General features: G+C 41.7%; 3 protein-coding genes, 1 non-coding gene and 1 pseudogene across 8 annotated transcripts in view; 1 reads left to right on the forward strand and 4 right to left on the reverse strand.

The window, feature by feature from the left end:
• CCNA1 (cyclin A1) overlaps positions 1–5,066 on the reverse strand; it is a 15,005-nt gene extending 9,939 nt beyond the window's left edge. The window contains exons 1-2 of one of the 5 annotated variants that reach the window (XM_051831794.3): positions 3,882–4,080; positions 3,303–3,497 (exon numbers count right to left, since the gene is read on the reverse strand). In XM_051831794.3, coding sequence (XP_051687754.2) covers positions 3,303–3,473 — 171 coding nt within the window. In that variant the 5' untranslated portion in view covers positions 3,474–3,497; positions 3,882–4,080. Of the gene's footprint in view, positions 1–3,302; positions 3,498–3,881; positions 4,081–4,473 lie in introns of those variants that run through there. The other 4 variants (XM_051831795.3, XM_089303707.1, XM_089303706.1 and 1 more) reach the window with 4 other exon arrangements.
• A 31,217-nt stretch (positions 5,067–36,283) lies between these two features.
• Positions 36,284–36,852, reverse strand: LOC100340442 (large ribosomal subunit protein uL16-like). The gene has a single exon (XM_008273571.5). It carries the CDS (start codon positions 36,766–36,768, stop codon positions 36,349–36,351), a length of 420 nt encoding a protein of 139 aa, XP_008271793.4. The 5' UTR covers positions 36,769–36,852; the 3' UTR covers positions 36,284–36,348.
• Positions 36,853–40,394: 3,542 nt separating this feature from the next.
• LOC127487173 (cyclin-A1) lies at positions 40,395–41,921 on the forward strand. Its single transcript, XM_051831805.3, has 2 exons — positions 40,395–40,612; positions 41,723–41,921. The coding sequence occupies exons 1-2, from the start codon at positions 40,416–40,418 to the stop codon at positions 41,793–41,795; spliced, it is 270 nt and encodes an 89-aa protein (XP_051687765.3). The 5' UTR covers positions 40,395–40,415; the 3' UTR covers positions 41,796–41,921.
• Positions 41,922–46,008: 4,087 nt separating this feature from the next.
• LOC127487191 (U6 spliceosomal RNA) lies at positions 46,009–46,110 on the reverse strand. Its single transcript, XR_007913757.3, has one exon. It is a non-coding gene; the product is annotated as a U6 spliceosomal RNA (small nuclear RNA).
• Positions 46,111–53,603: 7,493 nt separating this feature from the next.
• On the reverse strand, positions 53,604–55,043 carry LOC100340188 (magnesium transporter NIPA2-like; annotated as a pseudogene).
• Between the last annotated feature and the right edge of the window lie 16,614 nt (positions 55,044–71,657).

A 71,657-nucleotide genomic window follows, 5' to 3' on the forward strand; every position in this document is an offset into this window, starting at 1 on the left:
CAAAATTCACATTCTAGGTCCAGGGTGGCAGATTGGGGTGACAGGAAAGACAAAAATGAATAGAGGGAGAACAGGCAGAGCAGAATGAGAAAGAGAGCAGGGCAGGACGTGAGGTCAGGGAGAAGACAGGCCACATCACACCGTGAGCACTTAAGGCCTGGATTTTATTCAGAGATGAGAGACACTGTAATACTGGGGGCAGAAGGGCTGGCACTGTGGCACAGCGGGTAAAGCCACCGCCTGCAGTGCTGGCATCCCGTATGGCCGCCAGTTCAAGTCTCAGCTGTTCACTTCCCATCCAGCTCTCTGCTATGGCCTGGGAAAGCAGTAGAAGATGGCCCAAGTCTTTCTGTCCCTGCACTCGCTTGAGACACCTGGAAGAAGCACCTGGCTCCTGGCTTCGGCTGTTGCAACCATCTGGGGAGTGAACCAGCAGAGAGAAGACCTCTCTCTCTCTCTCTCACTCTCTCTCTCTACTTCTCTGTAACTCTGCCTTTCACATAAATAAATATATCTTTTAAAAAAAAATAGAGGGCAGAGGAGTGGGGTGCTCTGGTTTCTGTTTCACTTGGATCATTATGGCCGGGTACAAGGTAGAGAACAAGATCAGAATAAGATAAACATTAAGCAAATTGCAAATTCCAGATGAGACACAACACAGTTTTGCACCAGCCTGGTAACAGAACAAGATGAGAAATGAAGGGATTCTAAACATGTAAAAAGTAGGACCTACAATATTTTCTCAGCATATTTGATTAGGGAGGGAAGAGAAGAAGAGTCAAGGATGACAAAGGGTTTGGGGCTGAATAACAGGAAACACAGACACTCCATGTGTCATGATGAGAGACTTGGAAAAGGAAGTAAGGGTGCAGCACAGGGTTCGTGTCTGGTTTTGCCAACAAGTATGAGGTGCCCATTCTATGATGCCAGTGCAGATGCAGGAACCTGAATGTGTGAGCTCAGGCTTCCAGGCTGGAGAGAGAACTATATCATCAACACGCAGATGTATTCAGTGCAAGGCTATCTGAAGAGATTATTAAAGGACTCATTGCAAGATTCAGGCCTTGGGCATTATAACTTTCGAAAATTGGAGACCTAAAGAACCAGGACACTGCAGAGTGGCCAGTGAACGAGCTGGAAAACCGGGAGATAGTGGTGTTCTCTAGACAGTAAGAATGATGTGTTTCTAGGAACAAGGAAATAATCAGAACTACACAAAATGCCGCTCATTGGAAAGAACTAAGAATTCAGCTGCTCCCACATCTGAGGAATCAACCAACTATGCATGATCCGGGGAAAATACTGTGATGTGCCAAACGTGTACAGACTTTTCTTCTGGTCATTATCCCCCAAACAATGGATTTACATAGTATTTACATTTTAGTAGGTACTGTAAGCAATCTAGCAATGATTTAAAGTACTTGGGAGGATATGTGTAGGTTACATGCAAACACTTTTACATTTTTACATAAGGAACTTGAGCAAGCATCTGAAGATTTTTGGTGTCATCACAGTCCTGAAACCAACCCCCTACAGATACCAAGGGATGACTGTTTGCTTATGGGTTTGACCCAATAGAGAAAAATGATGAAAAAAAAGTTGGGGGCCAGTGCTGTGGCATAGCAGATTAGACTGCCACCTGCTACACCAGCATCCCATATGGGCACCAGTTCAAGTCCCAGCTGCTCCACTTCTGGTCCAGCTCTCTGGTAATATACCTGGGAAAGCAGTGGAAGATGGTCCAAGTTACTGGGCCCCTGCCATCCACATGGGAGACCTGGAATAAGCTCCTGGCTTCGGAACGGCCCAGCCCTGTACCACTGTACCCATTTGAGGAATGAACCAGAAGATGATAGGTATCTCTCTCTCTCTCTCTTTCTGTAACTCTGCCTTTCAATTAAATTTTTAAAAATCTAAAAAAAAAAAAGAAGAAGAAAGAAGAGTTTGGGTGAGCATGAGAGCCCAGTGCATACGTGGGGGATGCTGTTCACTTCCCAAGAGCAGTAACACGGAAGTCAGGACAGGATGGAGATGGCAGAGTATAAGGCACAGAGTAGCATGTGGAAATTCTCATCTGGTTGCTTTTATATTTCTAGCAAAATAGGATGCAAAGTCACCAGCTGAAATTGACCACAGAGAATGAGGTTTTGAAGAAGTAAGGAGAGAAGATAGGCAGGACATAGGTTTTGAGGAAGATTATGGAGCTAGGAAATACAGAAGTGGAGTCAGGCAACCAAAGAAGTTAATGATGGCAAAACTGAAATAAGAGCACTCGGCACCGGTTCAGCTAACAATTTGTAAGCACTTTGTAAGAACAAAGTCTTAGACTTGAAAGCAGCAAATATTGCTAAGAAAATGAAGTTTGTTAAAAACCACTTTCAATTTTCTCCAAAGCTTTAAACAGCTCACTTTGGGTACTTTCCCCACATTGATCAGGACCCTGCAAAAGGCAGATAACTCGAAGGTCAGTAGATGAGCAGCTTCTAACCTAGCCTCTCCCATCGATTTTTCTGGGAGTGGAAGGCATAAGCCTGTCAAACTTTCTCACCTATAAAATGGGATGTACACCCAGCCTACCTACCTCACTGGCTTTTGCAACCATCAGTCAGTACTAATTACACTACAGCAGGCTTGCTGTTTGTCTAGTAGCAGACTTACGGAAGCTTTTTTCCTATCTCAAAAATTCACTTTTAAGGATCCAAACCGCACATTTGCTTTTCAATGTCCAAATTCACTTTCAATGAGAAGAGAGGTCCCTATGATCTGTTAAGCAAGTACAACTAACATTTGAGGGTCCACCTCCTGCGCGCCTACCTGCTCTTCATCAGTCCCCTGGCCGTGTCTGTTCTCAAAGCAACCATCTGAGATAATCTAGGAGAGCCTGACCCAATCTTGTTGCTAACGGCGTCCTGAGCGAGCACAGCAAAGGTGAAAGGTGATCTGGGATCGCTCCAGGCACAGCCGCCATCACTCTAAACACCACTTTGGCCTGCTGGAACTCCAGTTTTGTATTTTATTTGAGGGACATTCTCATTTCCTTTCAGCCTAATAGTCATTAAGTCACTTCCTATAACCTTAATCCAAACAGCTCCTAGACCTACTTCCTTGCTGTTGCAAAAACAACAAAGAAAAGTCTTCATGTCCAGTTGATAAAGCACCAGCCAAGGTGATCTTTAAAAAAAAAAAATCAACTTCCTTACAGTCTGATTCCAGGGTTGTCCTACTGCTCAAGGGGAGTTTGTAGTTACAACTCCAAGAGAAAACCAACCTCCACCAAGACAGCTGCTTCTCGGCGTGGTTACCTGGCCACAGGTCCTCCTGTACTGCCCATTCTCAGTCAGCAGCCCCAACACTGTTCTTTGAGGGGGGTCCTGGCCCAGCTGGGCTCTGGTGAGCATCTGACAAGTGTCAGGACCTCGGGCCGCGGGAGCCACGACCACCCCGCTTGTGGAGCTACTGCTGCTGCGATGCATGGCTTCCTCCGACTCCACAAGCCGCTGCCCACCAGGGGAAGAGAAACAGAGAAGCAGATTAGTCACCACCCCCTCCGCCCGTGTTTGCAATGGCGCAGCGAACGCGCGGGATCAGCACCAGCTACTGGTGCGCAAGCCACCCAATGCTGCTCTGAACCAAAACAGTGACTGAATCTCTTTCTTCCAAAACGCAGGTGAGGGCAGACAGGAATGGCATCCTCACGAACCTCCAAGCCTGAATACCAAGCCCCACGTAGCTGGGCCTAGAGATCCTATAGATCCCAGAGTCCTAATCTAGCTCAGCTCCCCTGGACCCACACAAAAGCTCCAGGACGTCACCTTCCCAAGTGGCAAACTGGGAGGATGCTGCCCTGCGGCTCCCCTCCCTCCACACACAGGCCCTCAAACCTGCTTGGAACCCACAGTGGACCCGGGTCCTCTCGGCGTTATCTATGAGCAGTCTCCCACAACTAGCAAGTGCACCCGCAGGGGGCGGGGCGGGGACCGCGGTGCGGCCGGATTCCAGCCGGGGGCGCCGGGCTCCCAGCCGCGGCGGCCGGAGCGCTCAGCACTAGTTACTTTCGACGCAGCCGCGTCTGTTGAATCCACCAATCAGCGGCGGCCAGGGCCTCGCCGGGGCCGCTTCCATGCCAACCGCAGGGAGCGTGCGCGCCCCGGGGCCGCATCTCCATGGCGACCCCCTCACCTGACACGCTCCCAGCCGCGACGCCGCGACCCCTGGGTGTTCAGGACCCCCGCGGGGCCAACGGATGGCCGCCCTGCCCCCCAGCCCCCGCCCTGGGCTCCTCCTGCGCCGCCCTGCCGGGGCGTGCCGGGGCGGCAGGTGCCGGTTGGCACAAGCGTCCCGGGCCTGGGACGGAGGATGGCGGCCCAGCCCGCAATCGCAGAGCTTTGGAAGGGGCGGCCTCCGTGGACCCGTTCTCCCAACAGCCGCTAACTCCTCCCGCTAACGTCTTTTGCGCGGCCCGCTCCTGAGAACCTTGGCTCGGGAGAGCGACGCGGGGCCCTCGGGGCTGCGCAGGCCGCAGAGCCTTGCCCACGCCGGCCCGAGGGCGCGGCTCGCTCCCTGGCCCCGGCTCACACACCTACGCTTCCTTCCAGACGGCGGCCGAGCCGCGGCGGGGCGGCCCCGGGCCTGAGCCGGGGCCTCTTCCTGCACGGAGGCTGCGGGCCTCGAGTCATTGTGGGTGTTGGCGCTCCAGAGGCCGTGCCTGGTCTGCCTGGCTCCTGGTGCATATGTCCTGGCTAGGTGGGAGAGCAGATCTAGGGGTTTAGGGTCGCGGGTGGCGCTCGAGGTCCCCACGAGAGGTCTTCCCGGACGAGTGGCTGCTGCTGCACGGGCGCAGAGCTGATCCGTGAACGCCAGGGTTGTGGTCCAGGAAGAGGAAGGAACGCGAGCGGCCGCGATGGGGCTTTGGACGTCGCGGGCGTCGCTGGCGAGGCTCAGAACTGGGGCCGCGCGTGGGGAGAGAAAGTCGCAGGATTCGGGGTCCACTGGCCAGGAGGGGAGGGGTGAATGTGTTTGATCCCCGGAAGTCCCAGCACAGGCAGAGGTGACTGGCAGCTGATACGCATATATTATATAATACAATATAATATATATGTGTATGCGTAAACACATCATCTGTGTAGGGTTTTTTTTTTTTTTTTTTGCTTTGTTTTAAACATTCATCCTTGATCTCTAAAGCAGACCCAAAGGCCTTCCAAATCGTTAAGCAAGGGTTGTTTCTAACAGTGTGCTTTATCAGTGTCTTCACGGAGGAGGAGTTCTAACCATTAGGAGGATTCGAAGATACTAACAGGCAAGTGGGAAGCATCCAGGGATCAGGGCCGGATGCTGCGGGGGTGCAGAAACCACCTTCTGTACCTTTATCACAGACTTTAACCCTGGGATTCCTGTGCCTATGGGTATCATGGCCACAGGGACGCTGGCAATGGGCTGATCGCGCACCCAATGAGTCAGGCCAATGCAGACCTAACTGCTTTGCACGGTGGCTCAGTCTGGGAGTGGGAGGGAGTGTTTGCGCCCCTCGCGCCTCGCGCCGCTTTGGGAAGCCTCCCGGGAGATCCCCTGTCCCACCTGGCGTCACTGCAGTGATTTCTGGGGATGCTGGAGGCCTCAGCGGTTATCTCCTGCCAAGAGCCCCAATCGCTGGGGAGGGCGCAAGGTTGGCTGCGTTCTCACAACGTGACCCTCTCTCTGCAGAACCCTTTTTGATTGGATTTTCCAGGACGAAAATCCCACACCCTTGGGCGGAGCCAACGCCGCGTTTGCTCCTGGCTCCAGTAGTTTTGATCATTTGCTGTAGGACTGAGGCTCCAGTGGGGTGGGGTGTGCAGCACCCTGCTCCTGCAGAAGCAGCCTTTTGAAGCTGGGTATTCCTGACTCAATTCTGATCAGACGACAAGGCTAGGAAGGTATCATTCAGCTGTCAGCCTGATAAATGCCTTTTAAAATAAAAATAACCGGCCGCCGCGGTGGCTCAGTAGGCTAATCCTCCGCCTTGCGGCGCCGGCACATTGCACACCGGGTTCTAGTCCCGGTCGGGGCGCCGGATTCTTTCCCTGTTGCCCCTCTTCCAGGCCAGCTCTCTGCTGTGGCCCGGGAATGCAGTGGAGGATGGCCCAGGTGCTTGGGCCCTGCACCCCATGGGAGACCAGGAGAAGCACCTGACTCCTGCCATCGGATCAGCGCGGTGCGCCGGCTGCAGCGCGCAGGCCGTGGCGGCCATTGGAGGGTGAACCAACGGCTAAAGGAAGACCTTTCTCTCTGTCTCTCTCACTGTCCACTCTGCCTGTCAAAAATAAAAAAAAATTTAAAAAAATAATGTGAAAAACTTTAAAAAAATAAATATTCTAGTACCCTCTTATTTGAATAGCTGCAGAAAGAAATATAATCGTAATGCGCTTGCTAAACCTGCCAAAGGAAAATGATCGAGTCACTTAAGATTGTTTTCTTGTTGTGCTGCCTCAGAATTCTACATTAAAACTCTATAGTCCTCTGCTCAGATCTTAAACTGAAGATTGAGTCAGATGAAAAGATATCTATGTGTGTTATATACGTAAAATTCAGATACTTGTATAATGTGCAATACTTACAGCTTTCTTGGCTTTTAAACAAAACTTCACAAAATGTTTCAATGAGTAATGATTTTTGACACTAAAAACTCAGCTGATGAAAAGGTGAAAATTTGAAAAAAAAATCAAAAAGCTTGCTCTTAGAATTAATAACAACAGGAGTGGAGGGATTAGCAAGGTCTTTCTCAGAAATTGTGCAGTTTTAGTGAGATGCATAATTACAAATTTTATAAATTGTTTAAATTTATTTCTGTGAGAGGTAGAGTTATAGAGAGAGGGAGAGACAGAGAGAGAGGTCTTCCATCTGCTGGTTCACTCCCCAAATGGCCACAATGGCCAGAGCTGTGCCTACCCAAAACCAAGAGCCAGGAGCTTCTTCCTGGTTTCCCACGCGGGTACAAGGGCCCAAGCACTTGGGCCATCTTCTACTGCTTTCCCGGGCCATAGCAGAGAGCTGGATGGGAAGAGAAGCAGCTGGGAGGTGGCTTAGCCTATTTTGCCGCAGCACTGGCCCCATAATTACAATCTTTATAGCATAATTCAGATTAGAACTCAGATATATGAATTTAAAGATGCTTCCATGCTTTGTGTATACTATGTATTAGGTAATAAATTATACCTATAAGTGAACATTTGTCAACACTTTCTTTAAAATATTTGACATAACTACAAATATAACACATTTGTAATTTTAAAATGACTTGATTAGCACTTTCTGATATTAACTGTTCAGCTAGCTTTGACTCTAGGATTAATGACCATAATAAGGATGACAGTTGAATCCTAGAATTCTTTAAACCCAAAAATCTTATTAAAATCAACTCCTCCCTGTTCCAAATTGCAATTCAAAACCAGTCTTTTCTGTTTGCCACCAATTACCAGGCGTTTCAGAAGAAGTTATTACTTCTATTACATTTTCTTATTGCAGCTAGTAATTAACCTCTGTTCAAACATTTCAGTTTTCATTAATTTATATGAAATCAAATTGATTTTTAGGATGAAGAGGAAAAGATTTAAAAAGTAGAAAAGCTAAGTTTATTTAAGAACAGAGATCCATTTACAGATATATTTGCATGTCCATGGATATACCTCTGTCATTCTAAGGTATACCTAGGAAAATAGCTATGTGGAACAGAGGTTGAGGAGAATATAGGAGCCAATGCAATTTGTGATAGTTTATCCCATGGCTCTGGAGACGATGACCAAAAGATTGAACAACTACGGCTTGAGAAACTGCCAGAAATGTCTACCCTTAGGAAGCACATTTCATCAGCTTGCCAAAAAGTGAATCCCTCTGTATATAACAAAGTAAGTTTTCATTAAAACGTGAAAAGTCCCCTTCTCCGAGTGAAAATAGTGTGAATATATACCTGAGATTAACCAAAGTCTACAGATCATTCATTCATTTTTTAAATGTTTTTGAAAACCTGTCTCATGCACGGTAGTAGCTGGGTACGGATACAACAATTCCAAAAGATCCCTGCCCTCAAGGAGCTTTTGTACCAGGCAAGGAGAGATAGCAGATGGTTATAATTCAGCATAATTAGTGTCTATTTCACCATGGGGGATACAGATGTATAAACAAGGAGCAGTTAGAGAAAAAAAGACAATGTATGTTGCTGTGGAGATTTGGAAGTGGACCCAGATTTTATCATTAAGAGGATTAAAGTCTTAAAAATTAATAGATGAGATAGGAGAAATAGTCTACAAAATACCCTAGAAAGGGGGCACTAAAGAAGAATTTTCAGTAGTGGTTTATCTAGCACCTTCCAAGGGAAAGCAGTAATTGTGATATCCAAGGATGCCCCACAACACTGTCCTCTTGGCTCTAGCACAGACATCCTGAGCAACTGTCTCATGAAGTCATCAGCTCCCTGGAACCTGATGAAAGGAAGCAGGATGTGTTGACTTTAGTTACCACGAGCCAATCTCTAATAATGTGCTCAACTGGAAATGCACTATTAAAATCAGAGTTCTATAACTGCAGAATTGAGGCCTTTCTAAGATTCTGCACTGAGCAAAAAATAATTTCAGTGGGACAATGGAGCTATTTTCAGTTAGAAATAATTGAAAAAAAGTTGCTATTATTATACCAAAAATCTATCACCAGAGGAAATAAATCTAGATTTCACACTTTGTTTCCAAGATCTAAAACCCATCTGATGAATTGTATATTGACATGAGGTAATCACATTTTAAAGTTAGATGTCATTTGTTGGCTATATGTTCTTAATTTCTGGCCCTGTTTATACAATTTTTAATGTAAAAATCAATTCTACCATCTTTTCTATGACAAAGTTGATTTCATAAAATAGATTTCCTGTACTTTGTATTTATCTCTGCATTAATCTCTAATTGAAAATGCTATGCGATTTCCATATCCCCTGCCTGTGTCTTTTATTGCATATGAATGAATTCCATATTCCAGTACAAGCCTCATGTCCTGTTAACTCCAGAAGCCAGTTATTAAGAAATATTGTATTCCTGCATGTTTCATTAATTAAATCTTGTTGCCAGTAAATTGTAGAATATTTGTAAAATTTGTATTACATTGCCTCATTTTATTGTTTCTATAGATATTAGCATCAACAGTAGTCATAACAAAGTGCATTAGTTCCCATTCTAAGCTCCTAAATTTGAAAAATATGCTACAATCTACTTTTACCTCCAACTCCACAGTCAACCTCTGAAAACAAGCACAATTCAATATTGTAATTGATCAGAGAGCAGAAAGTCGGGGGGAGGGGAGTTGGTGGTCCTTGGCAATTGTCGGAAAAGGCTCCTATTTATTATGATATTCACAACTAAATTCATTCTTCACTCCCTTTTTCCTCCGAATCGAGTTAATTTGAGGTATTTCTACTTCTGTTAACTCCATTATTCCTTCTATCAACCTGAACTAAAAATTACACAACTGTGTGTGTCTCCACCTTCTCCTTCAAACCAACATACATTCGGTTGCTAATTCCTACAAATTCCATGAGCCTTAGTTCCTTTCTGTGCTCATGGCATGACCCTGGTTCAGGTAGTCCTTTGCTCCAGGAAGTGTTTCCTAAAGCACCTCCCACTCCCCACTGGCCAGCTGTTCACTGCTCTCAGATTGTTCTTCCACAAACAAAATTCAAACTTCATCATTCCTCTGGGTGGTGGCCCTGCAGAATCATGTCTAGTCGGATTTAGGGGTTGAAGGACTTTCTACCCCACCCCTCACACCTCCACCCTCTGGTGCACACCTGTCAAAGCATAACCCTCAGGCCAGCGCCGCGGCTCACTAGACTAATCCTCCGCCTTGCGGCCCTGGCACACCGGGTTCAAGTCCCAGTCAGGGCGCCGGATTCTGTCCCGGTTGCCCCTCTTCCAGGCCAGCTCTCTGCTGTGGCCAGGGAGTGCAGTGGAGGATGGCCCAAGTGCTTGGGCCCTACACCCCATGGGAGACCAGAAGCACCTGGCTCCTGCCATCGGATCAGCGCGGTGCGCCGGCTGCAGCGCGCAGGCCGCGGCGGCCATTGGAGGGTGAAACAACGGCAAAGGAAGACCTTTCTCTCTGTCTCTCTCTTTTACTGTCCACTCTGCCTGTTGAAAGAAAGAAAGAAAGAAAGAAAGAAAGAAAGAAAGAAAGAAAGAAAGAAAGAAAGAAAGAAAGAAAGAAAGAAAGAAAAGAGAGAAAAGAAAAAGAAAGAAAGAAAGCATAACCCTCGCCCAAACTGCAGCGCGCAGGCCGCGGCGGCCATTGGAGGGTGAAACAACGGCAAAGGAAGACCTTTCTCTCTGTCTCTCTCTTTTACTGTCCACTCTGCCTGTTGAAAGAAAGAAAGAAAGAAAGAAAGAAAGAAAGAAAGAAAGAAAGAAAGAAAGAAAGAAAGAAAGAAAGAAAGAAAGAAAGAAAGAAAGAAAGAAAGAAAGAAAGAAAGAAAGAAAGAAAGAAAGAAAGAAAGAAAGAAAGAAAGAAAGAAAGAAAGAAAGAAAGAAAGAAAGAGAAAAGAAAAAGAAAGAAAGAAAGCATAACCCTCGCCCAAAAAAGCCTACTGTGTGGTACTGCCACCTGGTGGTCATATCTTTTCCCCTGATGAACCCCCAAATCCCTGAATTCACTACAAAATCGTAGGTGTACAAGGGAAAAAAATTCCATGTATTTAAATTACTTCATTGAACCTATGTGTTTTCTTTTCTTTTGTAATAAATTTATATTTTGTCACTAATTGAAGAAATTCATTAGACCTCAAAAACTAGAAGGGCATTTGAAGTTCATTTCATTAAATACTGTCCTGTAGAATAGGTTCAAACCTCCCTCCATCAGATTCAATTCCTTAAAGTGATGTTTTGGGAGTAAATTGACACCCATGAATTCTTTTATTTTTTTCTTTGACAGGCAGAGTGGACAGTGAGAGAGAGAGATAGAGAGAAAGGTCTTCCTTTGCCATTGGTTCACCCTCCAATGGCCGCCAAGGCCGGCGCACTGCGCTGATCCGATGGCAGGAGCCAGGTGCTTCTCCTGGTCTCCCATGGGGTGCAGGGCCCAAGCACCTGGGCCATCCTCCACTGCACTCCCTGGCCACAGCAGAGAGCTGGCCTGGAAGAGGGGCAACCGGGACAGAATCCGGCACCCCGACCGGGACTAGAACCCAGTGTGCCGGTGCACCCATGAATTCTAATTCCAATATTAATACTAATTATGTGATCATAACTATATGTAAGCATTTACTTATATAGAATTTTTATAACAAAAAATTTTAGATAACCTATATGTCTTAAATAAGGAATTTGTGAAATGAAGTTTAGTAGAGTAATATTCACTTTGACAATATTGTAGCAATAGTCTGGATAACTATCATGCAGCTATGTAAGATAATGTAGAGGAAAAAATTACATGGATAAATGTTCATAATATATTTGAGATAAAGTATAAATTGAAAGGTTTTTTACATTTTTGTTTAAATTTTACATACCTAAAAAAGGCATCAAAATTAAATACTAATTTTTTTCACTATTTTGTTTGTTTGGTTTGTTTTTTTAACTTTTATTTAATAAATATAAATTTCCAAAGTACAGCTTATGGATTACACTGGCTTTTTCCCCCCAATAACCTCCCTCCCACCCGCAACCATCCCATCTTCTGCTCCCTGTCCCATCCCATTCACATCAAGGTTCATTTTCAATTATCTTTATATACATAAGATCAATTTAGTATATACTAAGTAAAGATTTCAACAGTTTTCACCCACACAGAAACACAAAGTATAAAGTACTGTTTGAGTACTAGTTATACCATTAATTCACATAGTACAACACATTAAGGACAGAGATCCTACATGGGGAGTAAGTGCACAGTGACTGCTGTTGTTGATTTAACAATTGACACTCTTATTTATGGTATCAGTAATCACCCGAGGCTCTTGTTATAAATACCAATTGTTAAATAGACATATGCATCATGGAATTATAGTTGAATTCATTTGGCTTATGTATAGTTTCTAGATTTCCTGTAATGAAAAGCACCAATGCAAAATAAGTTGCAGGATCAGAGTAGCAGTCTTATCCATAGAAGTTGATGTATTGATGAAAATGTTCTATATCCACATTGTCCAATAGAGTAATTAATGGTCACATGTGGCTATTGAGCACTTGAAATGTAGCCAGTGTGACTGAAGAGCTGAATTTTGTGTTTAATTTAACTTACATTGTCCCACGGAGCTAGTGGCTACTACAGTGGTCAACACAGGATAAAATATTTGGTGTTTGAGGACAGTTACTGAGTATTAAGAGAAGTCATGATAGCAGTGTGATTCTGCATACATGTAAGCTTTTATTGACTAGCATCCTCCTAAGTTATTACCATACAATAGTTTGAGATACAGCTCACTGATTATGACATGAAACCATCTGTTCCCTGACAATTACTTCATCATGCAGTTCACGAAAAACATTTGTGGCCGGCGTCACGGCTCAATAGGCTAATCCTCCGCCTGCGGTGCCGGCACTCCAGGTTCTAGTCCCGGTTCAGGCACCGGATTCTGTCCCGGTTGCCCCTCTTCCAGGCCAGCTCTCTGCTGTGGCCAGGGAGTGCAGTGGAGGATGGCCCAAGTGCTTGGGCCCTGCACCGGCATGGGCGACCAGGAGAAGCACCCGGCTCCTGGCTTTGTTTTTTGTTGTTGTTGTTGTTGTTGTTGTTGTTGTTGTTTTTTGGCTCCTGGCTTTGGATCAGCGTGGTACGCCGGCCATTGGAGGGTGAACCAACGGCAAAGGAAGACCTTTCTCTCTGTCTCTCTCTCTCTCTCTTTCACTGTCCACTCTGTCTGTCAAACACACACACACTCACACACAACATTTGTAAATGAACAAGGAGAATGTTTCAAAAATTACATTTTTCCTTGTTAAAAAAAATACCTTTTCTGGGGCCAGCGCCGTGGTTCACTTGGCTAATCCTCTGCCTGCAGCACCGGCATCCCATATAGGCACCAGGTTCTAGTCACGGTTGCTCCTCTTTCAATACAGCTCTCTGCTGTGGCCCGGGAGGACAGTGGAGGATGGCCCAAGTGCTTGGGCCCCTGCACCCACAGGGAGACCAGAAGCACCCGGCTCCTGGCTTTGGATCGGCGCAGCACGCTGGCCGCAACGCACTGGCCATAGCGGCCACTTGGGAGTGAACCAACGGAAGGAAGACCTTTCTCTCTGTCTCTCTCTCTCACTGTCTAACTCTGCCTGTCAAAAAAAAAAAAAAAAAAAAAAAAAAAAAAAAAAAAAAACTACCTTTTCTGAGATCAGCAATAGTTTCAGACAACTGGAAGATCAAATTGGGTTCTATAAATCTGGTGAATTAACAATACTTTTATCATTTAATTTTATAGATATACTCTTTACTTAGATCAACTGAAGGCTGGACTACACCGTTACATGGAAAATGTAGCTTAAGCATCAGTAGTTTTCTGTTGACTTTTGTGACCAAGTCCTACTCTCCTTTCCTAATTTCAGAATTCACCTTTCAGATCACAAGTATTTGTGAAACCCTTACCTCTTAATGAAAGGTTGGTCAACACTCACAATAAGTTTTTATTTGGGAAATACAAGGGTCTAAGAAAAGTTCGTTGAAAAGGCATCCTTTGAAAAAGAACTGCATAATTTCTAAAATGTTTGCATCAAAATAAGCTTATATTTTAATTCTATTGTTTTCACAAACTTTTTGGAATACCATCATACTGTTGTTTCTTTCTTTGTAACTGAAGAGACCAGTCATCTGTAGGAATGAATTTCACTGTAACACAATGAGCTGCACATCTACTTTCCAGAGAAAACAGGTAGATCACTGATGCAACAGCATGCTCACAACTCTGCTTCGTGATATGGTTAAAAACGTAATTGCTGTGACCAGTTTTCTTAATCAAGTAGGGTTGCCCATCCATTGGTAGATGTTGGAGTGTTTTCCCTCATGTATTTCTTTGCTTAATAAACACACTACACTGTGATTAAAAATTCAGAGGTTGTGATGGGAGTAACGGCAAGTGCACTATTAAGATGATGAACTCTCCAAATAGAAACTCTCTAGGAGAAATCTTTAATTACAGTTAGTAAAAAGATATATTATGGGGCCGTCACTGTGGTGTAGCTGGTTAAGCTGCTGTCTGCTGTGCCAATATCCCATATAAGTGCCAGTTCAAGTCCCCACTGCTCCACTTCCAATGCTGCTTCCTGCTAATGTGCAGGGAAAAGCAGTGGAAGATGGCCCAAGTGCTTGGGCCCCTGCACCCAAGTACGATGCCTGGATGAAGCTGCTGGCTCCTGGCTTTGGCCTGGCCCAACCCTAACCATTGCAGCCATTTGGGGAGTAAACTAGAGGATGGAAGATTTCTCTCTCTGCCTCTGCCTCTCCCTTTCTATAACTCCACCTTTCAAATAAATGAACAAATCTTTAAAAACAAAGCAAAAAATATATGGCTAGGATTATGACTTATTTTGGCCATCAAATCCAAGAAAATTCATTTGAAATAAGCAACACTTTTTTTTCTGAAGCTGGCAGAAACAGTTGTTAAAAGCAGAAGAAAAATGGAGTGTTGGATCAGCTTAACAGCTTGTTACTATGTCAATTTTAGGAAAATAATCTAAAAGCTTATTTACCTAATCAATGAAAACAAATAATGTGTGCTTAGTAATGGGATTTGGAAATAAGGGAATACTCTGTGCTATATATGAGATCACCAAAGTAATAGATATTTTCATAATTTTTATTTATTTGCTTTGAATCCAAGGTCAATATTTTATCCCATCAGAAGCAGATATTGAACTATGTTTAAAGTAGTTTTTGTATTATAAGTTAGCCTTTGATCTTTTATTGAAGAAAAAATACAGAAAAACAAAGTAAAAATTTGCTTTGTTGGTAAGTCAAGAGGAATAATCAACAAGGAGACTTCTGAAATTCTAGTTCAAGTTTCTATTGTTTTTAAAGTAAGACCAAAACAATAGTACAGAAGAAACTCTATGGGGGCCGGCACTGTGGCGCAGTGGAGTAACACCCTGGCCTGAAGCGCCGGCATCCTATATGGGCGCAGGTTCGAGACTCAGCTGCTCCACTTCCCATCCAGCTCTCTGCTATGGCCTGGGAAAGCAGTAGAAGATGGCCCAAGTCCTTGGGCCCCTGCATGTGGGAGACCCGGAAGAAGCTCCTGGCTCCAGGCTTCTGATCGGCTCAGCTCTGGCCATTGTGGTTAATTGGGGAGTGAACCATCAGATGGAAGACCTCTCTCTCTCTCTGCCTCTCCTCTCTCTGTGTAAGTCTGACTTTCAATAAATAAATAAATAAATCTTTTTTAAAAAGAAGAAATACTCAGGGGAAGTGAACCCCACTGGAAGAAATAAAGGAGAAAACCCTGGGATGCACAGGGCTGGACTTGTCCTTCCTGGGTTGTGGTTCAACGTTTTGCCCTCCTTCTAACATTAATAAACTGCAGTGTGCAGGTAGCTAACCATTTGTAAGTTCAACAGTGGCAGTGATTTCTGTGTGATAAATAAAAGGCAATTTATAACAATTATGAGTGACTTAGTACTCTGTAGTAATTTATTCCAGGAGTTTTTCAGGATGGAACTAACATTTTAAATATTCACATACTTTTATGATTTTAGTTCTTTAGTAAGAGAGACTTTGTTTAATCATTTTTCCCTATAAGCCAAATATCACTCCTCTCTTCATTTTCCACATTAAAACCTTACATTTTGGGGAAAAGATTAGGATCTGAATTGTATGAAAACAAACTTGCACAGCAGTGTTTCTCTGAATATTATTACATGTCTTCATAAAACAAATTGTACATTCCATTTGTCTTTGGAAAAGTCTTCCAAGTTAAGCATTAAGATTAATTAATGATATATAAAATAAGTATAAAGCTACTTTTCAAACAAATAATCATAAAACACCCAAAATTCTGTTGTTCTCATGGCTTTCTAGATAGGGTCCCTAATTGTATCTTTGATTGGTTTAACTTATTTGAAGAACTTTTTAAAAATTTGAATTGATTATTCATATATTATTATTATACATTATTATATATTATATTATTCATTATTTCATATAATATCTTACCATGATAAATTTGAATATATAAACTTGTTACTTTGTTACAGTTGTTAGGATGTTTCAAAAAATATTACCAAATATTTGGTTTATATTTTCAAAAAAATTCATTGATTTATATGAAAAGCAGTGACAGAGAGGGAGAAAGAGATCTTCTGTCCACTAGCTCACTCCCCAAATGCCCACAACAACCAGAACTGGGCCAGGCTGAAGCTGGGAGCCTGGGACTCCATCTGGGTCTCCCATGTGGGTGACAGGAACTCAAGTACGTAGGCCATTATTTGCTGCCTACCCAGGTACATTAGCAGGAAGTTGGATCATAAGTGGAAAAGCCAGGACTTGAACTTGTAACACTAATATGGGATGCAGCCATTCTGAGTGGTAATTTAATACTCTGTGCCACTATACCCCTCCCTTGGCTTGCACTTTTGTATCTAATTTTTTTAGTTTACCTGCTGTTTTACTCTGCTATGTATTTTTAAACATATTTTTATATAGTATTTGTAAACATATTTGGAATGAAAGTAGAATAATGATTGTTACTTTCTAAGATTCTCAGACATCTCTTACAGTTAGGCTGTATGAGAATGCTTCAAAACTTTGTGAAACATGTGTGTTACGAATAAATAAACCATGGATTTTGAATAATTTTTACAGCAAAATCAACTTATCTTTCTTTTTAGATTTATTTTATTTACTTGAAAGGCAAAGTTAGAAGAGAGAAAAAGAGATGGAGAAAGTCTTCCATCTGCTGGTTCACTCCCCAAACAGCTGCAATACCTAGAGCTGGGCCAGGCAGAAGCCAGGAGCCAAAAACTCCTTCTGGGTCTTCAACATGGGTGCAGAGAACCAAGAACTTGGGCTATCTTCTGTTGCTTTCCCAGGCACATCAGCAGGTAGCTGGACCAGAAGTAGAGCAACCAGGACTCTAACTGGTACCCACATGGGATGCCAGTGACTCAGGTGGTAGCTTTATCCGCTATAACACCGGCCCCCCAACTTATCTTTTAATTCCATTTTCCTTGAATTTTTCGATATCTCTTTGTACAACAGAGAAAGTACAGCAGGGTTAGGATACATAGGAAATGTTTGGCGCTAGGAATGAGAACTACACTGTTGTCCCTTCCTATCTGTGTGTTCATACTGTCATTTTCAGTGAACATCAACTAGACTCCTATTGTGTTCCAGGTACTTCCTTAGGTTTTGGGATTTCATGGTAAACAAGAGAGACATGATGCCTGTTGTCACAGAATTCCTAATCTCATTCCTCATTTTCCAACAGTGGATGTGAATCTGTGTGCTGAGTGTTTTAAATACTATGTTAAACTCTGGAAGTAAAACAGTGACATTTTAAAATAACTTTGGCCCTTATGCCAAAGTGTCAGAGCTGATCTTCTGCAGCCGTCAGGTCCCCAAGACCATGAGCATCCCCACGATGACTAACATGACAGCAGGGCCAGGTCTCCACTCTGAAGCTGCTCCTGTCAGTTAGGAAACCATCTCCACTCTGGATCTAGTTTCCGTCCAGCCCAGAGTAGCTAAGTCACTTTAAAACGTGAAAGAGGTTAGTGCCACTGTGTGCTCTGTGAGAACAGGACTCTAAGGTTCTTCCTGCTCCATGCCCCTTCCCGCTCCTCCTCTGGATTTCCCCAGCCAAGGTGGGCTCCAGCTATCAGCTGCTTCAGACCTATTCTTGCCATGGTGCTTAGAACACTTCTGATAAAACTGGGATTTTTGTGGCAACATCACAAAATATGGGCTTTTAAAAATGGTTTTAAATTAATTTTCATTTTCTTTTGAAAGCAGAGAGACAGAGAGACAGACAGAGACAGATGGGGTGAGAGATCTTCTGTCTGCCCCACTCCCCAAAGGTCCACAACAGCCAGTGCTGGGCCAGGTCAAAGCCAGGAACTTGGAACTCCATCTGGGCTTCCCATGTCAGTGGCAGGGACCCAAGACTTGAGTCCTCAGCTGCTGCCCTCAGGCTGTGTATTAGCAGGAAACTGGAATTGGAAGGGCAGCCAGGATTTTAACCCATGCACTCCAGTATGGTATGCAGGTTTCCCAAGTTGTGTCTTACCTGCTGAGCAAAATGCCTGCCCACAAATAGGTGAGGGTTTTTTGTTCTGTCTTCTTCTGTTTACTTTATGAGAAAGCTGTTTTTGAAGCCAAGTCCTTTTTTAATTTGTTAATCTAAAGTTATGCGCTTTTTAAAACCCATTCAGCATTATTGAACTACCACTTTTTGCCAGGCTCTGTTACAGGAGCTAGGATAGCACAGTAAATTAAAAACAGCAAAGTTCTTGCCCTCAAGGACTTCGCTATCCATCTGGGGAAACAGAAACACAGATTAACATGAGTATTATAAGAATTTGATAGTGCTATGAAGAATATCTAAAGCAGATAATAAATTTGATGGGGAAGGGCTGGCCCTGTGGCACATGGGTAAAGCCGCTGCCTGCAGTGCTGGCATCCCATATGGGCACCGGTTCGAGTCCTGGCAGCCCCACTTCCTATCCAGCTCTCTGCTATGGCCTGGGAAAGCAGTAGAAGATGGCCCAAGTCCTTGGGCCCCTGCACCTACATGGGAGACCTGGAAGAAGCTCCTGACTTCTGGTTTCGGATTTCTGCAGCCAATAGGGGAGTGAACCAGTGGATGGAAGCCTCTCTTTCTCTCTCCTCCTCTCCTTCTCTTTGTGTAACTCTGACTTTCAAATAAATAAATTTAAAAAAAAATCTGATGGGGAAAGATTTCCCCTGTGTAAGGTGGTCTGGGAAGGCTATTGATGGGGTGACATTGGAGCAGAAATCTGAATACAGTAAAAGAGCAAAGCAAACCATGTGGCTTTCTGGAAGCAGAGGGATCAGAATGCACAAAGTCCCTGAGGAGGGAACATATTAGCATGGGTATTAGTCTGCTAGGATTGATAGAACAAAATGCCATAGACTGGGCAACTTAAACAAGGGAAGTGGAATTCTCATAGTTCTGAGGGCTGCACGTTCAAGATCAAGGCATTGGCAGGTTTGGTTTCTATTGCAGTGTTCTTGGCTGGCAAGCAACAGGTCACCTGCTGTGTGCTCCTACTGGCCTTTCCTCTGTGTGTGCCCCTTGGCATCTTCCTCTTCCTGTAAGGACACAGGTCCTATTATATTAGGATTTTACCCTTATGACCTCATGAACGCTTGAATACCTCTTTAAAGGCTCTGTCTCCTACTGAAGCCACACCGAGGCTTAGGGCTCCCACACATGAATTTGGGGCAGAGGGACACACTTCAGTCCATGAAAGCATATTTGAGGAACAATAATGTTGGGAAATAATGCATCAAAGTTATCATCAAAAAGTAGAAATTATATTTCTTTACACTTATTTATTTTATTTATTTATTTTTTGACAGGCAGAGTTAGACAGTGAGAGAGAGAGACAGAGAGAAAGGTCTTCCTTTTTCCGTTGGTTCACTCCCCAAGTGGCCGCTATGGCTAGTGTGTTGCGGCCAGCGTGCTGCACCAATCCAAAGCCAGGAGCCAGGTGTTTCCTCCTGGTCTCCCATGCAGGTGCAGGACCCAAGGATCTGGGCCATCCTCCACTGTCCTCCCAGGCCACAGCAGAGAGTTGGACTGGAAGAGGAGCAACCAGGACAGAATCCGGCACCCCCAACCGGGACTAAAACCCGGGGTGCCAGTGCTGCAGGCGGAAGATTAGCCTAGAGAGCCGCAGCGCCAGTCTACATTTATTTTTTTAAGATTTATTTTATTTATTTGAAAGACAGAATTACACAGAGAGGTAGAGAGAGAGAGAGAGAAAGGGAGGGAGAGGTTTTCCATCCACTGTTCACTTTCCAGATGGCCACAACAGCCTGAGCTGCGGGATATGAAGCCGGGAGCCAGGAGCTTCTTCCGGGTCTCCCATGCAGGTGCAGGGGCCCAAGGATTTGGGCTATCTTCTACTGCTTTCCCAGGCCACAGCAGAGAGCTGGATCAGAAGAGGAGCAGCCAAGACTAGAACCAGTGCCCATATGGTGCCAGCGCTACAGGCCAGGGCTTTTACCCTCTGCGTCACAGCACCAACCCCTTCATTACATTTAGTATGACTTGTGTGTTTATTGGCTCAGGGATTCTTAATCAAGCACCAACTGTGTAAGCTACCGTGTTAGGACTGGCAGATATAGTGCTAAACATAAAGAATTTACTGGGGAACAGGGAACGCCACGAATGCCAATGCGTTGAGCAGCACCACAGACACATCAGGGAAGTGTGGTTTCCAGGAAGGAGAGATGGTGCCAGTTTTTAATTAGGTCCCCTTAATAGTCTTTTTTTTTTTTTTTTTTTTTTTTTTTTTTGACAGGCAGAGTGGACAGTGAGAGAGAGAGACAGAGAGAAAGGTCTTCCTTTGCCGTTGGTTCACCCTCCAATGGCCGCCGTGGCCGGCGCGCTGTGCCCGGCGCACTGCGGCCGGCGCCCCGCGCTGATCCGATGGCAGGAGCCAGGAGCCAGGTGCTTTTCCTGGTCTCCCATGGGGTGCAGGGCCCAAACACTTGGGCCATCCTCCACTGCACTCCCTGGCCACAGCAGAGAGCTGGCCTGGAAGAGGGGCAACCGGGACAGAATCCGGCGCCCCAACCGGGACTAGAACCCCGTGTGCCGGCGCCGCTAGGCGGAGGATTAGCCTAGTGAGCCGCAGCGCCGGCCAATAGTCTCTTTATCATCTTGCTTTCTTACTTCCTGGTTTTGATCTTTTCAGTGAGTGATTCTTCTGTTAGACCAACTGAAAAGGGGAAACATTTTAATTTTTGCTGATTAGGAACAACTTTGAAAAGAGACCTTTCTTCTGATCTCCATCAGCTGTAAATGAAATTTCACTGATATATTTACTTATTGTATCATCATTCTTTTCAAAGCAAGTTGCATACTTACTCTGAACCCATGATCTCTTTGCTTTTGATTATCTTCTGTTGCATAACAAACCACCCCAAAATTTAGTGACCTAAAGCAACAGTAGTGTGGATTTTGCTTACAAAGCAAAACTCTCTACTTGATAGAAGCTGAGAGAGTTCATAGGCTGGGCATTAAAATCAGCTATTGGCTCATTCACTCACAAAGCTGGCAGGTGATGCTGGCAGGGGGCGCTGGGATCTTAGCCTGGGCTCTCGGACAGAACACGTACATATAGCCACTGGGGTCTGGGTTTCCTCACAGTACGAGGGCTGGTTCAGAGACAGACAGACTTAGCCTCAGAAGTCATACAGCATTACTTTCAGAACATTTTATTTATTTATTTTTAATTTATTTGAAAGTCAGAGTTACACAGAGAGAAGGAGAAGCAGAGAGAGAGAAGTCTTTCATCCAATGGTTCACTCCCCAATTGGCCGCAATGGCCAGAGCTGGCTGATCCAAAGCCAGGAGCCAGGAGTTTCTTTCGGGTCTCCCATGCGGTGCAGGGGCCCAAGGATTTGGGCCATCTTCTACTGCTTTCCCAGGCCATAGCAGAGAGCTGGATTGGAAGCAGAGCAGCCAGGACTCGAACCTGCGCCCATATGGGATGTCTGCACTGCAGGCAGTGGCTTTACCTGCTAAGCCACAACGCCAGCCCCAACATTTATTTTTTTAAATTGAGCCATTTAGACAGGTTTATATTCAATAGGAGTATAATTAGATTCCAATTCAAGAGGAGGGGAAGTTGTAGGAATAGTTTAGTTTTTCATTTTTTTTTTTAATTTGTTTGAAAGATCTTCCATCTACTCATTCACTCTCCAAATCCCTGTAACAGCCAGGAATGGGCCAGGCAGGCCAAAGCTAGAAGTCAGAAACTCAATCCTGGATCTCCCACTTGGATAGCAGGGCCTCAACTATGTGAGCTAACACTTGCTGCTCCCAAGTGCAGTAGCAGGAGACTGAAATTAGAGGCAGAGCCAGGCTTTGCACCCACGGATACGGGCATTCTAAGTGACACCTTAACTTCTGTGCCAAATGCCTGCCCTAGTGTGCATATTTTAAAACCACTACATCACGTGCATGCCACTTAGTATAGAAAGATTTTGTGGCTCTAATTAATGATAATATCACTGCCAAAACTATTAACAAAATGTGAGTAAATATTATTTAAGCCAAAATATAAGGCAAGTTATCTGAATAGTATTGTTTAGTTGGTACTGGGAGGGTTAGTACGGGCAGATGATCAATGCTCGGTGGACTAGGAACAGTTACTCATTTCTTCAGAAAAAAAAGATGTGTGTTTTTTATCATGTGATTTATTAATTGATTTATACTTAGAAAAGAGTATACAATAATTTCTTCTCATGGACATTATAATTCTTCTTTGAGGTGAAGAATTAAATCAAGGTTGAATACCTGGCCTAGGAGGAGGAGGAGGTTTTTAAATAACCATATTAAGACTTCCTCAAAATTGGTCTCCTTTCCCTGTGATATAAAGAACATGAGTTGTTATTATTATCATTGGCTTGTGTAATTAAATGTTTTGAGATTAATTAGATATGATATTTTCTGGTTCCTTGATATCTGTCTGGTACAGCGTGTTAAAATCTGTCACCCACTATGACTCTTATGGGTCTCACTGATAGATTCAGTGCTGACAGCACTATTTAATTTTGTGTTATTACTCAACTAGGGTCTAAAGATTACTAGACATTTATGAAAATTATATAATTATCCCTCAAGCTCTGCATAGCTGAACCTATACCTTAGGGGAACACAAACTGTTCAACATTAAAATATTGAAAGGGAGATAAAGTTTAATAAAGCTGCCAAATCAAAGAGATTGATCTCTTTAGATATAACTTCCCTTGCCAGATTTTAGAAGCAATACAGAACTCATTTTCAAATATTTATCTGCAAAATCTTTTCTGGTCCACTTAACACCAAGGAGACACCATAGAAACTGCAGGAAAACAGTTTAGGGCCTTCCTAGATTTTGTCGTTGCTATTATTTATGCTAAGGCAAGGAAAAGCATTCTAGTAAAGGTACCAAGTTGCAAGTAATAACATGTTGCCTAAATTTACTCTGGAAAGAAAATTTAAAGGATGGGTAGAGCTGCATTATTTTTCTTAAGTATACAGTCTTCTTGAAATTCCAAAGCCATACCAGGAACAGAAAGATTAGCTGATAAAATATATGTATTTGGAATAAACCACAGCTCAGAAATGAAGCTGACAGTATCTCCTTTACTTTTGTTTTTAACAATAATTTAATGAATGTCCTTTTTACTGAATTTAACAAAAACATCACAGTCACCTACTACTAATAATAAGATACTCAAGATTGCTAAGAAATCTATTGTTTCTGTCAGTAGGGTACAGAGTTTAAAAACTCCTCTTGCAATGGAACAGATAAATTTCACAAAATTACTTAAATATACGGATGAGATCATCTAAGTGTAAGATAACACCTAGGATCCTATATAAAGAGGGAAATAATAAATGAGGGCTAATCCAGCTTTGCTAAAGCCACAGCTGACCTCAAGTTATCTGATTAGCAGAGAATTAGAGCCTTGTTTCTACTACTACTACTACCATTATCCTTCCATGGAAGTAATTTATTATTACTCACTCTGGAGATCTATATTTGTTTCAGCTTTCATGTAGAAAGACAAGGAGCTCGTCACCATGCTGTGTTAGGGTTCTTCCACTGCTTCCGTGAGTTTCATGCATACTGAAGAAGTAGAGAAACTGACTCATAGGACCCTGTGCATAGCTTCCCTTGGGAACTGTATGGCTGATTAATAACTCCCCAAAGTAAATGTAAACAAGATATCCTTGGGAGATTTTTTGGGTAAGTCTTCTGGATCCTAACATGGAAATTGGTGAAGAACTTCTAGAGAGATTTACACATTTTTAAAAGAATATTTAACATGAAAAACAACCAGTTTTCTCTATTTAGTGGCAATCTGCAAAACAAGTTCTGCCGTGTGCAAAGTGATAGACCCTACACCAATATCTGGTTAGCACTGAATTTGTATGAAACATCATAAATTATATATCAGATGGAACTTGTACTAAATGGCTGTTAAGGAACAGGCAGCTTTTTTCTAGCCTAATTATTTTTCAAGGGAGATATATGTTGGCCAAACATGGCTTAAACTAACAGTTCTCCTGAGGACTAGTTCAATGTACATGTACATACTCATTTGTCAGAAGAGATTTTCTATAACAATATGTAAAAATATAAATTTTAAAAAATACTAAGCAAACACTGCAGTTAAGCATTGAAGTGTATCGTAAGAATCAAATTATACTATCAGTCTTAAAGCTACCAAAGATGTATTATCCTAAAACACATCTTCTCAGAATTTTATTACTTCTGTTATACATCACATAATTTTTGTTTTTGTTCTTGACCAAAAAGTACTAAAAACATTTTAAGTAACTTTATGTCATTTTAAATTATAATTCCTGATTTTTAATATATTTAATATGAAATGGCCCAGAACCAATATCTACCATCAAAGAATTTAGGTCCTTTCAGTGATATGGCACATACTGAAAAGTTATCCCCACAGAAAAACCTCTCAAATGTAATAAAAAGAGCTTTGCACTTTAAGGACTGTTCTGAGGTAAAAAGGAAAGACTTTAGGCTTGAGCAAAGCAGAACTAGAATCAAGGCCCCATTAAACATTAGTATATTCAAAAGACTACACCCTCATTAAAATGTTGAGCCAGTAAAAAAGGGAGAAAACCAGAAAACTTTGTATTCTGACCCTTACCTTGGGTATGAAAGTAAAATAAAAACCAATACCTGGGGCCAGCGCTGTGGTTTAGCAGGTAAAACCACTGCCTGCAGTGCCAGCATCCCATATGGCATCAGTTCAAGTCCCGGCTGCTCCACTTGTAATCCAGCCTTCTGCTATAGCCTAGGAAAGCAGTAGAAGATGGCCCAAGTCCTTGGGCCCCTGCACCCAAGTGGAAGAAATGGAAGAAGCTCCTGGTTCCTGGTTTCAGATCAGCACAGCTCTGGCCGTTGTGGCCATCTGGGGAGTGAACGAGTGGAAGGAAGATATCTCCCTCTCTCCTTGCCTCTGTCTCTGCCTCTGCCTCTCTAACTCTGCCTTTCAAGTAATTAAATAAATCTTAAAAAAAAAATACCTTTAAGACCACCTCATATGGATTTGTGGTTCAAGTTGCACTGCCTGCAACATTCAGGAAATCCCAAACACCCAAAGGGATATCAAGTTGGCAATATCTTGGCATGCCTTGAAGAAGTAAATTGTAAGTTCCCTATGGAGAAATATATCCTCAATTCAATACTCAAGATTCCCAGCATCAGTAAACTATGAACTCCCAATATGAGTTGGCAAAACACATTAGGAAATGCTACAATTAGACACAGCAACATGATGGGTCTATATTGTCACCAAGTCATCATAAGCAAAAGTCATCAGGAAGCAAAAATGGCTGATCAAGACACCAAAGAATTTCAGATATTTGAACTATCAAACAGATAATATAAAATAAACATTTAAAGAAGCCAATTATCTATTTTAATGTGATTCCTCTAAAGGTATCAAAAATAGGAGTAAGGAATAAGAGAGTAAAATAAATGACAAGGAGGTTTTGGGAAAAAAATATAACTTCTAAAATATTTAGCATTGCATTGAAATCAATTCAGTAGATGAATGAAACAACAAAACAGACAAGTTGAAGGAATTCATTGAAATCAAAAATAGATCTGAAGAAATTACAAATAATATAGCACAAAGAGATAAAAAGGAAATATAAATGAAGATGCAAAGTCATAAAGGATAGAAAAAAATCTAATATAACTTTGAGGTCCTAAAAGAGAAATATTAGGACAGAAACAATATTCCAAAATGTAAAAGTTATGCCAATGAATTGCCCACTTTAAAATGGTCGATTTTGCATCACATGAATTTACAGGATTGATTAAAGGCATCCATTCTTCATATTCAGCAAGTCCAACAAATCTCAAGCAACATAAATAAAAAAGAAATATACAATTAAAGCCAAAAAATACCACCTATGAGCTAGTGACTATCAAGCAACTACTTAAAGTACAACGGAAATAAGAGTAAAGTGACGCTGAGAGCCCTCAAGATGCTCAGAGCCAATAACGTCTATGTGCAATCATTTAGCCAGCTAATCTATGCCTCAAGAATGTGGACTTAAGGGTAGCATGAAGGCATGGTAATGCCAGCATCCCCATATGGGCACCAGTTCCCATGCTGGCTGCCCCACTTCAATCCAGCTCCCTGCTAATAGCCTGGGAAAAGTGGTGGAAACGGTCCAAGTTCTTGAGCCCCTACTACCCACATGAGAAACCCCAATGAAGCTCCTGGCTCCTGGCTCCTGGCTCCTGGCTCCTGGCTCCTGGCTCAGCCCTGGCCATTGCAACCACTTGGGGAGTGAACAAGCTGTTGGATGACCTTTCTCTCTGTGTTTCTCCCTCTCTATATATGTAACTCTGACTTTGAAACAAATAAATAAATCTTTAAAAACAAAAAAAAAAAAAAGAATGTGGACTCAAGAAAGACATTTCCCTAGAATATAACTTAGAGAGAAGTAAAATTGTTTCAGAAGGAAGAATTGAGATGAAATACTAGCAAGCAAGGGACTGGCACTGTGGTGTAGAAAGCTGACTCCACCTGCGGCTCCAGCATCCTGTACGGGCACCAATTCATGTCCGGGCTGCTTTTCTTCTGATCCAGCTCCTGTTTATGGCCCGATAAATCAGTGGAAGATTGCCCATGTGCTTGGGCCCCTGCACCCATGTGGGAGACCCAGAAACAGCTCCTGAATCCTGGCTTTGAATCAACCCAGCTCTGATTGTTGTGGCCATTTAGGGAGGAAACCAGCAAATGGAAGATCTTTCTCTCTGTCTCTGCCTCTCTCTCTCTGTGTAGCTGACCCTATCTCTCAAATGAATAAATAAATATTTAAGAAAAATCTTAAGCATGGAAAAATCTATGCAGATAGTTTAATGATTTGAGGATTAAAAATGGCAAGGTTAATAGAGTATTTAATGTACTTAAGAATCTCTATCATCTTCCTTTCTCCAATATTGGGGATTTTCCAATATCTGAGCAATCTTGGCTTCCTCATCCTTCAAATATTTTAAAATTTATCCTCATCTTGTCTCTCTTTTTATCCTCTGCCCTTTCAGTAATGTAGATTGAAATTCATAAATTTATGACTTTTATTCATTCTTTCAACAAACATTCATTGAGTGCTGGCTATGTACCAGATAATGTGCTAAGTACTAGAAATACAAAACAACTTGCAGTCTAGATAGATATGTTAACAAATACCATGGCCTTCGCATGAGAAAGGAGAGAATTGGGGCCATGGCTAAAGATGTGGCTGGAGAGAAAAGCAGGGTTCAACTCCTAAGGCATTTGGCCTGTCAGGCTAAGAAGCTTAGGCGTTAGTCCATGGACAGCAAGGAATCAGTGGAGGGATTGTATGTTGGGATGTTCCATGGCCTGATTTGGAATTTCAATCTATCACCACTATTAATGTGTCAGGTGAATTGTAAGACTGGCATTCCAAACCAAGAAAACTAAGATGTACTTATGTAGTCAGTATATTGAGTAGTACAAGAAAACATTCAGATGTTTGGGATAAGGCCAGAAAACATGACCGCTGAACATGGAAAATGTTGATAGTTAACAAAATTCTGATGAAGCCGCCAACCTCAAAATCATTTAAACATGGATATTTCATCAACAAAATGAGCTTTGTAGATTCAATATACATATCAAGGAGACAAGATGGGAGTATAAACAATATAACAACAGGTTATTAAGGAAGAGCCAATGTTTGATGAATACGTTTCTAGAGCTTGGATGCACACTGATCACTGATCACTCCCATTATTCTACTCTGAGCTTAGCCTCAGATTCAGTTTTTGAGCGGAGTCTAAGACAGATTGCCCTGAGCAAAGGGTGGGGCAAATTTCCTGCCAGATCATCCCACCAGTTATTGCTCCCATTAGAAATAAATAGCTTGGCTTTCAGGTTCATTAATTAGAACCCCTTTTGGGTTTGAAAAAGTCAGTCCCCCAGGATTTCTTCAACTTCAAATAAACTTTGAGTATTTATGTTTTTGAGCCTAATAAAGCTGAGGACCAAATCTTAATTCAAGAGGATGCTCACCTGTCAGTAAATCTCTCCTTGGCATTGGGATTAATATATAAATATCCTGGGGCTGGCATTGTGGCTCACCAAGTTAAGTTGTGGCCTATGACACTGGCATCAAGTATCAGAGCACCAGATCAAATCTCAGCTGCTCCATTTCCAATTCTACTGTAATGCACCTGAGAAAGCAGCAGAAGATGGCGTAAGAATTTGGGCCCTGCCGTGGATTTGGGAGACCCAGGTAGAATTCTTGACTTCTTGCTTTGGCCTGTCCCAGCCCCTGCCACTGCAGCCATCTGGGGAGTGAACCAGTAGATGAAGGATCTCTCTCTCTATCTCTCCCTCTCTCTCCTCTCTCTCTCTTTTTCTCCCTCTCTCTCTCTCTCTCTATCACTCTTTCAAATAAATAAATCTTTAAAACAAAAATTTAAATATCCTAAGCAGCAACATTCTTTCTCTGGGAGACTCTGAGCCATACCCAAACTAGGCATAAAGAAAAGCATTAAGCAGTAGTTCTCTGAACTTTTCATTGAATGTTTAGTTGCCTTTTACAGGTGCATATTTTGGATTTATGGGATTTGGATTTGATAGCCTTAAAATAAATTACAACACATTCATCTTGATAATTTCTATTTATTAGCCACTGCCTGAGGTACTGCATATTAGCATTTTAATAAAATGTTCATGAAGCAGCTTTTAACTTTCAATTTACATATAATTGCAAAAGTTTTAACACCTATTTTTAAATATCCTCTAATTTATCTTTTTGTATATTTTTGTATCAAAAAATCATATTTTTAAAATCATTGGAAGTATTTCAAAACTCAGTAACCTCCCAAATGAAATTTCGATCTTGGTATGCAATTATATTTCTGTAGCTAAATCCACTTCATTCAGTTATATTACAAGATCAATTCATTACCAATTAATTATCAACTTCACATAGTATGTGAATCTTGTCACCCCCTAAAGTTGTTAATGAGTATGATATTCTATAAAAACCAGTGCTTAGATAATTAATTATACCAATAGATTTTTTTCATCTTAATATAATCACTAGCATGTTATCACATTGTTTCTTTCTTTCTTAATTAATTAGCAAATACCAGCTGCCTAGTTGGTCTGTACCTCACTGTCCATTAATTCCTGCTCCAACTCGCACTATTTTCCATCCTCACTCTTTTACCTGCATGTCTCTTTGTTCCCTCTGTTACATCCACCCTTGTATTTCCAAACTGAAACAACTGTGGCTGATTTTAGAAGTACTGGCACATAGCACTAGTGAGAATAAAAATTTGTTCCAGGAGATCTGATCTTGGTGCGGCTTTAGAGAGAGGATATTTTTCCAGCTCCATGAATATCTTATGATTCCAGTGATTTCAATCCCAGTTATTTCTTGCTTCTCCCTGCTGCATTGTTTCCTCCATGGACAGAGCCTGGATATGGAGCCGCAGAAGATGGTATCACTGTGAATGGAGTGCAATTCCATCCAGTTCCAGGTATTATTGAGCTCAGTGCACTGTGCAGCTTGTAATGGAATTGTAGCATTGTGGACAATGAGGTGTCAGCCTGTATTTTTCAGAACAAGCACAAGCACTTCACCTGTTTCCTTGCTTACAACTGCTAAGAGTTTCAAGAGCATCTCCAACTAGAAAGGAATTGCTTTCAAAGAATTATCTAGCATTTTCTTTCTTGAGATAATTGAATCATTTATTATAATGGCCCTATAAGAAGTCTTATGAGGAAACAAGGAACACAATCATTTCTGTGTTTGAAGATGGTAAGTAAAGTCACCAGGCAGGATGGTTTGGTAAAGAGCTGGGAAAAAAAAAAAAAAACTAGTCTTGCAGAACTACCACAAGAGCCAAGAAATGGAAATGATCCAAGTGTCTATCTTCTGTGAATGGATAAAGAAAATGTGCATATACACAATAGAGTATCACTCAGTCATAACAATGGATAAAATCTGTCCATTTGCAGCAACTTGGCTGGAACTGGACGTCACCATGTTAACTAAAATAAGTCAACCACAGAAAGATAAGCATCATATGATCTCACTCATATCAGGTATCTAAAAAATAGGTGATCCCACAGAAGTTAAAAGTATAATGGTGGTTACCAGAGGCTGGGCTACATGCGGGGGAAAGGGGCTGATGGGAGCGGGTATGGGAATAAGTTCTCAAGTTCTACTGCACAGTAGAATGACTATGGAGAATATCAATATACTTTATATTTTTCCATTAAAATCAACTAGAAGATAGGACCTTTCAATGTTTTCACCATAAAGCAATATTAATGTCTGAAGAGAAAGATGTATTTATCCAGATTGAACATTACACAATGTATACATGCATCTTACCACTAGAGGGCAACAGAGTTATTGCCCAGCAGAGTTACTTGTCCACCCTGTTTTCCAGCGTTGTTTTAGGAAATGCTCATCTGAAAAGATGGGTTCCATAGCAAAAGAAATGCATTCCACTTCCTTTCTTCAACACTCAGATTATATATAAACCTTTCAAAAGTCTGCTAATTCTTGCAGCAAGAAACGTACTCAACTTTGCTTCCCAAACACATTTTTTAAAAGATTTATTTGTTTGAAAGTCAGTTACACAGAGAGAGGAGAGGCGGAGAGAGACAGGTCTTCCATCTGATGGTTCACTCCCCAATTGGCCACAACAGCCGGCGCTGCTCCAATCTGAAGCCAGGAGCCAGGAGTTTCTTCCAGGTCTTCCATGCAGCTGCAGGGGCCCAAAGACTTGGGCTATCCTTTACTGCTTTTCCAGGCCACAGCAGAGAGCTGGATAGGAAATGGAGCGGCCGGGCCTCGAACCGGCACCCATATGGGATGCCAGCACTTCAGGCCAGGGTGTTAACCCACTGCACCACAGCACTGGTCCCCCCCAAACACAATTAATCAAACATTCCTTTTATTCCCCCCAAAAATGCTTATTAAAATCACTGAATTTTAGCCGGCGCCGCGGCTCAATAGGCTAATCCTCCGCCTAGCGGCGCCGGCACACCAGGTTCTAGTCCCGGTCGGGGCGCCGGATTCTGTCCCGGTTGCCCCTCTTCCAGGCCAGCCCTCTGCTGTGGCCCGGGAGTGCAGTGGAGGATGGCCCAGGTGCTTGGGCCCTGCACCCCATGGGAGACCAGGAAAAGCACCTGGCTCCTGGCTCCTGCCATCGGATCAGCGCGGTGCGCCGGCCGCAGCGCGCCGGCCGCGGCGGCCATTGGAGGGTGAACCAACGGCAAAGGAAGACCTTTCTCTCTGTCTCTCTCTCTCACTGTCCACTCTGCCTGTCAAAAAAAAAAAAAAAAAAAAATCACTGAATTTTATGTGGAATGTTCTTTGAGCACTCAGAATGAAATGACATATTAGGCTTTTAGACAAACAGGGAAAACAGTTCTGCTTTTGAGAAGTATGTTTTACATTTTTTAAAAAAGATTTATTTATTTGAAAGGCAGAATTACAGAGAAAGATGGAAAGAGAGAGAGAGACAGAGAGAGAGTCTTCCATCCACTCAGTCACTCCCCAAATGGCCATCAACGGACGGAGCTGTGCCGAACCAAAGCCAGGAGCCAGAAGCTTCTTCCAGGTCTCCCACAAGGGTGCAGGGACCCAAGGGCTTGGGCCATCTTCTACTGCTTTCCCAGGCCATAGCAGAGAGCTGGATCGCCAGTGTAGCAGCCAGAACTCAAACCAGTGCCCATATGGGATGCTGGCACTGCGGGCAGCAGCTCTATGAGCTACACCACCATGCTGGCCCCTGTTTTACATTATTATATGGAATGGGTATAACAATGTAAGAGTAGTCAAGGTGCTAGTTCCCCAGGTCCTTATCACACACACAAAAGTGTGAGACATAAAGGTCCAGATGAAGGCAACATGCATTGTGGGATGTCTCTAGCTGAGAAGGCAGTTCTAGTTTGCAGCTCTATTCTACAGGTGGGACTGAGATTGGGAGGATGGGGTGGGATGGGGCAGGGCAGGAAATCTCATCGCAACTGGGAAGGCAATGAGAAACTGACTCTTGATAGCTTCCCAGAGGAGCCAAGGAGGTGGCTGGGAAATGGCCCCAGGGCAGCACCTTATAGATGCTATGATGCTTCAGTAATCAAGATTATGGTGCAAAGACATCATAAAGATCCACAAGAGTACAAAGCTCAACTTTCACATTTATGCTCAATTGATTTTCCAGGAAGGCACCAAGCTACTCAATGGGAAAAAGGATAACCTTCTCAATATGGGTTCTGGGACAACTGGATATCTACCACACACAAAAAAAGCTTTGACCTTCAACTCATCCCACAATCAACAGTTACCTCAAAATGGATCCCTAAGTCCAAATGTAGGAGCTAAGACTGTAAACTTTCTAAAACATAGGGATAGGAGTCGGGGTGGGGGTGGGGGTGGCTCTCTGAGAACCTTGTCTCTCAATTCTTGTCAGGCCTGGTGTGAGTTAACCGAACATTGAAACAGAGGTCAAAGAGCATAGCTATGTAGTAAAACATTAATAACAGTAGCAGGTTATGACCATACCTTGTGTTTTGCTTAATGGTTTAGTCAATAAAAAGATGATGCCAGAATATTTAAGAAGGATGAAATAATGACAGTTCCAACTGAAAGATCAGATGGGTAGCCCTAAATACAGGACAAGCTATAATTACTTGTTAATGGAATATTGTGTCAAAGAATATAATACACAGATATTGTTGACAGTAGCAGGCAAAATGAGAGATAATAATGCAATAATATTTAGTAACTGTTTTTTCTGCTGGACTTCATTCAGCAAACACTGCACCTGCATCATGTGAGTGGGGTGCTTGTCTTCAGGAATCTACATTTAGGAGGAATCGGTTTAGTTTCATGAGGGTTAAGACTTCAGATTGGAGTGAGATTTTCATAAATTCATAGAGATAGATGCCTTGAACTACTGACATTCGCATTATCCAATCTAGAGTTTACAAAATTATATTTTTTGCCATTTGAGAGGTTTGCAAAAATTAAGTGTCCTGAGGTTACCCAGAATGGGAGGCTGAATAAGGGCACCTCAAAAATGCCCATGCCCTAACTCATAGACCCTATAGGGAGTGTTACTTTGTAAATATGATTAAGTAAAGGACCTTGAGCTGGAGAGATAATCTTGAACTGCCTGGGGAGCCTGATGTTATTACAGGGTTTCTGCTATGAGAGAACAGTGAGGACAAGTGTAAGACAAATGGAGTACTGGGAGAAAGTGGTTAAGAGCAGAATGTGCAGGCAGTGTCTAAAGGCTGGAAGAGGCAAGGAGTAGATTCTTTCCTGATTACCCAGAAGGAACCATTCTATGAATGCCTTGATGTTAGCCCTATAATCATATGGGGACTTTTAACTCCAGAACTATGAGAAAATAAACATGCACTGTTTTAAGCTATGAATTGTGTGGCCCTTTGTTATAGAAAACACAAGGTAACAAGTGTGCCCAGGAAATGCTCCCCTTCTGTAGTTTCAGTGTCAGAGTAGGTTGCAGGGTCTATCACTCAGCACTCAGAGTATGTGGTTGTTCTTTTCTTGCTGAGATTTCTTATGATGAGGTGGGTTTTATAGCAAGTTCCAGTTCTTCTTTGAAGAGCCAGCAAAAGCCTTTGCAAAATTATATGGTTTAAAATTTTTTTCCCAAATTTACAACTACAAGGGGAATTTCTGTTTTGTTTTTATTTTTTCAGTTGCCCACATACGTGATTTCATTGGGTTTAGGCAAATTTTTAATTACTCTTTGGCTAATTTTTAAGGATAATCTTTAAGACTAGCTAGAATTTAATTTAAAACAATGCAAACATTTTGTTGAGACAGACTCAGTGGGTCCTAAAACTATCTTGGCTATTTTAAAATCTGTACCAGTGTTGTGGCACAGCAAGTTAAGCTACCATCTGTGATGCCATCATCCCATATGGGTACTGGCTTAAGTCCTGGCTGCTCCACTTCCGATCCAGCATCCTGCTAATGGCCTGGGAAAGCAGCAAAAAATGGCCCAAGTGCTTGGGCCCCTATCCCTATGTGGGAGATCTGGATGAAGCTTTTGGCTCCTTGCTTTGGCCTGGGCCAGCCTTGGCGGTTGTGGCCATTTGGGAAGTAATAATAATGTGAATAATAATACACATATAATATACTATAAGTAATAATAATAATGAAGTGGCTGAAAGATCTATCTCTCCCTATCTTTCTCCCTGTAACTCTGCCTTTCAGATAGATACATAAATATTTTTAAGACATCGTTTTTCCTGTAGGGATTTTATTGTGTTACACAGTTGCCCACAACCAACATATAATCTATGTTGTAGCTTCCAACTAATGGGCTCATTTTTGCCACCAATAAATCCTGATACAATAATCATAGATTTTCCTTTTTTGAAATCCCTACAGTAGATTTACAATTCATACAGCTGAAACAAAAAAAAACAATCATTTTTATGCACAAGATTGTCATTTCCCTAAAGCTCTGTGATTTACATAAGCCAAAGGTAACAGATTATACATATTCAAATTTCAGAATTATAGTGATTATTTAGGTTTCCTGATAGAGTTTCAGAAACAGAAAAGGAGAGCCATCAATTCTGTTTGGGGCAGACAAGTTGTATTACAGTTTCAAGAGAGATTTTTTTTTCTTGCTTTACAAGACTTCACCTGTGCACACTGCTGGGGCATAAGCAGGAAACTGTATCAGTCAGAGCAACTGTCTAGGAAGAGAAATTGGGCTGTCTGGACCACAGTCAAGAGGTGGATTCCCACTGTGTCTAGCATTGTTGGTTGTTCTCAAACAACCTTCAGGAAACTGGAACTGTAGAAAGGCCTAGAGCCATGATACTTCAAATGGAAAAGGAAGAAAAGGTCTTGAAAAGCCACCTGCACTTGTTTTCCACTATAACCGCAGCATCTAGAACAATGCTTGACTTATGGAAGACACTCAGTGTTTGTGGAATGTATGCTGGCATGTGTGCATGAATGAATGTGAAAGGGTTTGTTTCCTGAATATTTTTCTAATAATTAATTATATGGGAGCAGGTATTTGGCTTGTCAAGATGTTCTCAAGCCATGACACAGTGCCTGGGTTCAATGCCCACCTCTGCTTCTAACTCTAGCTTCCGGATAATGTGAACCTTAAAAGTAGAGATGATGACTTATGTAATTACATCTCTTGCCACCCATGTGAGAGACCTGGATTGAGTTGGTGACTCTTGCTTCAGCCCTAGTCAAGGTCTGTTGCAAGCATTTGGATTGGGCTCTCTCTCTCTGTTTCTCAAATTAAAAAAAAAAAAGAAAGTTATGCCTAAATGGCACTCAGTTTATTTACTCCTAATGGAATCATTATCATTATAAACAAATATTTGAGGTTTCAGGTTGTATAAGACACTTTATCAAGCAAATAATATTTTCATTGTTGAATTCTATTTAGTGGAGCATTAAGTCATTGACCATAATGTAAATTGAAAATGTTATCTCAAAAGTATGCTAAACTGATCTTCAGTATATAAAGAGAATTGAAAATGAACCTTGATGTGAATGGAAGGGGAGAGGGAGTGGGAAAGGGCAGGGTTGCGGGTGGGAGGGACGTTATGGGGGGGAAGCCATTGTAATCCATAAGCTGTACTTTGGAAATTTATATTCATTAAATAAAAGTTTGAAAGCAAAAAAAATTTATTAAAAATTAAAAAAATTTTCTCTGAGGGCATGGAACACATAACAATTGGTTATTCTTTAGTAATGAGGAATCATATTATGGTTTGATATGTTTCACAACAGCTAATTGTTTCTGAGGCTTCATTGCAGACTGAATGGTCTGTGAGGGCAGAGAGCAGAGTGTTTGGCCCCAAAAGACTCCAGCACTGCCATAGAGACAAGTCATCAGGGAAAGAAGGTAGTTATCTCTGACCAGTACACATCGTATAATAGTCTTCTTCAAATATGAGTTTAAATTTTTGATTAGCATTTGATATAGGCAAAGAATATGGTAAATATACCAACTATACCCTAAGTCTTCAGTATCAATTTTTCATGGCACCATTCTAACTATTTTTTTTTTTTTGATAGGAACCAGGCTTTATTATCAATGATTACAGAGCACAGGAGAGTGAGGCTCATGAGTGGAGGGCCTGCCACTTGTCCAGGGGGCCACGATTGGGGATGTACTTGACCCCGCAGCCGTCCGGGATGAGCCGCTTCTCCGCCACCATGTCTTCAAATTCATCAGCGTTAAACTTGGTAAAGCCCCACTTCTTTGAGATGTGGATCTTCTGGCGGCCAGGGAACTTGAACTTGGCCCTGCGTAGGGCCTCAACCACATGTTCCTTGTTCTGCAGCTTGGTGCGGATGGACATGATGACTTGGCCAATGTGAACTCTGGCAACTGTGCCTTGGGGCTTTCCAAAAGCACCCCGCATACCTGTCTGCAGCCTGTCAGCACCAGCACAGGACAACATCTTGTTGATTCGGATGACATGGAAGGGGTGGAGCCGCACTCGGATATGAAAGCCATCTTTGCCACAGCTTTTTACCATGTATTTGTTGGCACAAATACGGGCAGCCTCCAGGGCTTCAGAAGAGAGCTGCTCATATTCATCCGTCGGACACCATGTGGCCACACAGTGGAAACTCATCCACTTTTGCCTTCTTCCGGCCCAGATCAAAGATGCGGATCTTGGCATCAGGGACACCTCGGCAGAAGCGAGACTTAGGGTACGGCTTGTTCTTAAAATACCGGTAACACCGGCCGGGGCGGCGGCCCATGGCGACACCAGGGTCTTCGGTGGCGTGCCGAAGGAAAAAGACCATTCTAACTATTTTTAAGTGGTATTAAGTATGTTCACAATGCTGTGCAACCACTATCACTATCCATTCCCAGAACTCTTTCACCATCTCAAATGGAAACTCTATACCCAATAAATAGTTCTCCTCTTGCCGCAGCCTCTGATAAGCTCTGTTCCACGTTCAGCCTGTGAATTTGCATAATATAGGTACCCAGTATAAGTGGGGCCATTTAATATCTTCCCTTTTATGTCTGCTTATTTCATTTAGCAAATATTTTCAGGCTGTTGCATCATGTGTTAGGATTTTATCCCTTTTTATGGCTTAATAATATTCCATTGTTTGTAAATGCTACATATTTTTTAATCTACTCACTGCACTTGGGTTGTTTGCACATTTTGTCTATTGTGAATAACGTTGCTGTGAACATTAATGTACAAGTATCTAAGTCCCTGCTTTCAATCCTTTTGTGTCTATTCCTAAAAGTGAAATTACTGGATCATATGGTAATTGTATATTTAACTTTGTAGGCAATTGCCAAACTGGTTTCCATGGTGGTTGCATCATTTTACATTTTCACTGCCCACACAGGGCTTCAGAATATCTCTACTCATTAACACTTGCTATTTTCATTGTTTGAATAATAGCCCAATAGGTGGGAGATGGTATCTCATTGTGGTTTCAATTTGCATTTTTTGGCTTTGTAATTTTTAGTGGTAACTTTCACTGGATGTTTGCTATGCATTAGGCACTTTCCTAAGTGTTTCATTTGCGACACTAAATTAACCCCTCCGGTAAACGTGTGAAGTAGAGAATTTTATCCTTTCTCTACAGAGCAGACTAACAGAAGTCAGGTTCACATGGTGAATGAAAGAGGAAACGAGGCTTCAACTCTCAATGCTATGGTTTGAACACCATTTGTCCCGTTTGAAACTCGAGTTGAAATTTAATCACCATCTTGAGATATAAGATGTGCACATAATCTGACTATGGTGTTTTGAGGTGGGGGCCTTTGCAAGGTGACTAAGATTAGATAAATTCATCAGAATAGGGTCTCTATGATTGAACCTTACTGGCTTTTGAAGAAGAGAGGAAGAAATCAGAGGAGATACATACATGGTCTTCCTGTCTCACCATATTTTGCCTGTCTCTCACCACCTCAAACTGCTAGCAAAGCCTGCATCAGTACAGCCCCTGAATCTTAAACCAGAGCTGTAGGCCAAAACAAACCCATTTCCCTTTATAATGTACCCAGTCTCTGGTGGTGTTGTTATCAACAGAAAACAGAGCAGGACACCAGTCTGTCTCCTTTGTTCATGCTTCTGGCTGTTTTTGTGTTTCTTCCACTGCACTGAGCCCAGGAGCAGGGCAGTCATGGCTTACTGTTTCTTCACTCAGTCGGGTAATCTGTGATTGGCTGGTGTCTGCCCCTTCCCCAAGCAAGGCAGGTTCCTCAGCCGTTTGTGACTGCTATGACCCGTACAGAGGTCAACCCGGAGGCTCTAGTTCAACATCTGTGCCGGCCTGCGGCACAATGAACTGGGTTTTCCTGAAACAGAGAGTGGGAATGCGGGGACAAGGACGCAAAGAATGGAGCCAAGACAAGTCCTGATCAAGGCTCGTTTATTGAACAAATCCAGTAGTATTTAAACATGACCAGTTGTTTATAAGAAGGAGCACAAAAGATTTACATATCAAAAAGGCTTTTAAGGTTACAAAGAGTTCCCAATAAGGTTCTTAATTATTGATTACAAGGGTACAATAAAACACTTAGGTGATAAATGCAGGTTACAGGTGTGACTGATTATCTGTATCATCTCTTGTGAAAGATTTAGGTTCTTCCTGCCTCTTCCCAGAATCTCCCTAGCCCAATTGTCTGTGCCCAGGAAGTCTCCATTCATATGTTTAAGTGTAAACAAAGGGAGTGACTACCTGTGGCTGCCCACAAACATCAGTCAGGAACATGTACTGTGGAAAATGTTGAGCACCTTTCTTTAAAAAAATTATTTTATTTATTTGAAAGGCAGAGTTACAGAAAGAGAGGGAGAGATAATGAGAGAGATCTTCCATCTGCTGATTCACTCCCCAAATGGCTACAGCAGCCAGAGCTGGGCCAGGCCAAAGCTGGGAGCCAGGAACTTCCTCTGGGTCTTTCATGTGGGTGCAGCAGCACAAGAACTTGGGCCGTCTTTTGCTGCTTTCGCAGGTACATTAGCAGGGAGCTGGATCACAAGTGGAGCAGCCGGGTGCCCATATGAGATGCCAGCACTGTAATTTTTAGCTGCTATACCACAATGCCAGCCCCAGTCCTGTGCACCTTTCTTTTGTTCATAAGTGTGAATGGGAAGTCAAAGTAAAACCATCTTAAACCAGAAGGAAAAAATCCTTCATAGGTTGCTGAGTGATTGCAAAGCTAAAGGTGGAGAAATGGGAGGAATGTTTCTACATCAAAACATATTTTATACTGTTTCCTTTAAAAAACAGCCTAATCAGTAAGACCATTTACCATGAGCTATAATCAGCACAAGATATATTTTTTAAAAATATTTGAGAAATCAGGGCCGACGCTGTGACACAGCAGGTTAAAGCTCTGGACTGATGCGCCAGCATCCCATGTGGGGGCCGGTTCTAGTCCTGGCTGCTCCACTTCTGACCCAGTTCTCTGCTGTGGCCTGGAAAAGGAAGAGAAGAAGACCCAAGTCCTTGGGCCCCTGCACCCATGTGGAAGACCCAGGAGAAGCTCCTGGCTCCTGGCTTCAGATCAGGTCAGCTCCCGGCCTTGCAGCCATCTGGGGAGTGAAGCAGCAGATGGAAGACTCTCTCTCTGTCTACCTCTCTCTGTAACTCTGACTTTCAAATAAATAAAATAAATCTTTTTTAAAAATTTGAGAAATCACAAGATAGTCACACTATTCTCTACTTTTTTAAGGATTTTGCATATTATGATAAGATTTCAGTTGCTGTGCTGGGGAGCAATCTTTCTGTTTTTCAACTAATTGTATATCAATACTGTTCCCACAAACAGATAAGACACAGGCCAAAGCGCACTACATGAGGAAGCAGCCAGACATCACAGAAGGCATGCGTTTCTATGTGACTCAAAATGTTCATATGTTAAATACATCACTCTTAGGAATAACCTATATTTCTGCCTATATCTGCCTTCCACCTCAATTAAGTTACTTGGTAATCCATTACATTAAAGAACCATAATTCCATACTTTGTTCCTTGTCATGATAAAGATTTACTTGGCTCTGTATTAGTATCTGCCTAACCATCGCTCATGAGATTTTATTTTAAAATAGCAACTGTGTTGGGGAGCAATCTTTCTGTTTTTCAACTAATTATATATCAATACTGTTCCCCCAACAGATAAGACACAGGCCCAAAGCACACTACATGAGGAAGCAGCCAGACATCACAGAAGGCATGCGTACGATTCTGGTGGACTGGCTTGTGGAGGTTGGCGAGGAGTATAAACTTCGAGCAGAGACCCTGTATCTGGCTGTCAACTTCCTGGACAGGTTTCTGTCCTGCATGTCTGTCCTCAGGGGGAAATTACAGCTCGTGGGAACAGCAGCTATTCTCCTGGCCTCGTGAGTGTTCTGTTTAACATGAATAATGTGAAAGTACCGCCTGTCAAAACACTGGATTTTTCCCCACACGTTTATTAAGCAAGAGCAGTGCATGATAATTAAACCTATTCACGCTGCCTTTGATGAGAGATCGTCATCTTTACAGGCTTTCCTGAGAAACTGAATCTATGTACATGTTCACTGCTCTATTCAGCTGTCTGAGATTCATACCACAAGTTGAATATCATGACTGAGGCAGCCGTCAGCTTGAATTCTAAGTCAACCACTTTGACTGTATTCTAGAACAGATTTGGTTACATACGAGCTGTCTTCATGATCTGGTAAAGGACCCATCATAACCGTTCGTTTGGTTACAGTGAATGAACTGCTCCATCTGGTTCCTGCTCCCATCGGCGGTGCGTACGGTTGTGTGGGAGAGGAGAGCTGGGTTGTGGCTGAGCTGCCTTGAACTGACCTGTTGTCGATTCCCCTTTCTGGGCTTCTGGTTGCTAACATTGTGGTTAATGATAAGTAAAAACTTCCGAAATTTTCCTACAGAAACTGGAAACAGAAGCAGAAGGAAAGAGTTGCTGACAGGGAAAGAGTGAGGAATCTTTAGAAAGCTAATGGAAAATGGAATTAATAGATAATGTGTATTTCCCATGAACTTTTTGAAGCCCTGTTGTATCTCATTACCTTTCTCTTGGCTTCACAGCATCGCTGGCTAATTCAATAGAGGAAGTTCAATGTGATCTTTGTAAAAATAAAAGGCCTATGGAAATGTTTATATCGTATTTCTCATAGCTTTCTCCTCCACAAAATGATTTGTGGTCTGCAGAATGAACACAGATTTTACCCGAGTGTCTGCCATTCAGAATCTTTCAGTGAATCAGAGGCCAAAACGGAAACGTCTCTGCTGGAACTGAGTTCTCTTACTGCTGCTAGAAGTAGATATGGATGTCTTTGTAATGCTCTTGTTCGTGGACTAGATACTAGCTCCTAACATTTTCCCCAGTACCATTTATAGTAGAATATGCATTCAGAAGAAAGTCTGCAAGGCCTATGCTGGTAGCCCAGGAAGAAGACCCAAAGTTCCAAGCTTCATTTCTAAAAGCTCTTTTCCTTTCCCAGGAAATACGAAGAGATATATCCGCCCGAAGTAGACGAGTTCGTCTATATTACCGATGACACGTACACAAAATGACAACTGTTAAGAATGGAACACCTACTCCTGAAAGTCCTGGCTTTTGATCTGACAGTGCCAACCACCAACCAGTTTCTCCTGCAGTACATGAGGCGTCAGGGAGTGTGCATCAGAACTGAGAACCTGGCCAAGGTATCCCGCAGGACTGCCAGCAATTTCCCATGCCGAGAAGACTGAAGAGCAGCCAAGCCCAATCAGCTTTCAGTTTTCCTCAATTTCTTCCTTTTTTATTTTTCTTTCCTTTCCTTCCTTCCTTCCTCCTTCCTTCCTTCCTTCCTTCCTCCTTCCTTCCTTCCTTCCTTCCTTCCTCTCTCTCTCCCCCTCTCTGCCTCTCCTCTCTCCTCTTCCTCTCCCTCCCCCCTCCTCTCCCATCTCCCATCTCTCTCACATCTTTCTGATGTGTTGTCGGAGTTGAGAGGCTAGTATGTTGTTGACAATTTGTGCATCTATGTTCACTAGAGATATTGGTCTATAGTTTTCTTTCTCTGTTGTATCTTTTTCAGGTTTAGGAATTAAGGTGATGCTGGCTTCATAGAAGGAATTTGGGAGAATTCCTTCCCTTTCAACTGTTTTTAATAGATTAAGAAGAATTAATTTTTCCTTAAATGTCTGGTAGAATTCAGCAGTGAAACCATCTGGTCTTGGGCTTTTCTTTATTGGGAGGGTCTTTATTACTGATTAAATCTCTTTCTTGGTTATTGGTCTGTTTAGATTTCCTATGTCTTCATTGCTCAAATTTAGTTGGTTGTTTGTGTCCAGGAATCTACCCATTTCTTATAAGTTTCCCAATTTGTTGATACACAACTGTTTGTAGTAATTCCTGATGATTCTTTTCATTTCTGTGGTTATCTGTTGTTACATTTCCTTTTTCATTTCTGATTTAATTGATTTGAATCTTTTCCATTTTTTTAGTTAGTTGGGCCAATGGTGTATCAATTTTGTTTGTTTGTTTGTTTGTTTTCAAAAAAACAGCTCTTTGTTTCATTGATCTTTTGTATTTTTTATTTCAATTTTGTTTATTTCTTCTCTAATTTTAATTATTTCTTTTCTCCTACTAATTTTGGGTTTGGTTTGTTGTTTTTTCTAAGTCCTTGAGATGCATTGATAACTCATTTATTTGGTGTCTTTGCAATTTCCTTGCACCTTTACTGGGAGATTTTCTGCCATCACATTTTTTCATAAAGATAACTGTCTCTGTTTCTGTGTGCAGCACATCTTTAAGCATCTTTTGTAAGGCTGCATGAGTGTTGAGAAATTCTTTCAATTTTTGTTTGTTATGGAACGTCTTTATTCCACCTTCATTCATAAATGAGAGCTTTGCAGGTTACAATATTCTGGGTTGACAGTTGTTTTTTTTTTTTCTCTTTCTCTCTCTCTTAAGACTTGGACTGGCCGGCGCCGTGGCTCAATAGTCTAATCCTCCCCCTAGCGGCGCCAGCACACCAGGTTCTAGTCCCAGTTGGGGCGCCGGATTCTGTCCCGGTTGCCCCTCTTCCAGGCCAGCTCTCTGCTATGGCCCGGGAGTACAGTGGAGGATGACCCAGGTGCTTGGGCCCTGCACCCGCATGGGAGACCAGGAGAAGCACCTGGCTCCTGCCTTCGGATCAGCGCAATGCACCAGCCGCGGCGGCCATTGGAGGGTGAACCAACAGCAAAAGGAAGACTTTTCTCTCTGTCTCTCTCTCACTGTCCACTCTGCCTGTCAAAAAAAAAAAAAAAAAAAGACTTGGACTATGTGTTGCCATTCTCTCCTAGTCTGTAGTGTTTCTTTTGAGAAATCAGCTGTGAGTCCAATTGGAAATCTTCTAAAAGTAACCTGGTGTTTTTCTACTGCACATTTTACAATATTTTCTTTATGTTTTCCTGTGGAGAGTTTGGCTACAACATATCATAGTGAAGATGTTTTCTGGTCACATCTGTTAGGAGTTCTGTGTTCTTCCTGTACATGGACATCCCGTTCTTTCTCCAAAATTGGGAAGTTTTCTGTGATTATTTCACTAAATAAGACTTCTAATCCATTCCCTCTTTTCATGCCTTATGGAACTCCTAAGACCCCTATGTTGGGTCGTTTGATAGTATTCCATAAATCTCTTACTTTTTAAAAAAAAAATTCTAATTTCTTCTTTCCTTCTCCTTCTTATTCTGGTTTGACTAAAATTTCCAAAGATTTGTCTTCTAGCTCAGATATTCTTTCTTCTGCCTCACCAAGTCTGTTGTTAAGGCTTTCTGCCAGACTTTGTATTTGATCTATTGAATTCTTCATTTCTAATATTTCATTTTTATATCTCTTTAAAATCTCAATTTCATGGGAAAAATGTTCATTCATGTCATATAAATTTCTTAATTCACGTATTTTATTCTGAGTAATTAATTCCCACAATTAATCTTTTGAATTCCATTTCTGGCATTTCACCAATCTCTTCATCTTCACATTGTAATACTGAAGTGTTGTTGTGTTCCTTTAGGGGTGTCATGTTGTCTTCCTTATTATTTTTTCTTAAATTTCTGTATTTATTTTTAGGCATTTGTGGAGATTTTTTTTCTCTGATGCTTTTCCTTTTTGGCTATGCCTCTGTGACTTAGTGAAGTGTCTGTTCTTTCAGTGAGTACCCAGAGGCGTGTGTAGGGTGTGGACAGGGAGCTCGGGTCAGAGCTTCACGGTGCAGCAAGTATCCAAGATGACACCCAAGTTGAGTTATGATCTGTTTTTTACCAGAGGGGAGGGTTTGATCAGCTCTGCTGGCATGGTTACATCCTTATCTCTTCTCTTCCAGAGTGATCAATGCCTGGGCACTAGCCCACAGTGGATGCAATACTCATCCACACTTACACAAGAATCACACCGAGGATCCATGCAGTCCTCAGTGTGAGCATGGATCCTGCCATGATAACCCATCGCAGGCAAAGAGGGAGCCCTGAGCATGTGGAGCCACCCAGAGCAACTGCCCAGAGACCCAGCCACACCCTGAGCTATCCCACACAGCCGCTGTGTTTCCACAGTCCCAGTACACAAGGCTCCCAGCTTAACAGGGTACTGAGGATCCACTCTGCCCTACCAGTCTGTCCAGTACACAGAGAGGCATTGATACTCCCAGAGCCATCTGCCTGTGGGTGCTGCATCTAGGCAGTTTGAGCTCCAAAGTCTGTGCTGTGTTGGGAGGCTGGAGGTGTCTCATAGTCCTACATGAGTGCCCAGTCCCCTACCAGTCTTCCCAACTAGACTCAGGTGTCTCCTCTCGGCTGGTTGCTGAGTGTATGGACATAAGCTGGTGCAGCAGTTACCTATGTCCAGAATGGTACCTGCCCTCTCTCAGCCAGTTGCTGGCCATCATTGTTTGGAGGATAGGGAGAAACGTGCCCCTTTCTTTTCTCTAAATTGGTGGGTACATTCTCCCCTACAGGGCTCCAGGCCAGACTCATGCCAGCCTCTCTCTGCAGCTCTATTGCCAGTGGCTGGAGCTGATGCAATCTGGTCTCACCTCTCTCTACAAAGCTGGTGCTCTGGAGGAAGAAGGATTTGAGTTCAGATCTTGACTTTGTCAATTTTGGGTACTATGCAGCTGAGAATATTAATGACCTCCTCTGAAACTCAGGTGTTTCTTCTTTGAAATGAGGCTAAGTCTTCCGTGGCAAAACACAAAAACAGCAACTAGCACATGGTTGCAATGTGGTAATAGTTTAATAGCTTAATAGCTCTTGGCTTCTGGGGCCCTATGTTGTGTCTGTACTTGTGCTGCACATCCACACCTCTGCAGAGACAATGTCCCTCTTCCTTTTTGAGGAATTTTACAGTCTTCTCTCTCACTTTTCCTTGAAATTGTACTCTCTCCACTTTTTTAAAACTAATCTCCCTCTAGTTTACAGCAGTAAGCTCCCTCCCTATTCCTGTCTTCAAGAGGTTTTCCTTTCAATACCAGCATGTTAGCTCCTATAGAAATAAACATTTTTATATTCATAAGATAGACACAGAAAATAAAGTAACATTAAGAAAGTGACTTCAGTGATCTCAGGAAAGGAGGTGCAGACAAAGTGTTTAGAGGCTGTTCTAATGTGATGGGTGTCTAAAAATAAGAACAGTGGCTGGGGGAAAGTCAAGGGATTGACTCTACAGACACATTGTAAGGATGACAGGAGAGTTGACGAAAACCCTGAGCGTTCTTGCTCTACAGGCAAGCCCCCAAAATGGAATGGATCAAGAAAACCCTCAGCCAAGACAGTCTTGGGGTGGAACAATAAGTGTCATCCCTGTGCAGGAGCCATGCTAATCTTCTCTGTATCATTCCAATTTTAGTATATGTGCTGCCGAAGCAAGCACGGAACAATAAGTGAACATTTGTGATCTACAAAGTACCAAGAATTTTTACAAATTGCCTCCTGTAATCTTTATGAAACCTTGCAAGATAGCTATCATTGCATATGAGAATGATTAAGAAAATTGCTGAAGATTGTGGCATATCTCATGGGTTCCAGAGAGAACCTGTGTCCTGTTTCTCCAGAAGCCCAGAGAAGATCTCTTTCTAGACAACAGCAACCTGTCAGGAAGCAGCAGCTCTTGCTATACCTGTAATCTGGTAAACCAAACAGATATTCCTAGTCAAACTGCTTCTTATAGAAGAATAATCCATTTTAGTGCATCCTTTGGACAATGTCATTATGAGAATGAATAAAATAGAATTTATATCTTCCTTCAAGTTTATAGGAGTTCAATTTTCCCAATTTAAATTGCATTTTTATTGGCCAGTATTCTGGGTTATAAACAAATGTTCTTCACTAAGAAAAATGTTATCTGGTGCATAGTATAGAATAAGGCTATATAAGCACAGGCTCTGTACATAGATCAAACACAGGAAATGAAGTAGAAGATAAAAGCAATGGGATGGGGAAGGGGTATGGTAGACTTTATTAGAGTTTCTTCGAAGACAATGGGCAAAAAAAGTGCACTATAAATGCACAAAGTGTAGCATAAAATGAAACAATACTGCTTATGAAACACCTTCTCAAATTGTACACCAACAACCACAACCCATACACACACAGCCTTGTCTTCCATAAGCTCTGGGTCTGAAACAAAGCCTGACTTTTGGAACAAGTGAGAAATCTTTTGATGAATTATAAAAGACAGTATGGAATTTCAAAAAGATCTGCCAAAGAGAATAGCATAGTTGTTGAATCCTGAACTTTCACACTATCTAGCAAGAGAGAATTCACATGTACCTTCAAAAGAAAGAGGTGCTTCTTCATAGAAAATGCCTGTACTGACATACGAGCACAGAGAATTATTTTATACACTCCTGGTATGTCTCCTCTTCAAAATTCACTCTCTCAGCAAAGTCATAAACATCAGACATGTGGTTTTTTAAAAAACATAAAGTAAAAGAGAACATTTCCCTTGGAAGGTGCAACCCCTCAGGAAAGTGATCTTGCCTCCAGCACAAAGGTGACTCGAGCCACAGTGAGCCTGGCCTTCAGTGTTACCTTCCCTGTCTTGTCAATAATGCCTCAAAGGTACATTTGCTTATAGTCTCCATTTGGCTTTAAAGAGCAAACTTTGGAGCTTTGGCAGGAATCGCCCCAAGAGAAGCCACACTTCAGATGCACAATCTTTTATGTTGGAATGACAACCAGAGCAGTCGGGCAGAGGAAGAACAGGGAGAGTGTGAAATTCTCAATGCTTGATAAAGGAATGGGCCTGAACTGAATCTGAGAATGAAACTGCTTGTTACCACTTAGCTCTAAAGGGGGTACCACTAATCAGTCTTTCATTTAAACAACTCGCTGCACACCTTCCAGGGCAGGAGAACAGGTGATTTGGTTGTTTGGGTTTGTTGTTGCTGTTGTTTGTTTTGTTGTTTTAGGTTATTCTACTGCAAAGTATTATTTTGATAGAAACAGGATAAGGAGATGAAAGATCTGAATCGTCTCTATCAGATTAATAGGAGTTTTGCTTTGTCGGTCCAAACTTGGGTTTCCAACACGTGAGGTGAACAGAATACGAACTCCCAGTATTTATACTTTTACAAAAGTATAACCCCTCCCCCTCAACTTAATGGACATAATTTGCATCTATATGACTTTTCTGATTTTAACCCTGTGTATGCTTAGTTTTAAATGGTTATAAAAGGGTGAGGGTTGAGATGCTGGTCAGGATGTCTGTGTGCCACACTGCAGTAACTGAGGTCCATCCCTGGCTCCAGCTTTGCCTCCTGGTTCTAGGTTCTACTAATTGATACCCTGAGAGGCAGAAGTGATGGCCCAAGTAGTGAGTCCCTGCCACCCTCTTGGGAGACCTGAATTGAGTTCCTCGCTCTTGGCTTTGAACATTTCAGCCCTAGCCATCGTAGGTATTTGGAGAAAGAACCAGTGAATAAAAGTCTTTCTCTTTCTCTCCCTCCCTCCCTCCCTCCCTCTCCCTCTCCCTCTCCCTCTCCCTCCCTCCCTCTCCCTCTCCCTCTCCCTCTCCCTCTCCCTCTCCCTCTCTCTCTCTCTGCCTCTTCTTCTCTCTCTGTGCAACTCTTTCAAAAAAAAAAAATAAATGTATGCAAAACTGAACAACTTTACAGTTACAAACTTCCTCCTCCCATCCTCCCACTCCTTTTTTTTTTTTTTTACTGAGATCTATTTTAAATTGACTCTATACATACATGATTAACTCTATGTTAAGTACAGGGTTCAACAAATAGTATAAAGAAGAGAAAAATATACCTATTCCTTGACTGTCAAGACAAGGGCTGTTCAAGTCATTGCTTCTCAAAGTTCAATTTCACTTCTAACAGATTCCCTTTTAGGTGCTCTATTAGTTATTACAGGTCAGGGAGAAAATATGGTATTTGTTCCTTTGGGAATGGCTTATTTCACTAAATATGATGTTTTCCAGATTCATCCATTTTGTTACTTACATAATCAGATTTCTTTTTTTTTACTACTTCGTAGTATTCCATACATACGAATTTCAGCATCAATTTTTTAGATCTGAGAAGAATGTCTTTGTTATTTTTATTGGTATCACATTGACTCTCTAAGTTGATTTTTTGAAGAATGGACATTTAGATGATATTGATTCTTCCAATCCATGAACATAGAAGATTTTTCCATTTTTTTTATCTTCTTCTATTTCTTTCTTTAATGTTTTATAATTCTCATCATAGAGATCTTCCACATCCTTGGGTAAATTTATTCCAATGTATCTGATATTTTTTTGTGTAGCATTGTCTGTGTATACAAAAGCTGTTGATATTTTGTATTGATTTTATATCATGCTAATTTAATAAACTTCTATGAGTTCCAATAGTCTCTTGGTGGAATCTTTTGGATCATATATATATATATATATAATCCTGTCATCTGCAAGTAGGGATGGTTTGACTTCCTCCTTCCCAGTTTGTATCCCTTTGATTTCTTTTTCTTGTGAATGCTTCTGGTTAAAGCTTCCAGGACTATACTGAATATCAGTGGTGATGGTGGACATCCCTGTCTGGTTCCAGATTTCAGTGGGAATGCTTCCAACTTTTCCCCTTTCAGTAGGATGCTGGCCGTGATTTTGTCATAATTGCCTTGATTGTGTTGAGGAATGTTCCTTCTATACCCAATTCAGTTAGAGTTTTCATCATTAAAGGGTGTTGTATTTTATCAAATGCTTTCTCTGCATCTATTGAGATAATCACGTGGTTTTTGTTCTTCAGAGTTTGATTACCCTGTGTCATGGTGAAGATCTTTTCTAGTCATGTCTATTAGTATTTCTATGTACTTTCTGCACTTGAATATCCCTTTCTTTCTCAAAATTAGGGAAATTTTTTTTGTTATTATTTCACTAAAAAGGCCTTCTAATCCTTTCTCTCTTTCCAGACCTTTAAGAATTCCTAGAACCCATATGCTTGGTGTTTTGATAGTATCCTGTAGATTACAAACAGTGTTTTTTAGTTTTCTAATTTCCTCTTCTTGTTTTTGGTCTGACTGTATAATTTCCTGGTCTTTGTCTTCTAAGTCTGATATTCTTTCTTCTGCTTCACTAATTCTGTTGTTAAGGCTTTCCACTGCATGTTTTATTTGTTCTCTTGAATTCTTCATATCCAAGATTTCATTTTGATTTCTCTTTAAGATCTCAATTTTATGGGAGAAATTTTCTTGTCATGAATTGATTTTATTAGTGTATTTACTTCTGATTACTTCTAAGTAATCCTATGATCAATTTTTTGAATTTCATTTCTGGCATTTCTTCAAGCTCATTATCTTCACAATCTAGGATTGAAGTGTTATGTTCTTTTGGGGGCATCATGTTGTCTTCCTTATTCTTGCTTCTTGAATTAGTGTGTTTTCTATTTGGCATAGCATAGTGTCTGCTTTTAGGGAATACCTAGAGGCATGTGATGGGTGTAGCCAAGGAGCTCTGTTCGGTGCTACAGGGTGAAGGGGGTGTCTGAGGTGTCACACCCAGGTTTGGCATGGTAAATCTCCTTCTTTTTTTTTTTTAATCAGAGGGGAGGTTTCTTTTTGTCTATTGGTATGGACTCAGCTGAGCTCCTCTCCTCAAAAGAGACTAGTGTCTGGGCACTAGCCCCAGTGAATATATTATTCATCCGCTCTGCCACAAGGACCACATGAAGGTTCTGTGCAGTTCTCAATGTAAGCTCATATTCCCTAGAAATGTTCCTCACTAGGTAACCTGGGAGCCTTGATCATCTGGAGCCTCCCACAGTGACTTCCCAAAGTCCCAGCCACACCCTGAATCCTCGCAGGCAGCCTCAGTGTTTTCACAGTCCTGATACATAAGCTTCCCACAGTCATGAGCACCCAGGCCCCTGTCTGTTCTCCCTGCCAGACTCAGGAGTCTCCACTTGGCTGGTTGCTGGGTGCAGACACAAGCTGGCACAGTTGTTACATAAGTCCAAAATGGCACCTGCTCTCTATCAGCTTGTTACAGGATGCTGTTGCAGGGTGATCAGAGAGAGAGAAACCTGCTTCCTCTTTTGTTTTTTCTCCTCTAGTTTGGCAGGTGCACTATCACCCATGGGGCCCCAAGCCAGATTCCCTCTAGGCTCTTCCTGCAGCTTTTTCACCAGTGGTTTGGGCTGTTGCCACCTGATCCCACATCACTCTCAAACACTGGTGTGGAGACTTTCGGTTGCTGGGGTCCTGAGTTGTGGGTGTCCCTGCCCTCCGCATAGGTCCACTGTGTCCCTCCAATTTGTGTAGAGTTTCCTCTGCTGTTTTCCCTAACTTTTCCCTGAGACTACACTCTTTCCACTTTTTAAAAGCTATATTTTCCTAGACTAGAGCAGCAAGCTCCCTCCCTACTCGGACATCTTAATCCCTCTGAGGTCTTTTGAGATGAGGAAGCCTTTATTTGCCAGCCAGCAAAAGAGGCAGGAAGTGTGACTCAAATCTGGGAAAAGTTTTATGGGGGTGAGGAAAGAGAAGTTAGGATGTGGATACATGGACAGGGCAATGTCTGATTGGTGGGGCCCATGGCAGCCCCACATATGACTTCATACCAGGAAGAATCCAGTCAGCAGATGTTGTAATCTGCTGGACCTTTCACTTCCTAAATCTCTCTGATTCTTCTGTTTCTGCTTGTTCTCCAACTTTTGTTACTGAGGTAGACAGTGGTGGAGAACTCTGGTTCTGGGTGTCATCTGTGGGTCACAGTCCTCCTTTTGGCATATGTGTAGCTCAGTTTTAAACAGCTGTCCTAAGATAACAGAAACTTTAAAAAAAAATGATGAGAACTTCGTGGCCAGAACCTATTGGTAAAGTGTAATGTGAGGGAGATGGAGAGGGGGAACAGAGTGGGATATTTTTTAGGTTTGGAGTGTCAGGAGGAGGACGAATTAAGATGGCAGCAACCCAGTTCCAGTAACATTTTGCTATTTAGAAAGGCTACTCTTGTTTACATGACCTCACTGCGTAACAAGAGGTTAATTTCCTCCCCTGGTTCATCAGTACCAGGGACTCCAGCTGGATGGGGTACGTTAGTAGCCAAGTATCTCCTCTCTGGAAACCTAAGTATGAGTCTGGGCTTAATGGTGAAGGGGTCCAGTCAATCTTCGGGGAGAAGGGTACTTTTGAAGAATGCTGTTTTTTCAGAGGCAGCACAGGGTTTTCTCTTCCCAGGTCACTTCCCCTGTCCTCTTCAGCAATCATGTCATAGAGAGCAAAGCCTTAATATCATTCTCAGTAACTCAACAGTAAGTGCAGTGTATACACAATGTTAAAAATTGCAAAAAATAAAGTCTAATTTGGATTTATTAAACAAATCAGGACAGCCACATCATTCCTGAATGTACCCAGATCTTGGTTGTTTCTCAGAGTTCTTAATTTTCTAAAAATTTATTTTGTTATTTATGTATTTGAAATGCAGAGAATCACACAGAGAGAAGAAGAGATAGAGAAAATCTTCCATCTGCTTGTTCGCTCCCCAAAAGCTTTCTATAGACAGGGCTGGGCCAGGCCAAAGTCAGGAGCCAGGAACTCCATCCTGGTTTCCCACATGGATTGCAGGGACGCAAGCATTTGGGCCATCATTATCCCAGGCACATTAGCAGGAAGCTGGATTGAAAGCAGGGCAGCCAGGACTCAAACCAGCACTCTGATATGGAATGCAGGTATCCCAAGAGGCATCTTAAACTGCTGTACCACATCACCAGCCCCAGGAGTTCTGTTCTTAGGTAATTCAATTATCTTCTTGACTTGAACACCCAGTAAAAAGCTAAGAACAAACAAAAAAGTCAACATTAGCTCAGAGTTACAACTTAAGGAAAAGTGGAGTTGAGAACAGCAACAAAACCACTAAGCAGATCAGCTCACAAGACCCATATATATTATCAACTCCATCAATAGATTATTCTCCCAACCAGAGTAAACAGCTGGAAATAGCTTTGCATTGCAAGTGGCAATAGAAATTAATCAGACATTCACATATACAAGAGGAACAGCCATTCCAAAGCTTTATCCAATTAAGAAATAATATATAAGAAATTAGAAAAATTAATGTTCAGGTCTCCACCAACCTATACTGATAGAAGTCATAGAGTAATACCATGGATTCTGCATAGTGCTGTAGTTCACAACAAAGCTTCTAGAGTCAAGGCAACATGTTGAATAAATTTTGTGGAATCTCTTTAGTAAGGTATTATGGAAATTTCTGGAAATTTGAAGTGTCAAGTAAATCATTAAGTGTGTATCTTTTAAAAAAATAAATTAAGCCATTTCAAAGGGAAACTCGAAGTCCTATTGCATAAGTCAAATTCAACAGCAATTTCAGTTCAGAAGCAACAGATGAAAAGAATGTTGGAACCTCAAGATGTTGGACAACATGTTTTATAGTGAAGTCTGAAGCACACTCCCCCTCTTCCCAGATACACCCAGATGGCATGCATGAGCACAGGTGCATCCCAGGTACACACCATGTGCTGCAAATACACACACGTTTAAAAATGCCACGGATGGTCATGAATGGGAAAGAAATGACTTAGTGCCTGGGAATGCCGAGAGTGGGATGAACTTGGCAGGGCTGAGGTAGCTGGATTCAACAAATTGGTTTTCAAGTGAAACTGGGATCTTTTACCACGATCTAGGCAATCAACAGCAGCAATAGCATCCCTCTGCTTTTGGCTTCCTGAATTGTTTCTCTTCCCCCTGAGTCATTTCTCTTCCTGCCAAGTGCTAATACCCTGTTTATGAGCAGGAAAGGAGGAACGGGCCTGTTACAGAGTGTTGTGTGCAAGAACAGATCTTGTTTTATCATCACCTTGAAAGAGGACCAGTAATAAAAGTCTTTTTTATTTTATAGATTAGCATTTTAATTACATCTTCTTAAAAAGCTGTCAGGTTTCCATTTATTTAAGAGGTATTTTCACCAGTGTGTTGTTCAATTTTACAGGTTATGCTTTCTTCATTACTATTAAGAACTTCATCCATATTAGAGAGGTCGCCATGTACTGCTTTTTCATCTTTCTGAAGAAAAGGCAAACTTGCTAGACTAAAGCTGACATCTTTTCTCTTTTTTTAAAGATTTATTTATTTATTTGAAAGTCAGAGTTACACAGAGAGAGGAGAGAATGAGAGAGAGAGAGAGAGAGAGAGAGAGAGAGAGGTCTTCCATCTGATGGTTCACTCCCCAATTGGCCTCAATGGCCAGAGCTGTGTAGATCTGAAGCCAGGAGCCAAGAGCTTCTTCCAGGTCTCCCACAAGGATACAGGGACCTAAGGGCTTGGGGCCATCTTGTACTACTTTCCCAGGCCACAGCAGAGAGCTGGATTGAAAGCAGAGCAGCTGGGACTAGAACCGGTGCCCATATGGAATGCTGGCACTTCAGGCCAGGGCGTTAACCTGCTGCACCACAGCGCTGGCCCCATAAAGCTGACAACTTTAAAGGCATGCAACAGGATGATCTCCACAATGATTGTAAAGAAGCCTCTCGGAGTACCAATGACATCATCAATAGGCATATCTTGCCAGTCCTTGAAAAGAATAGCTGAATACATTAAGACAGAGGTTGTAAAGAATACAGAATATATTGGAGTCACAATGGAAGTGTTGAAGATGTCCAGGTTCCTGTTCAGGTAATCTGTGTGCTCACACAGACAACCAGGCTCAGCAGAAGGATCCAGGCCAGAGGATGCTGCAGCACGGACTTTCCTGCAACAGGTCTTTGATAGCAATGCCCAGGCCCTTCACACAGGACACTGACAATGCTCCAATGACGGAACAGATTGGTATGTACGCAAGAATGTTTGTCCAGTGGCGAGGTCCTACCACAAAGATGAATATCAAGGACACAATGACCACAAGTGTTTGGAAGACCACAAAACCTGGATCACCTAGTTTGTGAGACACTTCATTTAAGGTCTCAATCTCCTCTTTTTTGGAGCATGAATGACTAACTGTAGATGCCAGAATGCTTAGCAAATATTCAATTTTCCCATGAATATGAGGTTTTTCATTTAGAAAGTATGAAGTAAGAATGGCACTTATGAGTACGCTGAGAGCTCCTATCGGAGCTGGTGCAAATGCATAAGCAGCAAAGTTGGCCACCTCCCCAACTCCCCTTGACTGCAGTCCAGCCCACCACAACCATTCTTTCAGATATGCACAGCCACCTTAATGTGCTCTCATGGAACCTTTTTCAGCAAGTCGCAGAAGTCCTTTTTTTTTTTTTTTTTCAAAATGAAACTCCCACCAGTGAAAATACTGGAGCCCATAGCCAACCCCAGACCAATATAAAAGTCATATTTGCCACGCCTTTGGCTCATTTTATTTGTTACTTAAGAAATTTCTATTAATTACATTGATCACGGAAGAGAGAAACTGCTGGTACTAGAGGCAGGGTGATGCAGTCTTCAAACAGTTTGAAAAGAGGACAACATCGGGACGAACGTCCTGAAAGGATTGTGTTGCTTGGCTGTCCTCACGCCTGTTAACACTGCTCCCAATCTCTGTCACTGAAGGTCAATTGCAGCCTGGAGAACACTTAAGCTAAATATGTTCTGTCACAAAAAAAGGGCTTGAAGAGGTTAAGAGGATTTATGCAGTCATGTCCTCGTAAATGCGACCCTTTATTCCCATGTAAAGTTTTAAGCTCTGGCAGAGTGGCTCCAGCCCCAGTCGCCAGGCTGGCCGCGCAGGTCCCCTCGGTGACCTAGCCCCAGACACCTCAGTTCACACACCTGCACCCGAGCGGCCACCGCCTTCATCGCTGTCCAGGAGGAAGTGAGAGCATCGGGACTGCAGCCGTGCCTGCTGCCTCCTCCGTGGGGAGCGTTGAGGAGTACCTGCCCGGGATGACCTACAGCCTGCAGCTGCAGGGACCAACGGCCACCGCCGAGAAAACCTAAACTCGTATAATTGTAAAAGTAGTGAGTGAGTGAGTTGTAATGCTGGCACTCTAACAGGACATCAGATTGAATCCTTACAGCATATGCTTCTCTCTCTGGCACGTGGATGCCATGTCTTTAAGAAATTAAATCTTGTAAGCAACTTTTTAAAAAGTTAAGGTTTTTATTTCATATGTATAAAAAAACCCTTCCTCTTTATGTGCTACACTACAAACTTCCCAGAATTGCTCAAAATAATTTCTTCCATAGAGGTCTTTCAGAAGATAAGAACCTGAGGACACACTGATTGCAAAGGAGCAGTCACTGAAGAGCACTGCCTGTAGGTAGGGGTACTAAGTTGTTTCTGTGTTAGAGAACCATATGCCCAAATATCACCAAATGAACTTGTTGAATAGAAGCCTTACTTCTGCAGTTTTATGCTCATATCCCGCATAAGGCAAAGACGAGAAACTTGGTACAAAAGACATTATACCTTACCCCTGTGGCGTTAGCTATTGCACTGCAAACTTCTGCCTCCTCCCCCTGACTTGAATGGACCTGCTTCTATCTGTTTTTTTTTTTTTTAAAGATTTATTTATTTTTTACTTGAGAGTCAGAGTTACACATAGAGAGTAGAGGCAGAAAGAGAGAGGTCTTCCATCTGATGGTTCACTTCCCAATTGGCCGCAATGACCAGAACTGCACCGATCCAAAGCCAGAAGCCAGGAGCTTCTTCCAGGTCTCTCACGGGGGTGCAGGGGCCCAAGGACTTGGGCCATCTTCTACTGTTTTCCCAGGCCATAGCAGAGAGCTGTATTGGAAGAGGAACAGCCGGGACTCAAACCGGCGCCCAAATGGGATGCCAGCGCTTCAGGCCAGGGCATTAACCCACTGCGCCACAGCACCAACTCCTTCTATTTGTTTTGTGTTCTGAGCAGCGCAGAATTTTTGGCAATGCATTTTGGACCACAATGGCTGAAGGCATACAAGGGGATGGGTGAAAGGGCTAGTTCTTAATCAGCTATAAAAGATATATAAAAAGGGAAAATGTCCTGCTAGATAGCAAAATGCAAGTTTTACAGCGTCTTGAAATCCTTGCAAAGACAGAGTCAAGGGCACAGAGAAAGCAGAGGGTTTTCAAGGAGAGATGGAAAGTGCTTCGACATGAAGAAAACCCTGTAATCATCAGGACTTGCTGACAATGACAGAGTAGAAGAGGAAAACTGTTGGCTGCAGCACATCACTGCTGAGTGGGATTTGAAGAGACTGTGCACCCATGGCTTTGTCTCCATGGGACCTATGCTTGAAGCAGCAGTTCAGACAGTGTGGTCCTCCATTCAGCAGTGTCAGGCCACTCAGAATATGCAAGAAACATTAAAGCTTGGACTCCCATTTACCTGCAAAGTTAGAAACGCTGGGTTAAGGTCTTCAATATGCATTTATGCATTTTAACAAAAGCTCCAAGTGATTCCAATGCCTGCCAAGGCTTGAAAACAACTGAAGTTATATATCAGTTAGGATCTCATTTTCATGCTGTAACATCCACATGTTTGGAGCCCTGTGTGTGAATGAGTGTATTTATAAAAATTTTAACAAGAGTATTAACCTTTGAGCTTCTGCCAGTTTTAACTCAATGATGTTAATGGAGGAAGAAATAATAAACACAAAAGTAGAATCAATAAGAAATCAAAAATATAGAAAAAGGGCCAACAAGAAAACACAGAGGTAATTTGCTTTTCTTTTTTAACAGTCCAGTGTGAATCCCTTGAAATCCTGGTGATATTTGTTTTCATTTGGAAGAGACTTTGGACAAATCTGTTGTCATTTTGCAGATGGAGAAGCTAAGTGGGACAGTTTTCAGTGACAAGCCCTTGCAAAACAGCAGGTTCAGGGCAGGCATCGTGGTGTTTGGGGTAAAGCCAGTGCCTGTGATGCCAGCATCCCATATGGGTACCTGTTCAAGTCCCAGCTGCTCCACTTTCCATCCAGCTCCCTGCTAATGTGCCTAAGAAAGCAGCAGAAGATGGGCCCCTACACCCACATGTGAGAACCAGCCCCAGACATTGCTTGCTTTTTCTCTCTCTCTGTCTCCCCCTCCTTCTCTTTCTTTAAAAATCTGCTGTTCAAATAAATAAATTAAAAAAAAAAACAGCAAGTTCATGATCTTGTGTCTGAGGAACACTGGTCATAGGTGAAAGTTTAATTTGAAAAGATAGTCTTGGTTTGGGAGGAAAATAAAATGCTTTCCTCATTTTATGAAGTTACATGGTGCATTTAAACTTCCTCCCCACGCCCTGGCTCTTGCCAGAGGTGGGTGTGGAGAGGCCTATCATTGGAGGCAATGGGTCAGCAGATGGCACAGCACGGCAGACTGGGCCCCAGTTGCAAAGCTGCCTATGCCAAGGGAATGAAAGAGGCTTTTTACTCTGAGTCCTCCCTCCCCCATAGGCACAGCACCAGCACAGGTCTGACTTCTCTGTGAACACATCCAGTTCTGCAAGGAAATCATAAGCAACTTGTCATGCAAGGACTGCCCTCAAGTGAGTACAGGGATAAGCTTTGTAATAGTTATTATATCAGTATTTTACCCGTGCGTTCCGTCTCTCCTTCCTTCAGAAGGTATTTAAGGGGAGCAGGCCTCATTCTTCAGGACTGGTCATCTGTCCCCCTCTCCTGAGCTTCAACATCTTCAGAAGACAATAGCTTACAGAGTCAGGCCCCATCTGTGTCTTCATTCTCCCCAGTGTCAAGTTCACTGCCTTGCACACAGCAAGGTCTCCATAAATATTTGGTGAATTAATGAGAGAGTGAATGTGAAAGCAACAAGTGAAAATGGTAAATTGAGTGTAAACCCTAAGGAAAATTGCCTGTTTTTCAGATGAGAGTGGTGCTTCCTGAGAGTTGAATCCATTTTACTTTATTTTTAGGAGTACAGATAGTAAGAAGGCATGGAAAGGCATTGAGATCACCCTGCAATAAAGGATACAAAGCATATCATTGTGTAATTCCATGTCTGGGCAAAGAAATCTCTGGATTTTCCTAGAAGAAAGTGCCTTGGATTTGGAAATGCTCCAAACCAGAACTCACGCCTTCAGCGGAACTGAGATAAGCAGTTATGGTCCCAAATGAAAATTGAAACTCAGAGCAGACAAAAAGACATCCAGGAAGTGACTGTATGTTTAGAGACAAAATTATGTAACATGCCATCTTAGAACTAAAGTATTTTCTGATATGAAAGTGAACCTCTAAAACCAAGAGCAGCAAAAATCTGAACGTCAGTTTTAGGACAGCTAGGAAGAAATTGTGAAAGTCCTAATAGTTGTACTATATTTCAAGGAACTAAATGAATTAGTTCAAGTTACGGTTTTTTCATTCTGCCTACACCTTTTTTCTGTTTAAAGTCTTAATAAGGAGTGAAATTAAGGAGATATTGACATTTGGGGGGATTAGAGTCAAATGAACTTGGAAGAAAATCAATAGCTGATTTAATATAGAAAAACATAAAAGTACTTAAAGAAGAAATTTCACTTATTTATTTTTATCTTTATATTTGTGTTCAAAAAAACATGTGGTACAATATATTCAATTTTTTTACTTTTATCTTTAGTAATGAGTGATTGAAAATGTAAAACAAACATATAATATACAGACAGCTTAATTTTCCTTATACTGATTTAAGCACACAGCAGCTAATTAAATTGACCAGCTGTTTTAAGTTCTAGCCAATACTTTGGCTTACAATTTTGTTAGGAAAGACATAAATGACATTTAGAAACAACTCCCTATTGACTTTTTAAAAATTTGTTTTAAAGATTTATTTATTTATTTATTTATTTGGCAGAGTTACAGAGAGGCAGAGGCAGAGAGAAAAAGAGAGATCTTCCATCCTCTGGTTCACTCCCCAAAGGGCTGCAATGGCCAGAGCTGCACTGATCCGAAGCCAGGAGTCTGGAGCTTCTTCCAGGTCTCCCACTTGGGTGCAGGGGCCCAAGGATCTGGGCCATCTTCTGCTTCTCCAGGCCATAGCAGAGAGATGGACTGGAAGTGGAGCAGCCAGGACTCAAACTGGCACACATATGGGATGCTAGCACTGCAGGCAGCAGCTTTATCCACTACGCCATAGCACCGGCCCCTCGCACTATTCTTTAAAGTAAGGAGAGGTAAAAATATCTTGGCTGGTGAATAATGGAAATTGCGAAGAAGTAATAATCTGATTTAGTGATTGGTAAACATGAACTAAATAAATTCTGTCCCTTTAAAAATTATTTATCTATTTATTGTTTATTTGAAAAGCAGATAACGAGAGAGTGACAGAGAGAGGGAAAAAAAGACAGAGATATCTCATTCCCTGGTTCACTCTCCAAATGACCAACAGCCAGACAGGGCCAAGCTGAAGCCAGGTGCCCAGAATTCAGTCCATGGCTCCCAATTACTTGTGCCATCACCTGCTGCCTCCCAGATCACATTAACAGGAGCTGGAACTGGGAGCAGAGCCAGGTATCATATTCAGGCATTTCAATAGGGAACCTACACCCGCCCACTCTCTCCTTTTTGATGGTCTTTCTTCCTCAGAAGTTTCCTGGATTGGTTTGTGTTCCTTTGGAAGCCTGGGACAACCTGATAAGAGCAGCAAATGTGCTTTTATTCCTGTCCCTGCAGCTGATACAGCACCTATCATGGCGAAATGGAAGACAGAAAGGAAGGAACAAGACAAAGAATTTATTTTTTGTTGTCATATTTAAAGTATTCCTGACTGATCATTTTCTTGAAAAAAAAAAAAAAGTAATGAGCCTTGTCATTTTATTTCCATAATTGGTCTACTTGTGGCAAGGTTTCTGAACTTAATGTATATGTATTGAATCATTTCCTCATGTATAATATTAATTACTAAAGAATGTTGAAACAAGAATAGAGAACTCAAAAATAAATTATGTGTCCTGAATTTGCAGAAGCCAATTATTACTCATCCTTATTCTGAAAATGTTACTTAAAAAAAAAACCTAGCAAACTATTTTTAGTAGTTGTGTCCATTATATTTGGACTAAAATTTTTCAGATACAGTGCAATTGAACTAGAATCCTGTAACAGATTACTACATTTTCACATTCTTAAGTAGCAGCTCTGCTTCCCCCTTGCTTGCTTAGTGAACAAAGCTGAGAAAATACTGCCATCTACCTCCCTGTTTGTTTTCTGATCCCTTATTTTTTAAGCTTATTGAGCTTAAAAAAAAAGACACATGTAAGTTTTCAACCTTTATAAGTTGCAGACCAGGGTAAGTAGAAAAGTTTGTGGGAAATGGAGTTAAACAGTAAGTTTATTTTGGTGCAAAAATGGTTTTGCAATTCATGCATAGTTCATCATAATATGCGTTTGTTGTGAACTTTTTGAAGATCCTTCAAATGCATACATTTCCAATTTTTGCCAGCAAAATAAACTTATCTCTTAATTCTGCTTTCCACAAACTTTTAAAATTACCCTAATATCTTCAGATTTCAGTTATGCTCAAAATTTCAGCCGTAGGAAATGGCATTGTGGTTTGGCAGGTTAGGCCCTCCCTGTTACACTAGCATCGCATGTGGGCGCTTCTTCAAGCCCAGGCTGCTCCACTTCTGATACAGCTCTCTGCTAATGCACATGGGAAAGCAATGGAATGGGTCCCTGCCCCACATGGGTGACCTGGAAGAAGCTCCTGGCTCCTAGCTTTGACCTGGCCTGCCCCAGGATTGAAGCCACATGGATAGTATATCAGTAGGTGGAAGATCTCAAACTCTGTCTCTCTCCTACATCCCCACCCCACCCCCCATAACTCTACCTTTCAAATAAATAAATAAATCTTAAAAAAAAAAACTTCAGCTGAAAACTTAGTTGAGTATCATAAATGGAATTAGTACTTTGCACATAATGGGTACTTAAATATTTGGTTGGTTCATTGAAATTACAATCCAGAAAATCATTTCTGTGTAGACAGGATGTTGGAATGGGGAGAGAAAGACAAGATTACTTCTGAAATAATGCAGAAAGATAGAGTTTAGAGGCTAGGTGTGCCAGGTAAGGGTAAGATCAAAGTGGTTATTGATGCTGATGGTGATGATAATAATGTGGTAATTTTGGTTGCAAAATCAGACAAGGTTCTATGGAATTCATGGTATTTGAGATACACCCAGGAAGCAGAGTTGTAGAATGCAAAGTCTGTTCTGGAACAACTGAGAATGTGGGGAGGCTGAAGCATAGACAATATAAAGAGAAAGATGAAGCTGAGTTGGAAAGTCAGACCAGATTTTATAGAGGCTTTGAATACCTTTCTGTGGCATTTAAATTTATTTTCCAGAAATATGGAGTAATTAAAGGCTTTTAAATAGGAAAATGAAGTGAACAGATTGTGTGTTAGAAAAATGCTGGTCGCAGATGGAGAAAGGATTAGTTTAAAGGGACCAGAGAGAAGAGGCCATTGCAGAAATCCAGATCAGAAATGACAAGTCTGATAGAGCAGTGGTTGTGGGATATTGGAGATTTTCTGAAGGCAGAATTCACAGCATTTGGCTGTTGACTGTGTGTTAGAAGGGAGATATGTAGATGAGAGGATGGACTCTTACCCCAACAAACTGGACACCTACAATGAGTTGTCTTTAGTAAACTCATGAACCCCACAGTATTCAATGACCACCTATTTTATTGCAGATACTGTGTTAGATTCTGCAGACCCAGGGACAAAATAACAATAAATCCAAACGCACCTATGTTATATAAAAATTTTTCATCATTATAAAGTCAAAGGACTAAGAATGAAGTCTGAACTTATAAACTTGTCACTAAGGATAATATTGTAACAGTTATGTCCAATACCCTTCATATGTGCTCAGTAGAGAAGTAGGTAGGGGATTACATTGTAGAAGAAGCACTTGAAGAGAGGACTGACTTTTCCAGGAATCAAAGAGATTTGTATTAAATTAAAACATTCTGTGGAACAGTCTAGCATAATGATGAAAATGAAAAATCATAATATGGTAACATATCCCAGCTTCTTAGACTTGTACTCATACAAGCACATACCCATATACTGACAGTAGGAAACTGTGAAGTGTATATACCAACCTGTTAACAGCTACACTCCCCCACAATGGGTTGACAGGTCTGGTGTTGTTTTACTCAATTCTTTGTGCTTTTTTTGTATTGTATCTTTTTTTTTTTTTCTATTTTAACTATGTGTTGCTGCTATAAGTCAGCAATGGCCAGTAAAGCTATTTTGACTGGAAAAGCTGATAGAGTGGTTAGTATAGGGGAGGTTGGGGAGAACCATATGGCAGTGGGTGGGGGCATGTGGAAACTTCAACATCACACAGAAGCTGGTGCTCTGGCATAGCAGGTAAAGCTACCACCTGCAATGCCGGCATCTTATATGGGTGCCATTTTGAGTCCCAGCTGCTCCACTTCCAACCTAGCTCACTGCTATAGCCTGTGAAAGCAGTAGAAGATGGCCCAGGTCCTTGGGCCCCTGCATCCATGTGGGAGACCCAGAAGAAGCTCCTGGCTCCTGGCTTCAGATTGGCTCAGCTCCGGCCATTGTGACCATCTGGAGAGTGAACCAGCAGATGGAAGACTCTCTCTCTCTTTCTCTCTTTCTCTCTCTCTCTGCCTCTCTGTAGTTCTGCCTTTCAAATAAATAAATAAATAAATCTTAAAAAAAAATCACATGGTGTCACATGCCAGAGGGGATAGCCGGGAAGTCATGCAAAGAGTTTAATTCTTATTCTAAGATAAGGGGAACCAATGGCATCTTCTGATCAAGACAGAGACATGGACCCATAAGCATGTGTGATCCCTCTGGGGTTGGTATGGAGAATATATGAAAAGGAGTTGGCCAGCAGCTGCCAGATGACCTAAGATGCCTCTGTAAAAGTATTGCCAAGAGGTAATGGGGCCTACACAGCAGCAGAACTTCAGTCAAGCAAGTTACATTCCCAACCCTGCTGTGTTTCAGTTTGCCTCATTGTATAATGGAAGTAAGAAGAACTCCTACCTGGGAGGCAGATGTATCATGAAGCCAGTGAAGGTCATTTTCAGGGCCCTCACTTGCACCAGCCTATGTATTTACTTTTTAAATGCTAACTTTGATATTTGCAAATTTTCATGTTTTTTCTTTAAATTGGCCCTAAATCGTGCAAGTTTCAGGGCTCATGAAACTTGGATCCGCTTCTGACAATGCGTAGGGTTGTCATCAGGATGAAATTAGTGGAGCACATGTGAGCAGACACACAGCACCTGCTCTATGTAAATCTGCTGTTTTTATTATGTTGAGTAGGATTGTGGGGCTGAGGGCACCTAGGGCCAGTCCTTGGGTATTCTGGCTTGGGCCATGAAACTGTTTAGTTTAAAAATGAAGGGATATAGGTTCAGTTTTGAATATGTTGAAGTTTAAGGTACAGATAAAATGTTCAGTGGACATCTAGAACTAGGCCATGAAATGGTTGCTCTCAAGAGCAAGATCAAGTTTATATATTTGAGAATTATCCAAAAACAGGAGGCGGTTAAAGCTACCATTGTTGATGAAACAGTTCAGGAAGAATGTGAAGACTAAAAAGAGCTTAGAAAGAATCCTGGGAACACCAAACTTTAGGAACCAGGATTGTGATGGCGGCTACATGAATCTATGTACAAATATGTAAGATTTTGTAATGCTGTATGCTCCCCAGAGAAAGTATGTATGAAAGCTGATAAGATCCAAATAAGGTCTGTAGTTTAATAGTATTGTACTAAAGGAAAATTCCTGACTTTGATAATATGCCACAGTCACCTAAGATGTTGTTTTTGAGGAAAGCTGGATGAAAGGTACAGAAATCTATAGATTTTGACTTTTCTTATAGTCTTTAAAAATTTGTTGCTGTGTTGTTGCTATTGTTACAGGAAACAGTCCACCATGCTATTATCAGGACATGCCCATTTAGACATGCTGAAACAAGCTGCCTCGAAGTTGCCAGACAATTTAGAGTAAGCTATTGTGTGCTGATATTATCTTACAGCTATCTTGAGCAGTGATCTAATTCCAGGCTAGTTTCAAAGGAATGTGACCAACTGTGCAAGCTAAAACAACTGGGACATTCATGCTACAGTCTGTCTCCCATCAATAAAACCCTAAATCTCTACAGGAGCAAAGAAGACAAGATGGGAAAATGCACAGAATAAGAGGAACCAAGAGGCAGAAACTCAGCATTTTTCTGTGGCCCTGGAGAGCTCAAAGAAAAGGGAAGATGCTATTTAACTCAATACCTGGCTTAGTCCTAGATTCTAGGAAACAGAATTTAATTTCATTCAGATACTTCTATTGATAAATGGGTAAGGGAAAGGTAAAGCCAACTAGATTTGATATTGTTTTCAAGGCAAAAGCAGCATTCATAGTCTCTAGATTTATGCTATCCTCATAGCTCCTTAGCATACATGAGCTATTTAAGGTGCTACTCAAAACATGCTGTGTAGACCAGCAGCACAGGCGCCCTTTGTGTAGCTTCCCAGGAAGGAAGCTCAGGCGCTACCTCAGTCTGCTGAATGTCTGTATTGAATGTATGCCTGTTAAAAATATATAGGAAGCCCTGATCTAGCCCACTCTGCCTTTCTACATTTGTAATCACCCACAAAATTTATTTAATCCAGAAGACAATTACTGCCTGCACTCTGGAAAAATTTTACCCATCCAAAAAAGAATAGTGGAAGAAGACATTAATTTTTTAAATTTGCTAGACACAAAATCTCACACAAAAATGTTTTCCTGAGGTACAGATTCTTAAGAAGACCTCGGAGGAGTTAATGTGACCAAAGAGTGCCCAGAATTGAGTCAAGACTCTAGACAGGGACTGTGGTAAGTCTTCCAAATCTGACTTCCTTTCCAGTCTCTAAAGTGATAAGATTGAACCAGACATTTCTGTGGAGCCCTCAGTTTCAACCAGGGAAGCTGTCTTTTATATACTAGTTTCATGAAAGTTTATGTTTTAAAAACAGTCCATTGTTTAAGGGGAAAAAAAGTGTGTGTGTACATTTATAGAAACAAAAACAAAATCAAAAGTCTTCTTCCTCCACACTATGGTCTGTTTTTTGTGCTGCTGGTTCTGGACCAGCCCCTGAGAGGCAGCAAGCTGTGGACTGGCTTAGGGACATAGGTGAACTTTACAGAGGAGTGGGGCCTATACCTGTGGTCCTGACAGCTTCTATCTGGCCAAGGCTGTAAGCCTCCTCTTCATCATGGTGTGGAGGCCCCTTGAGAAGGGTGGACACCACAGAGAACCCAGAGGGGAGAGTCTCTCCTAGGAATTCTATGTCTCAAGATAGGTCCCTCTCTGACAGCAATGTCTTGTTCACAGTGTGACATTGGAATATGTAGATTTTTTTCTGTTCCTGAGTCACAACTGGTTGGGTTGTTTAACAAAAGTGTAGTGAATACATTACTCTCAGTTGTGACTCATGAGAGCTGGGCTTAGCCACGCCAATTCAATGCAGATCACCTCCCTGAGCCTGTTTCTTCTTTGATAATACATGGGTAATGTTTGCCATATGTCCAGTATGAGGGCTGCAGTGATAAATTTGCCCCCCAAAAATGGAGTGTTGTAGGGATTGCACAAGGTTTTGTTTTGCCCAGAGTGCTGACAAAATTGAAGCATCACATGACATAAAACATTTTTATTGTTTGGTATTCATGATATCAAGTTTCAATCTTAGGACCAAAGAGCAGAAATATCAATTATAAATGTCTCTGTTTTAATCAGTATAACTTGCTTACTTTAAGAATGTTTTAGGGGCAAGTATTGTGGCACATGGGTTTAATCACTGCTTAGGGTTTCAGAGTATTTGGGATGGGGTCCTAACTCCACTTTCTTCCAATCCAGCTTCCTGCTAATATATGGCCCAGTAGGTGGCAAGTGATGACTCAAATAGTTGGATCCCTTCCACTCATGTTGTGAGACCCAGGTGGAGTTTCTGCCTCCTGGCTTCAGCCTATCCTAGCCCTGGGTTGTAGGCATTTGGGGAGTGAAAGAGCAGAACAGAATCTCAATCAATCTCTCTCTCTCCCTCTTTCTGTCACTTTGCTTTCAAATAAATAAATAACTTTAAAAAATGTTGTAATATAAGTTAGGAATAATAGTTTTAACCATGGGTAAAGTTTAGAAAAGTTTCAATTTCCATCCAAATGAAAAGAAGGCTTTTGAAGAACGCAAAGGAATTTTTTAAATAATGGTGGTAGTCATTGCTCCCTGAGACTTTCAAACCACTCTATGGGCTGTTGAGGCAGAGCTACATGATTGTGTGTTCCTTATTCCTCCTAACATTTGTATTGTAGTAAATTTTAAAAATGAAGAGCAATCGCATCTGGTGGGGCTTTTGCTTGTACGCTTCTCAGCTCTATGATTCAGAATTTGTTTTTTGTTACAGTTCAGAAATATAACCCCAAGACACACATTTGTTCGACTCTTTGAGGTTCTACTTTGTTCCCAGAAGTTTGTGGTAGGACAGATGGTATGCATTATTCAGAAGATTGGAATAGAAATATGAATACTTTGGTTTGCTTCCAACTGGACCCAGTTACGTTATATTAATGTGGAAGTTGATATAGACAATGTTAGTAGGTCAATATGCATTATTGTTCCACTGCAAATTTTAGTTCTGTGATAGTATGTCTGTGTCTAATGTGAGTATTAGAGAAATACAGCTACTCCCATGACGTTTCTGGACAGTTGTCTAACCATTGCAGATTTCCAAGTTCTGATGGAATATTTAGATCCTGCTTGCCATCTCAAAGGGTTCTTTGTCTATGGAGGTATTAAATAAGAGTCACTTTGCATTGAAAGTGATAACAAGCACACCAATACTGTGTAAGTATTGATGTGAAAATTCAGAATTTGATGGAGAGAAGAGGCCAAGAGGAAAATAATTCTTACTACATATATGCGGTATGCTTTTATTGGGCAAGGTTATTCACTAGAATATATAGAAAAACATGCTTTCAAAGATTTTCACAGATCTGTGTAACAAAATAAAACCCACAGGATGATTCTGACATCAAAATGTGGTGCTACATTAACAAAGTGCCTGGTACAATGCTTGGGGCCTGGGAAATACCAAAAAATGCTAGCTCTCTTTCTTCCTCTTTTTCTCATATACCTTATCTTTCTCTTCTTCCTCTCAGGAAATAGCACCTAACATCACCCTCAGTTGTTTAATCCCTAAATCTGAAAGACAGTACACCTTCTCTCTGTCACACCTCTCCACTTCCCCAACTCCAGAGAACTTACTAGGGTAACTATAAAACTTCCATTTTGGAAATGCCGAAATCATCTTACACGTCTCCCTAATGAAAATGTAGGAATTTTCTGCAAGGATCAAAAATTGAAATCCTAGGGGGAAAAATCACTTTTAATTCAGCCAAGCATCTGTGCTCTTAACCATTCTAGAGCTTTGCATCCATTATCATATTCAATTCTAAAGACAATCCTATGAAGTTTATTGCCATCCCAATTATACAAAGTAAATTGAGAGGTAAAACTTTGAGGGTAAGTAGCTTGCTGAAGTTCATGTAGGTAGTAGGTAAGACTGTAAGGATTCAAACACAGATCCATTTCATAGTCCATAACATTAGGTATATGCTTTCTTTTAGAGTAAACATGATGAGGCTCTCTCTAGCATTGACAAAATTACATTTTACTAACTTGTTCAGATTTTTTCAAAGTATATCACACCATGAGAATTGGATAACCAACAATAATACACGGTGGTGCAAAAGAACATGTTAGAGTTTTCAAGTCAAAAACATTTAAATTACAGCTCTACCATTTACTAGACATAAGACTTTGACCATGTTATTTAGTGTCAATAAATCTCACTCTATATACTTTTGAGAGGAATTCAAAGATACAATATCAAAACTATTCAAGCTGAACATACAGTATTCAACAAAATGATATTGTCAACAAAATAACTGCTATTCAAACAATCTTTGGGAATCTTGGCTTTGTTAGGTACATGCAGAGTGTTTTGGAAAATATTACATAAACTTTATTTTTTTTAAAAATGATTTTTAAATTTATTTTAAAGAATTACAGAAAGGGAGAGACACAAAGAGGTATCTTCCATTCACTTGTTCACTACCCAAATAGACACAATAGCCAGTTCTGGGCCAGGACAAAGCCAGAAGCCAGGAAATTCATCTGGGTCTCCCATGTAAATGGCAGGGGCTCAAACACTTGGATCATCTTCCATCGCTTAACCCAGGTTGTTGCCAGGGAGCTGGATTGGAAGTTCAAAAGCCAGGATAAGAACCAGTGCCTATGTGGGATACTGGCATTGCAGGTTGTGACTTCACTCACTATACCACTATGCCAGCCCCTATTACATAAACTTTATGAGTTACCACTTTCTTTATCTAATGATAGACACTTTATTAGGGCAGTGAAATAAAAGGAACATAAAATAGTCAGTATTTGACTAAAAATATTTAAACTTTAATTTTTCAGAAAATTTAACGGAAACTTTTTATCTAAAAAGTTAATCAGTAGAGGGAGGAGGCAAGATGGCGGAATAGGAAGGGAGCACACTGATAGTCCGGGGAGAGATAGTTTAATAAAAGTGGAGATACTGCAGGTTCAAGGAAGAGTAGGGGAGAAACAGCAGAAGAAACTCTTCCGGAACGCGTGATTCACAGCGGACCTGCGTGGAGAGCGTGGGAGCCCACAGTTCGGGACACCAGCGGCAGACTCAACACACCAGCGATGGAACGCGAGGTGAGCCAAACCTCAATAGCCCGAGACACCGGCAGGCAAGCGGAGAGAGGAGACTAAAGGGAACAACCCCCAGGGGGGGAAGTTCACCAGGCTAACTGGAAGAAAGAGAGAGAGAGAAAAAAAAAGGTGACTGGTATGGACAGGGGTTTCTCTCTCTCCGCTCACCTCTCAAGGGTGAGCAAGACAAAGAGCAGGCGCCATTTTGGACATACGTCATAAGCAGAGCGACCTCAGGTCTGCACCAGCCCTGAGCCTAGCAGAAAAACCTGACTCTGGGCGGGGTGAATTAACAGGAGATTAGGACCTAATAAATTTGTGGTGCTACTGAACTGAGACTGTGAAAAAAGAGACGGTGGGGGAGAGAACTCATGGAATTCACGTGAGCACTCTCCAGAGACGCTACAATTCCGTAACTCTGGCAACCCAGTGGGAGACTGAAGGAGAATCTGAGCCCAGTCTGAGGGCCGAACAGATTCCCTATGTGGTCCTTGGGAAAGAGCTTCCGATCTCTGGCTCCTGTGGGTATATCATTTGCCTGCTAACTACCTCCAACTTCGTTCAGCTGTGCGGAATTACTTCCCTTTTGAATCAAAAAAAGAAAGAGAGAGAGAGAGAGAGATTTACCACGCCTAACCTGAGAGTGTCACCTTTGGCACACCAAACAGAGCTCTCAGGCCACACCCATCTCAAGCCCTAAGGCTCCATCAAAAACAGATAGTCCACTTAATCTAGAGTCATAGTATAACAAGAAAAAGCACCACAGTGAAGAAACCAATTATCTCCAATATGCCAAATAACAAACCAAGGTAATAAAAACAAGGAAGTCACTATGACACCCCCAAATGAAAAAGACACCCCAATTCAAGATTATGAAGATGATGACATAGAAGAAATGCAAGAAGCAGATCTCAAAAAATTGATAAAAACATTAAGAAGTTCTCAAAAACAAATTCTTGAACTACAGAAATCCTTAATGGACAAGATAGAAAATCTCTCCCGTGAAAATGAAATATTAAGGAGGAATCAAAATGAAACGAAACAACTAGTACAACAGGAAACTGTGATAGTGACTGAAGTGAAGAATTCAATAGATCAAATGAAAAACATAATAGAGAGCCTTACAAACAGAATGGGTGAAGCAGAAGAGAGAATATCGGACTTAGAAGACAGAGAACAGGAAAGGATACAGTCAGACCAAAGAAAAGAAGAGGAAATTAGGAATCTAAAACATATTGTCGGGAATCTTCAGGATACTATTAAAAAACCCAACATTCGGGTTCTAGGAGTTCCTGAAGGCATGGAGAGGGAGAAAGGATTAGAAGGCCTTTTTAGTGAGATATTAGCAGAAAATTTCCCAGGTTTGGAGAAGGACAGAGAAATCCTAGTACAGGAAGCTCACAGAACCCCTAATAAACACGACCAAAAGAGATCCTCACCACGACACGTTGTAATTAAACTCTCCACAGTGAAACATAAAGAAAAGATCCTAAAATGTGCAAGAGAGAAACGTCAGATTACTCAGAGGATCTCCAATCAGACTCACAGCTGACTTCTCATCAGAAACTCTACAAGCTAGGAGGGAATGGCGAGATATAGCCCAGGTACTAAGAGAGAAAAACTGCCAGCCCAGAATATTATATCCTGCAAAGCTATCATTTGTGAATGAAGGAAAAATAATGACTTTTCACAGCAAACAGAAATTGAAAGAATTTGTCGCCACTCGTCCAGCCCTGCAACAGATGCTTAAAGATGTGTTGCACACAGAAACACAGAAACACGGTCATCAATATGAAAGAAGGTAAAGGAAGGAAACCTCACAGCAAAAGATCACAGGGAATTCAAAGCATATATTAGAACTTATCTTTGGCAAATGGCAGGGCAAAGTTACCACTTTTCATTAGTCACATTGAATGTTAATGGCCTGAACTGTCCAGTTAAAAGACACCAATTGGCTGATTGGCTTAAGGAACAAAACCCATCTATTTGCTGCTTACAAGAAACACATCTTTCCAACAAAGATCCATACAGACTGAAAGTGAAAGGCTGGAAAAAGATATACCATGCCAACAGAAATGAAAAAAGAGCGGGCGTAGCCATCTTAATATCAGACAACATAAACTTTACCACAAAAACCGTTAAGAGAGACAAAGAGGGACACTACATAATGATTAAGGGATCAATTCAACAGGAAGATATAACAATTATCAATGTATATGCACCTAACTACAGGGCACCAGTTTATCTAAAAGATTTGTTAACGGACTTAAAGGGAGACTTAGACCCCAAACAATAG

The sequence above is a fragment of the Oryctolagus cuniculus genome, chromosome 9 (assembly GCF_051225735.1).
Source record: "Oryctolagus cuniculus isolate XC-2025 breed Fujian yellow rabbit chromosome 9, ASM5122573v1, whole genome shotgun sequence".
In the NCBI taxonomy this organism is placed as follows: domain Eukaryota; kingdom Metazoa; phylum Chordata; class Mammalia; order Lagomorpha; family Leporidae; genus Oryctolagus; species Oryctolagus cuniculus.

Bases quoted from the DNA above. Each gene is read 5' to 3' on its own strand.
- LOC127487173 (XM_051831805.3), top strand. From the start codon at position 40,416: ATGAGGAAGCAGCCAGACATCACAGAAGGCATGCGTACGATTCTGGTG. The intron at 40,613-41,722 runs GTGAGTGTTCTG...TTCCTTTCCCAG, and splicing joins GCAGCTATTCTCCTGGCCTC to GAAATACGAAGAGATATATC.
- LOC100340442 (XM_008273571.5), bottom strand. From the start codon at position 36,768: ATGGTAAAAAGCTGTGGCAAAGATGGCTTTCATATCCGAGTGCGGCTC.